Below are 71111 nucleotides of genomic sequence, written 5' to 3'. Positions count from 1 at the left end.
TGGCTGGGGTAGAATCCAAAGGAAAATTCTTCAACAGGAGAATTACCCTCACTTTCCAGCTGGAGGCTTGCCAATTTTTCTGCATGGATCAGAGATCATTTCCAGCAACTTCCCTCACTGCAAACACAGGGGGACTGGGTCTGTACATTGGAAAAAAAGAAAAAGGTTCCCTTGCAGGACCATTAACAGTATGGATATATATATATACTTCATAGTTACATATAACATAGTCAACAATGTAATTGTGGGGCTACTATGGGTTACTAGACAGGACTCTATGTGGTGAAGGACTTTTGTAAAAATTTCGGTTCTACTGCCTTGTTCAAGCAAACTTCAGTCTTTTAGTGAGGACAGGAAACAAGAAGTCATGGTGACCATTAAAAGACTGTTTCTTTTCTGCCTCAGTTCAGACAAAACTTCTTTCACCCTGCAATTTTTCTACATTCGAATCACAATTTTAGATGCCCACAAGGCTGGAAAAATTATGTTCTAGATATCTTTGTTTGAAATATATTTGCTTCACTGACATTTAGTTAATATGCTTCAGGTTTACTTTATTATGAAATCCTAGTCAAGGTTATAACATTTTACGTCATATGCATTCTGTTCATAGTATGTCAAAGAGTTATAGGAAATAAAATACAACGGTAATGATATAGTTGCATACAATTACTGTAGAGATAGTATAAAATATTTCTAGGTATGATCTAGGTCTTCTTTAATAGGTATTATTCAAGGATGTTGAAAGAAATTGGTTTCTGTCTTGGATAGTAAAAAAATAAATGGAAGTATGTAAATTTGTACCTTATTACTCTCAAGACAGTTAATGCTTTTGTAATACAAAATAAACATTATATGGAATAAATCTAGATATACCTATAGAGAGACAGATAGCAATTTCACATTTACAGCTAGAGTGTTTTAAGTCTGTCATTTTCAAGACTGGTACTAATAGTTACCATGTCAGATATGTTGAGAATGACTACTTACTCTTGGATGTGAGGCTTGATCTCCCCTTGAAAAGTCTCTCTTCTTGAATACTAATAAATGCTGTTGAGATCATGTCATTACACTTTCCCTGTTTTATAGTTCTTTAAGTGCTTAGTCTATTTAAGTAATCACTCACCTCTTAAAGCAGCTGTTCATATGGACAATTAAAACCTAAGGAAAATGAAAGGCATAACTTTAAATCAGTTGAATATATTGTTAGTGGATTTAAAATCCAGTACTAGTCTCTAAGGGTGAATTTTTATGTTTCAATTAATATACCCACTTCCTCATAAGCTGAAGCAAATTTATGCACATAAAGTGGATAACAGAATCAGAGAATCATTGAATATATCTAGTTGGAAGGGACCCAAAAGGATTGCTGAGTTCAGCTCCTGGCTCCAAACAGGACCACCAAAAATCAGAGCATGTAACTGAGAGCATCATCCAGATATTTCTTGACCTCTGGCAAGCTCGGAGTCATGACCACTCTCCTGGGGAGCGTATTCCACTGCCTGACCATCCTCTCAGTGAAGGACCTTTTCCTAATATCCAGCCTGACCCTCCTCTGACACAGCTCCATGCCATTCCCTTGGGTCCTGTCACTGTCACCAGAGAGAGAAGATCAGCTCCTGCCCCACTGCTCCTCCTTATGAGGAAGCCATAGGCCACGATGAGATCAGCCTTCAGTCTTTTCTAGGCTGAACAAACCAAGGGACTTCAGCTCCTCTTCACATTTCTTCCTCTCTAGACCTTTCACCACCTTTGGACAATCTATAATTGTTTTAGAGATGCACACTTTACTCAAGGTGAGGCTGTACCAGCACAATTACTGGGACACTTTCCTCGACCAGCTGGAAATGCTGCGCTTGATGCACCCCAGGACACAGTTGGCCTTCCTGGCTGCCTGAGCCCACTAATGACTCATCTGCTGTCAACCAAGACTCCCACATTTGTTTCTTTCAACAGAGCTGCTCTCCAGCATCATATTTGTCAGTCTGTCTACATAGCCAGGGTTAGCCCTTCCCAGGTGCAGAATCTGGCACTTGCTAATGCTAAACTTCATGTGATTGGTGACTGCCCAGCTCTCTAATTTGTCAAGATCTCCCTGCAAGGCCTCACAAACTCAACAGAATCATCAGCTCTTTCCAATTAAATAATGTCTGCAGACTTGCTAATAACAGCTTCTAGTTCTACATCTAAGTCATTTATTAAAACATTAAACAGAACTGGCCCTAAAATAGACCTGGGGAGCCTTGCTAGTGACTAGCTGCCAGCCTGACGTAACCCCATTTACTAAAACCCTTTGGGGCCAACCAGTCAGCCAACTGCTCACCTATCATACTATGTTTTTGGCTCTCCTTGCTTGTTTCTCATACTGAGTACATTGGTGTAGAAGCATTTCAGATATACTTCATCATACCCAGCACTTCATGGAGAAGACTGAAGGATACCACTAGCAAGGGACCCCTCTGATATTGGCATGCCATCTGACAGTTTATCACTAGCAGTGTAGGTGCATTCCAGCTGGGCTACAGGTCTCATCCCCAATCCTGACATGCTGTCCCTAAACTCATCTCTAGTAAGCCTTTTCCCTTCAAATCTAGTTTGAAGCCCTCTCAACGAGCCCTTTCAATTCCTAGGATAGAATTCTTTTCCTCCTTTGAGACAGGTAGACTCTATTTGTTGTCAGCAGGCCTGATGCTGAATAGACTGCCCTGTAATCAAAAAAATCCAAAATTTCTTTAATGGCATCAGTCTCTTAGCCATGTGTTGATCAGATGGGTTTTCCTTTTCCTCTCAATAGTTTCCCCTGCTACTGAAGGGATCAAGGAAAACACCACCTGAGCTCCCTGCTCCTTGAACTAACTTAACTGCCCTGACGCTTAAAGTCTCTTCTGATAGTCCTCAGGCTTCTGCTCTCGACTTTGTTGCTGCCAACTTGGTCTAAAAGAAGCAGATAATAATTAGAGGGCTGTACCAAACCAGGGAGTTTTCTACAATAATTAATGACAATAGTTACGTATGATCCCTCTCACGTATAGCTATTCAGTTTTCTTTAAGAGATACATGCTATGTACACAAAAAAGACAAATCAGTTTGTGTGCATTCCTTTCTATTATTGTAAGTCCTCATAACTTCAGTCCTGGAACTGTATGAATGACAGGCTAAATTTTTTTATTAAAATAAAAAAAAATCTTTTTAAAGACAAGAATAATAGAGTTTATAGTGTGCACTGAAGTACATTATCAAGTAGATTCAGGTCTGTTCACTTAAAGCACAGAAAAGCTATTGTGCAAAAAAAAATAAAAGTGTGCTCCATGTAATTTTAAAGGCACTTTGCAGACTTAGGCAAGATTACATTTAAGTTAGACAATTTTAAGCTACTGCTGTTGTCAGTTGAAATAGGCAGTTTTAAGACTCCATCTTATTCTTAAGTAGACTTCAGAATGAGTCAATGGAGTCATTCTCTTGAGGTACCTATGATAATTCATCAACAGAAAGAAAAGCTGCAGAAGTCTGCTCAGATACTGATGGCTACAACACCATGGTGAATCTCACTTTGGTGCTCTTTAGTGTAAGTGCCTGATGACTTGGGCAAGTCACAGTGAGCCAAGGAAAAGCATTGACACAAAATAAGTATTTTAATTTTTGAATCACTAGATCAGACAATGTACCATTGCTCTCTATTTGTGTGTGTGTGAGACATCAGATGATGTGTAGTCATATGTCCTTCATTCATTTATTTTTCTATTATCACAAGAATTTCTCCCATACATATTTCTTTACTGAAACTCTTCTTGCAATGTCAGCACAAGACAAAAAGAAAACCAATAACAAAGAAAAAAAACAAAAAACAGAACAATCATAATAAAGGGTTTGCTTAAAAAAGACTGCCTTTGATATTCTCTTTTACTATGTGTGTTGTTTTTCAGACTGACTTCCTATGCTTTACTTGTTCCTTTTCTTCCAGGTGTTTTTGACTAATCTCATGTTGTCATGGTTTTAAGATTTTTTTGTTATATGTATTCCGCTTCATAACATCATTAGTGCAGTGGGAGTTAAAGAGTTAACACTCCAGTTCTGTGGACTGTGGATATTTCCAGGTATACCTGTCTCAGAAGAGAAGAACTACATATCCCAGAGGACTTCTCATTGTTCTCTTCCCATTTTCTGTGCAGAGAGAAAGAAAATTGTTTGCAGGTCACTAGACGTCACTCTTCCTTACTTCCCGTCTCAGCAGACTGTGTGCCCCCTAGCCATCTCGCCTTCAGCATTAGAGTAAGGCCTTTGGTTTTTGGACACCCTCTCCGTCTCATTTTATTTTTAGCTTCAATTCCAATTATATCGTATTATATTGTGTTACTTTGCATTTTGCATTCGTATTTAATAATATTTAACTTTTCAGATCGTTGCTGCTGTTTTGTTTTTAGGCCCTTCTCCCTACCTTTTCCCCTTTTTCACCTTTCCTCCTTTCCTGGGGTGAGGGTCCATAGGTCCTCCTGCCCCAGTAGCCATGGAACTGAGCTGAACGGGCCTGTAAACCACTGACATTTTTGGTGGACAATGTGGGCATTGGCCACTTTGGCTGGGAAAAGATATACCTTTAGAACAAATCTCTTTCTACTATCAGAGAACATCATTAGAAAACTTATCTGTGGGGGCTGTACTGAAAACAAAGCCTTGAAGTCCAGGCAAACTGCCAATATTCTGGGATATTTGTAAACTTTCTTGGGTTTCTAGCTTTCTAGCTTGCTTCGATAAAGAGAAAAGAAATGCATTTGCTTTCTCTTGTAAAACTGTTCTTCAAGAGATTACATTCCACCATTTTTCCCCTTTTCATATTCAGAACGTACTGGGCCTCTATTAAGTTTGCCACTCTATGGAGCTGTACAGGGAGTTTGTGGTGAAGAGGGATTTGGCCTCTTCTCCCAGGCAACGAGCAGGACACGGGGTAATGGCCGCAAGTTGTATCAGAGGAGGTTTAGGTTGGACATAAGGAAGAACTTTTTCTCTCAGAGAGTGGTCAGGCACTGGAATGGCTGCCCAGGGAGGTGGTGGAGTCGCCGTCCCTGGCAGTGTTCAAGAGGCGTCTGGATGACGTGCTGTGTGATATGGTTTAGTGCTAGTGGTGGCAATGGTGATGAGGAGACGGTTGGACTAGATGATCTTGCAGGTGGTTTCCAACCTTGTGATTCTATGATTCTATGATTCTGTATGTATACATAGTCAATTAAATACACTGGCATCTGCGTACAATGTGGCATGAATTGGGCATTGAAAGGTATGTCCCAGAGAGACCTGCTAATTTTACAGAATGTGTGATTTTTAAACAGGTTTCCAATCTCTCCCCTGAATCCCTCATGCATCTTTGGAATGCTTATCCAATGATCATGTTGAGAATCTACCTGAGCGTACTCATCATTTCACTTAGTATCTGTATTTATGAATTTCTGCAGAAGCCTTCCCCAGAGCCAGAGAATTCTGAGTGGAACGGAGTGTGGAGGAACCTGGGAGAGACTTTAGAGAAATGCGCATCACTGGTGTCATGGAACTTTACTACTGAGAACCTTAGCAGTAATTTGAGACAGAGATGCTGCAGCTCAGGAAAATCTGAGGAGGTACAAATTATTTGGGGCCTGGCTTATGCTTATTTTCCCTTATTCATTACTATCTCAAAGAGAGAGAGAGAGTCTCTGAAACTGAGCGAGAGAATCTCGTTTTGGCTTACCAAGGAAGGACATTGGTAAGGAAGCTTTTGCAACATGATGACCTGCACCAGTTGCTGAAACATGTAAGAGATAATGGACAGAAAACCTTGATCACCATTCACCATGACACAGAAGAGATACATCGTGTCCTAGAGAGAGTAAAGAAGGACAGAGAACACCACTGATGGGAAGCGCTTCTGGGATGGTCCACCAAAGCGACGAGAATGTTTAACTCTGTTTAACTCTATTCGTTATTCAGTTATAGTTGTATTAGGTCTAATATTAATACGCTTTACACTTATAGTCATATTATATATAGGCATATAGGTATATTACATTTATGAGTATGGTTTAAGACATTAGGGTAGGATTATTTGGCGAATCGCGATGTAACGGGGCAAAAGGCTTAACCGAGAGGACAATGGCATGTATAGGCGCAATGCGGGGATTTCGGGGTGTACGCGGTTAGGGTCCTCTTGAGTTGTTGTAGATTTGCTTGAGCTTAGGGAGGGGGAGATGTAGTTAACAAAATACGCAAGTTAGAGATGTAGTTAACAAAATACGTAAAGCGGGGGCTGTCAAGGTCATCAGGCATAACCAGGCGTAATCTGTGTGGGCCCCTTGTGTGGTTAGCGAATACGTGAAAGGGGGGCTGTAACAGTCATCAGGCTCTGCGGGGGCTCCTTGACTCATAAGAAAACCATGATGAGACATGGCAAGACAAGACATGCCACACGTCTATTGGGCACAGATAACCGTAGCAAGGGTGATTGGTAGCACTGTGATATAAGGGACAACTATAAGAAGAGTGTGTTGCTTGCAATAAGTGCCATTTGCCGCTCACCACATTGGTGTCATAAAGCGTGTGATTTGGCCGGGGCTGTCTGAGCACTTCACAACGGGACATTAATCAGAGGTTGCCGAAGCAAAGGCAACAGTCTCTGAAACTGAGCGAGAGAGTCAAGAGCTCCCAAGAGAAAGTTGGAACTGAGAGAGAGAATCTCGGGGTCCAGAAAGAGAGTTTCTTAGTTGAGAAACAGTTTCCAAACTGAAAGAGAGTGTCTCTGAGCCAAGATGGAGAATCTTCAGGCCCAGAAAGAGAGTCTTCTAGCCGAGAAACAGAATCTCCAGACTGAGAGAGTCTCTCGGTCGTCTTATCGCCTACAACTCTGTCCACCAATCTGCTGCTTCATCATTAATTCTTGTGCTTTACTGTCCTAGACTGCTGCCTTGCATTTCAGAGATAGGGTAGCTAACAATTTTAATTGGAGAAACAGGAGACCCACTGTCTATAATAACCGTCTAAGTCTACAGAAAAGCATCTGTTATCGGAAGAGAAAACCTGGCTAAGCAAGGCCAGATCTTGAGCAGCTGATTCAGCACCTCACGAAGGCACATAACATTTAATCTAACTAACTTTCCTCATTTCAATATCACAAAGTACTCCCTCTCCCTCCTGAAGACCTGGAGACCTAGTCACACAATTGGAGAGTGACATTAATGCATGTTGATTATTCTTTGTATACATATATACTAAGCATGATGTAGGGATGCAGAATAAGGGATGCAGTGTTGTGGTTTTATGATTTTTTGTTATCAGTATTCCACATCATAACATCATGTAGAGCACTGGGATTTAAAGAGTTAATGCTCCAATTCTGCGGACTGCTGATTTTCTGGGCACCTGGTTCTCAGAAGAGAAAACCTATATACCCCAGAAGACTTTTAGTTTCCATTTTCCATGCAGAGGGAAAGTCACAAGGCTGTTCTCTTTTCTATTACTTGTTTTGGCAGTGCATGCTCCCTAGCCATCTCCACTTGAGCTTTAGAGTAAGGCCTTCAGTTTTGGACTCTCTCTCTCATTTATTTGGTTTATTAGCTTCAACCCCAATTAACTTGTATTTCTGCTATTATAATTAGTAAATTAACTTTCCTCCTCAGATTATTGGTGCTGCTTTTTTTTTTTTTTCCTCTTATTTACTATTATTCCTTTTTCTCTTTGTTCCCCTCAGCCCTCCCCTCCACACCTTTTTCACATCAGTGGGCTTGTGGACCTGCTGTCCCCCTGTCACAACCACCAACAGATCTACAGATAACTCCGCGACACTCCCTCTGGGTGAGGTTTCTCGGCTGGTGAGGCCCCGTCTGGAGAGAAGTTGGGGCCTGAGAGAGCTGGGGAATGGCTCCCCATAGGGGAAGAGCTGCAGATATGGGCTCTGTTCAGAGTCACAGGACCCTTGGCCAGCCCCACCCATGGCAGCACTGAGAAGGGGTTATTGCATGGCTTGTTCAAGATAGGCTCTTTCTGCAAGTACTGTCAGCCTTTAATTTGCTTGTTCTTAACCCTAAGTCCTTTGCTGACAATGAACCCTTCAACACCAATTGTTTCCAAACATTTCCTTTTATTCATTGTGAATTTTCCACTTTGCAGATAAGTCAGCCTGTTCCTTCCTTCTCCTTATCATTTTTCACTTTATTTAGAAATATTTTTCCATTTATGATGCTTATTACATACAGTTTTAGGATATGGGGTTATTGCCCTTACTCTGTGTGCAACTGAGGCTTTTGCCATCTCTGTTCAGTAAACCCTTCTCTAAAAGCTTCCCTTGCCTGTGAGCATCTTTCCATTCCCAAAGATTCTTCCAGCAACACCAATTTAATCTGTCATCAGTGTTATACAAGGAGGTTTTAAACAATCCAGATAAACGAGGATGCTATGAAGTTGCACTAGTAACAGAAACTGTTCTCTGACAGAATTCTGTAAATAATGTTTTCTGACTGCTGCAACAGAGCCCACACAGCCGATACAGCAGCCTACAGCCAAAGAGCTGCTGTCCAAAGTGTCCAAGTACAGGACAGCTGGATTTTGCTGGGTAGGCCAAAAAAGCTTGAAGGCTGTGGCTCCAGGCCAGCCAAAGGATGTCACAGCACAGATGACATCACACAGGCTCCTGGAAACTGTTCTGTTACAGTGTTCCAATGATGATGACAGGCCCTCCCCAGGGACAGTTAGCAGCTGGTTCCAGGCACCTCATCTGTGAACTGTGCTGCCTGCAGCCACTCGCCATGCCCTGTGCCTGAAAGCAGCCTTGGCAGCACACAAGCTCAGCCTCATCCTGCTCTGGATTATGGTGCGTGTGACCATTTAGTGTTACTGGGTTCAAAGGTGAAGTGTTACCAATTTGTGTTAAGGTTGAAGGATTACCTTTTTGGATTAGGTTAAAGGTTACTGTTTTGGACTAGTGTTTAGGGTAAGAGTTACCATATTAGATTAGAGTGAAGGGCTTCCCTTTTGTGATAAGGATAAGCATTAATGGGTCCCATTTTGGATTAGAGTTAAGGATTCGTATTTTGGTTAAGGGCTACCCTTTTGTGTTAGGATTAAGAGGTAAGGGTACCCTTTTTTTTGTAGGGTTAAGGGTTTCCCTGTTGGGTTAAAGGGTTAAGGCTATCCTTATGGGTTAGGATTAAAGGTTACCATTTTGGTTTAGGGTTAAAGGTTACAGGTTACCTTTTTGGGTTGGGTTTGACAGTATTCCTTCATAGTAAGGGTTAAAGGTTACCCTTTTTATTTAAGATTAAAGGTGAAGGATTCCTCCTTGGGGATAGGGTTATGGTTAAGGGTTAGCTTTTTGAGTTAGTGGTAATGGTTTCCTTCTTGGGTTACTGTGAAATGTTAAAGTTTACCCATTAGGGTTAGGGTTTACAGTTTCACTTTTGGGTTAAAGTCAAGTGTTACAAATCAGTGTTATTAATGGGATTAGTGTTGAGGGTTTTCCTTTTGTGTTAGGGTTAAGGGACTAGGTCTAACCATTCGAGTTAGGATTAAGGAATATTTTTTGGTGTGCTGTTGCAATTCTAGGTTAGGGTTAGAGGTAACTCAGTTTGGTTGAGGGCTAAGGGTCAACCTTTTGGGTTAGAGTTGAGGGTTATCATTTTGTGCAAGAGCTAAGTTTTACCTTATTTTGTTAGGATTCAGGATACAGTTATGATTTTGAGTTTTTTGAGTTGTGATTAAGAATTGCAATTTTGGATTATGGTTAAGTTTAAGGCTTACCCATTTTTGTTCAGGTTTAAGTGTTAACATTTATATTTAGGTTTATGGGTTAAGGATTACACATTTGGTTTTGGGCTATGGGTTCCCTTTTTGGGTTGGTGTTAAAGGGTTAACAGTTCCCTGCTGGATTTTGGTTGAGGCTTGCCATTTGGGGTTAGAGTTAGTGGTGAAAGGTCACTATTTTGGGTTAAATTTATGGTAGGAGGAGCTGGAAGCGATTGTGTAACAGGCTAACTATGACATAATTACTATTACATGGTGGGACCACACCCATGATTGTGATGGAAGGCTACAAGCTCTTCAGAAAAGACAGACATGGAAGGAAGGAAAGGTGGTGTAGCTCTTCATATTAAAATTGAATATTTTGATGTTGAAGAGCTTGGGGTTGGGAATGATAAAGTTGAACGTCTGTGGATAAGGATCAGGGGAAGGCCTGTAGGGATGACATCGTGGTGGGACTCTGTTATAGTTTGCCTAATCAGGATGAAGAGCTGGACAAGGCATTCTTTGAGCAGTTTGCAGAACTATCACCAGCACTCGTTCTCATGGGAGACATGAGACATGTCTCATGTAGGACAACCATGGGATCAGGACTAGCCAGCATGGTTTTGCTTGACCAACCTGATCTCTTTCTATGATCTAGTGACCCGCCTGGTGGATGAGGGAAAGGCTGTTGATATGGTCTACCTTGACTTCAGCAAAGCCTTCGACACCGTCTCCCACAGCATTCTCCTGCAGAAGCTGGCAGCCCGTGGCTTGGACAGGTACATTCTTTGCTGGGTAAGGAGCTGATTGGAGGGCCGGGCCCAAACAATAGCAGTGAATGGAGCTAAATCCAACTGGTGACTGGTCACAAGTGGTGTTCCCGAGGGCTCAGTGCTGGGGCATGTCCTCGTCAGTATCTTTATTGATGACCTGGATGAGGGCATTGAGTGCACACTCAGTAAGTTTGCAGATGACACCAAGTTGGCTGGAATTGTCGATCTGCCTGGGGGTAGCGAGGCCCTACAGAGCGCTCTGGACAGACTGGATTGCTGAGCTGAAGCCACTGGGATGAGGTCCAGCAAGACCAAGGGCCAGCTCTTCCACTTCGGCCACAACAACCCCATGCAGTGCTATAGGCTTGGGGCAGAGTGGCTGGAAGACTGAGTAGAGGAAAGGGACCTGGGTATATCAGTTGATGCTCAGCTGAACATGAGCCAGCAGTGTGCCCAGATGGCCAAGAAGGCCAATGGCATCATGGCTTGTATCATAAATAGTGTTGCTAGCAGAAGCAGGGAAGTAATTGTGTCTCTGTACACAGCACTGGTGAGGTTACACCTCAACTATTCAGTTTTCAGTGTTCAGTTTTGGGCCCCTCACTACAGGAAAGACACTGAGGACCAGACAAGGGCAATGAAGCTTGTGATGGGTCTGGACCACAGGCCTTAGGAGGAGCAGCTCAGGGAGCTGGGTTAGAAGCAAAGGTTAATAGTTACCCATTTGGGTTTGGTTTAAGGGTTTTACTTTTCAGTTAGGGTTAAGGGTTACCCATTTGGGTTGAGGTTAAGGATGAATGTTTTCTTTTAGGTTTAAGGGTTATGGATTATCGTTTTGTGGTTTAAGAGTTTCAGTTCTGTGTTAGGGTTTAGGGTTGTGGGTAAACCGTTTGGGTTTGGGTTAAGGGTTTACCATTTGGGTTACGGTTAAGGAGTACTCATTTGGGTAAAGAGTTAAGGGTTTGGGTTGAGGATCACAAATTTTACGGTTATGGATCAACATTTTTGGGTTAGTGTTAGGAGTGAAAACTTTGTGTTAAAGTTTTGTGTTGAAGGTAAAGGCTCACAAATTGGGTTAAGGTTTAGGGATTAAAGATAACCCTTTTAGGTTTAGGTTAAGGGTTTCCTTTCAGAGTTGAGGTTGAGGGTTGAGAATTATCATTTTGCGTGAAGGTTAACAATTACCACTGCAGGTTGAGGTCAAAGGCTCCCCTAATGGGTAAGGGATTAGGGTTACCCATTTGTTTTAGTATTAAGGATAACCATTTTGGATTAAGTTTCTTTTCTAGGTTTAGTTTTAATGGTTGGTAAAGTTTTATCCGCTGAGACTAAAAGTTACCCATTTGGGTGAGGGAAAGGGTCCAGGGTTAACCATTTTGGATAGTGTTAAGAGTTATCCTAATGCATTAGGTTTGAGAATTACCCTTCTGTGTTACGGCTTAAAGTTAACACCTGATTATGCTATAAGGTTATAGTTTTGGGTTAACAGTTACAGACTAACAATTTCAGTAAGGGTGAAGGGTTAACATATTGGGTAAGGGTTAAAGGAAAAGGCAAAAAAATTCAAGCAAAGGAAAAGGAACAAAGCAAACTGATGCAATGCAAGGCAAAAACAACTACAAAAGTGAAAAGAAAGGAAATGTCAAAATGCAAAGAAAAACAACTCCGAGAGAAAGGGCCAATCGCAGAGCTAGCCACATCACAGCAAAGAGCAGCCAAGCAGGAGGAAAGAAACAAAACTTGAAGCATTCTAGCAAATAACACACACAACCTCCTCCTGAAAAGAAACAGTCAAAGCAAGCAAGTGGAAAAAGCCAACTCGGGAGGACCCACTGGGACGTCCCACAAATCCTCCCCCAGCAGAAAGAAACCCTCGCCAGCACCAACCTCGGAGCACTCACGGGCGGCCACGGAAGATTTGGGCTCCCATCCCAGAAGGCCTGCACCACGCAGGACATGCTCAGGACACGCTCGGTCCACGGCTGCCACAGCACCTCGGCAGGAGGAGAAAAGCCTTGCTGGACAGGCAACGCCGACTGCTTTGGAGTCTCTCTCGGACACGCTGCATCCTCCAAGAGAAACAGCAAACGACACACAACGGCTAGCCAACAACACTGGCCCAACAACTGGCAGGGCCGCTAATGAGGCCAGCAACAAAACATTCCGGAGTACCCTCGTGCAGGAAACAGCATAAAGAAACTGACTGCAGCTGCACGCCGGCAGAAAACAGTGAAAGAAACCACGGCCACGGGGAATTCACATGATCCACCAGGAATACACCTACCTGCCGCCAAGAAAAGAAAGGTTGGGGAGCTAGCCTGGAGGAGTCCAGGCCTGCTATCCAGCATGAAAACGGACCCCGCCGGGGGACAAAAGCTGAGCATCCTTGCCTGGGCAGGAGGAAAGGGTAGCTACCGGGCGTGCTGCTCCCTCCCTCCCTCCACGAGACATGCCAGTTCTCCGCTAGCTACGCCAGAGGACTAGCCCGGGGCTGCTAGCCAGAACAAACATCCCTCTGGACGGGGGAAAGAGCTCCTAGGCATGCCGGGGAGGAGGTAAGGGTAGCTACCGGGCATGGATCTACCCAGCCATCGCACGAGAAGCCTGAAGACCACCGCAAGTGATCAAGAAGCAAGGACAGCCAGGAGGCGCCAACCCATCTCTGCCACTGAAGAAAGACCTGCAAAGCCATCCAGCACAGGAGGAAAGCCGAGGGACGAGGCTTGAGTTAAACAAGTCGGGAAAGAAGAGACCAATACAATCCACAGAGATCCCATCAGGGAAGTGAAGGCAAGGTCACAGGAAAGGGACGGGCAAAGCGACAAGGAACGGAAAGGAAGGGAAGGAAAAGGAGCACGAAAAGAAAGGAAAAAAAGCCAAAAGCGAGGGAAAGCAAAAGAAAATTCATTCCCAAAGAGCAGAAAAGGAATGCATCTAGCAAGGAATGAAAAGCATGCAAAGAAAGGGAGCGTGGAGTAAAGAACCAACACCAGTGAAAAACAAACCATGCAAAGGCAAGCAAGAGGAGCAGCAAAGGAATCTGCAAACACAAGGAGAGTAAAGAAAAGGAATTCAGCAAACTGACGCAATGCAAGGCAAAAGCAATGACAAAAGGGAAAAGAAAGGAAATGTCAAAATGCAAAGGAAAACAACTCCGAGAGAAAGGGCCAATCGCAGAGCTTGCCACATCACTGCAAAGGGCAGCCAAGCAGGAGGAAAGAAACAAAACTTGAAGCATTCTAGCAAATAACACACACAACCTCCTCCTGAAAAGAAACAGTCAAAGCAAGCAAGTGGAAAAAGCCAACTCGGGAGGACCCACTGGGACGTCCCACAAATCCTCCCCCAGCAGAAAGAAACCCTCGCCAGCACCAACCTCGGAGCACTCACGGGCGGCCACGGAAGATTTGGGCTCCCATCCCAGAAGGCCTGCACCACGCAGGACATGCTCAGGACACGCTCGGTCCACGGCTGCCACAGCACCTCGGCAGGAGGAGAAAAGCCTTGCTGGACAGGCAACGCCGACTGCTTTGGAGTCTCTCTCGGACACGCTGCATCCTCCAAGAGAAACAGCAAACGACACACAACGGCTAGCCAACAACACTGGCCCAACAACTGGCAGGGCCGCTAATGAGGCCAGCAACAAAACATTCCGGAGTACCACTCGTGCAGGAAACAGCATAAAGAAACTGACTGCAGCTGCACGCCGGCAGAAAACAGTGAAAGAAACCACGGCCACGGGGAATTCACATGATCCACCAGGAATACACCTACCTGCCGCCAAGAAAAGAAAGGTTGGGGAGCTAGCCTGGAGGAGTCCAGGCCTGCTATCCAGCATGAAAACGGACCCCGCCGGGGGACAAAAGCTGAGCATCCTTGCCTGGGCAGGAGGAAAGGGTAGCTACCGGGCGTGCTGCTCCCTCCCTCCCTCCACGAGACATGCCAGTTCTCCGCTAGCTACGCCAGAGGACTAGCCCGGGGCTGCTAGCCAGAACAAACATCTCTCTGGACGGGGGAAAGAGCTCCTAGGCATGCCGGGGAGGAGGTAAGGGTAGCTACCGGGCATGGATCTACCCAGCCATCGCACGAGAAGCCTGAAGACCACCGCAAGTGATCAAGAAGCAAGGACAGCCAGGAGGCGCCAACCCATCTCTGCCACTGAAGAAAGACCTGCAAAGCCATCCAGCACAGGAGGAAAGCCGAAGGACGAGGCTTGAGTTAAACAAGTCGGGAAAGAAGAGACCAATACAATCCACAGAGATCCCATCAGGGAAGTGAAGGCAAGGTCACAGGAAAGGGACGGGCAAAGCGACAAGGAACGGAAAGGAAGGGAAGGAAAAGGAGCACGAAAAGAAAGGAAAAAAAGCCAAAAGCGAGGGAAAGCAAAAGAAAATTCATTCCCAAAGAGCAGAAAAGGAATGCATCTAGCAAGGAATGAAAAGCATGCAAAGAAAGGGAGCGTGGAGTAAAGAACCAACACCAGTGAAAAACAAACCATGCAAAGGCAAGCAAGAGGAGCAGCAAAGGAATCTGCAAACACAAGGAGAGTAAAGAAAAGGAATTCAGCAAACTGACGCAATGCAAGGCAAAAGCAATGACAAAAGGGAAAAGAAAGGAAATGTCAAAATGCAAAGGAAAACAACTCCGAGAGAAAGGGCCAATCGCAGAGCTTGCCACATCACTGCAAAGGGCAGCCAAGCAGGAGGAAAGAAACAAAACTTGAAGCATTCTAGCAAATAACACACACAACCTCCTCCTGAAAAGAAACAGTCAAAGCAAGCAAGTGGAAAAAGCCAACTCGGGAGGACCCACTGGGACGTCCCACAAATCCTCCCCCAGCAGAAAGAAACCCTCGCCAGCACCAACCTCGGAGCACTCACGGGCGGCCACGGAAGATTTGGGCTCCCATCCCAGAAGGCCTGCACCACGCAGGACATGCTCAGGACACGCTCGGTCCACGGCTGCCACAGCACCTCGGCAGGAGGAGAAAAGCCTTGCTGGACAGGCAACGCCGACTGCTTTGGAGTCTCTCTCGGACACGCTGCATCCTCCAAGAGAAACAGCAAACGACACACAACGGCTAGCCAACAACACTGGCCCAACAACTGGCAGGGCCGCTAATGAGGCCAGCAACAAAACATTCCGGAGTACCACTCGTGCAGGAAACAGCATAAGGAAACTGAATGCAGCTGCACGCCGGCAGAAAACAGTGAAAGAAACCACGGCCACGGGGAATTCACATGATCCACCAGGAATACACCTACCTGCCGCCAAGAAAAGAAAGGTTGGGGAGCTAGCCTGGAGGAGTCCAGGCCTGCTATCCAGCATGAAAACGGACCCCGCCGGGGGACAAAAGCTGAGCATCCTTGCCTGGGCAGGAGGAAAGGGTAGCTACCGGGCGTGCTGCTCCCTCCCTCCCTCCACGAGACATGCCAGTTCTCCGCTAGCTACGCCAGAGGACTAGCCCGGGGCTGCTAGCCAGAACAAACATCTCTCTGGACGGGGGAAAGAGCTCCTAGGCATGCCGGGGAGGAGGTAAGGGTAGCTACCGGGCATGGATCTACCCAGCCATCACACGAGAAGCCTGAAGACCACCGCAAGTGATCAAGAAGCAAGGACAGCCAGGAGGCGCCAACCCATCTCTGCCACTGAAGAAAGACCTGCAAAGCCATCCAGCACAGGAGGAAAGCCGAGGGACGAGGCTTGAGTTAAACAAGTCGGGAAAGAAGAGACCAACACAATCCACAGAGATCCCATCAGGGAAGTGAAGGCAAGGTCACAGGAAAGGGACGGGCAAGGCGACAAGGAACGGAAAGGAAGGGAAGGAAAAGGAGCACGAAAAGAAAGGAAAAAAAGCCAAAAGCGAGGGAAAGCAAAAGAAAATTCATTCCCAAAGAGCAGAAAAGGAATGCATCTAGCAAGGAATGAAAAGCATGCAAAGAAAGGGAGCGTGGAGTAAAGAACCAACACCAGTGAAAAACAAACCATGCAAAGGCAAGCAAGAGGAGCAGCAAAGGAATCTGCAAACACAAGGAGAGTAAAGAAAAGGAATTCAGCAAACTGACGCAATGCAAGGCAAAAGCAATGACAAAAGGGAAAAGAAAGGAAATGTCAAAATGCAAAGGAAAACAACTCCGAGAGAAAGGGCCAATCGCAGAGCTTGCCACATCACTGCAAAGGGCAGCCAAGCAGGAGGAAAGAAACAAAACTTGAAGCATTCTAGCAAATAACACACACAACCTCCTCCTGAAAAGAAACAGTCAAAGCAAGCAAGTGGAAAAAGCCAACTCGGGAGGACCCACTGGGACGTCCCACAAATCCTCCCCCAGCAGAAAGAAACCCTCGCCAGCACCAACCTCGGAGCACTCACGGGCGGCCACGGAAGATTTGGGCTCCCATCCCAGAAGGCCTGCACCACGCAGGACATGCTCAGGACACGCTCGGTCCACGGCTGCCACAGCACCTCGGCAGGAGGAGAAAAGCCTTGCTGGACAGGCAACGCCGACTGCTTTGGAGTCTCTCTCGGACACGCTGCATCCTCCAAGAGAAACAGCAAACGACACACAACGGCTAGCCAACAACACTGGCCCAACAACTGGCAGGGCCGCTAATGAGGCCAGCAACAAAACATTCCGGAGTACCACTCGTGCAGGAAACAGCATAAGGAAACTGACTGCAGCTGCACGCCGGCAGAAAACAGTGAAAGAAACCACGGCCACGGGGAATTCACATGATCCACCAGGAATACACCTACCTGCCGCCAAGAAAAGAAAGGTTGGGGAGCTAGCCTGGAGGAGTCCAGGCCTGCTATCCAGCATGAAAACGGACCCCGCCGGGGGACAAAAGCTGAGCATCCTTGCCTGGGCAGGAGGAAAGGGTAGCTACCGGGCGTGCTGCTCCCTCCCTCCCTCCACGAGACATGCCAGTTCTCCGCTAGCTACGCCAGAGGACTAGCCCGGGGCTGCTAGCCAGAACAAACATCTCTCTGGACGGGGGAAAGAGCTCCTAGGCATGCCGGGGAGGAGGTAAGGGTAGCTACCGGGCATGGATCTACCCAACCATCGCACGAGAAGCCTGAAGACCACCGCAAGTGATCAAGAAGCAAGGACAGCCAGGAGGCGCCAACCCATCTCTGCCACTGAAGAAAGACCTGCAAAGCCATCCAGCACAGGAGGAAAGCCGAGGGACGAGGCTTGAGTTAAACAAGTCGGGAAAGAAGAGACCAATACAATCCACAGAGATCCCATCAGGGAAGTGAAGGCAAGGTCACAGGAAAGGGACGGGCAAAGCGACAAGGAACGGAAAGGAAGGGAAGGAAAAGGAGCACGAAAAGAAAGGAAAAAAAGCCAAAAGCGAGGGAAAGCAAAAGAAAATTCATTCCCAAAGAGCAGAAAAGGAATGCATCTAGCAAGGAATGAAAAGCATGCAAAGAAAGGGAGCGTGGAGTAAAGAACCAACACCAGTGAAAAACAAACCATGCAAAGGCAAGCAAGAGGAGCAGCAAAGGAATCTGCAAACACAAGGAGAGTAAAGAAAAGGAATTCAGCAAACTGACGCAATGCAAGGCAAAAGCAATGACAAAAGGGAAAAGAAAGGAAATGTCAAAATGCAAAGGAAAACAACTCCGAGAGAAAGGGCCAATCGCAGAGCTTGCCACATCACTGCAAAGGGCAGCCAAGCAGGAGGAAAGAAACAAAACTTGAAGCATTCTAGCAAATAACACACACAACCTCCTCCTGAAAAGAAACAGTCAAAGCAAGCAAGTGGAAAAAGCCAACTCGGGAGGACCCACTGGGACGTCCCACAAATCCTCCCCCAGCAGAAAGAAACCCTCGCCAGCACCAACCTCGGAGCACTCACGGGCGGCCACGGAAGATTTGGGCTCCCATCCCAGAAGGCCTGCACCACGCAGGACATGCTCAGGACACGCTCGGTCCACGGCTGCCACAGCACCTCGGCAGGAGGAGAAAAGCCTTGCTGGACAGGCAACGCCGACTGCTTTGGAGTCTCTCTCGGACACGCTGCATCCTCCAAGAGAAACAGCAAACGACACACAACGGCTAGCCAACAACACTGGCCCAACAACTGGCAGGGCCGCTAATGAGGCCAGCAACAAAACATTCCGGAGTACCACTCGTGCAGGAAACAGCATAAAGAAACTGACTGCAGCTGCACGCCGGCAGAAAACAGTGAAAGAAACCACGGCCACGGGGAATTCACATGATCCACCAGGAATACACCTATCTGCCGCCAAGAAAAGAAAGGTTGGGGAGCTAGCCTGGAGGAGTCCAGGCCTGCTATCCAGCATGAAAACGGACCCCGCCGGGGGACAAAAGCTGAGCATCCTTGCCTGGGCAGGAGGAAAGGGTAGCTACCGGGCGTGCTGCTCCCTCCCTCCCTCCACGAGACATGCCAGTTCTCCGCTAGCTACGCCAGAGGACTAGCCCGGGGCTGCTAGCCAGAACAAACATCTCTCTGGACGGGGGAAAGAGCTCCTAGGCATGCCGGGGAGGAGGTAAGGGTAGCTACCGGGCATGGATCTACCCAGCCATCACACGAGAAGCCTGAAGACCACCGCAAGTGATCAAGAAGCAAGGACAGCCAGGAGGCGCCAACCCATCTCTGCCACTGAAGAAAGACCTGCAAAGCCATCCAGCACAGGAGGAAAGCCGAGGGACGAGGCTTAAGTTAAACAAGTCGGGAAAGAAGAGACCAACACAATCCACAGAGATCCCATCAGGGAAGTGAAGGCAAGGTCACAGGAAAGGGACGGGCAAGGCGACAAGGAACGGAAAGGAAGGGAAGGAAAAGGAGCACGAAAAGAAAGGAAAAAAAGCCAAAAGCGAGGGAAAGCAAAAGAAAATTCATTCCCAAAGAGCAGAAAAGGAATGCATCTAGCAAGGAATGAAAAGCATGCAAAGAAAGGAAGCGTGGAGTAAAGAACCAACACCAGTGAAAAACAAACCATGCAAAGGCAAGCAAGAGGAGCAGCAAAGGAATCTGCAAACACAAGGAGAGTAAAGAAAAGGAATTCAGCAAACTGACGCAATGCAAGGCAAAAGCAATGACAAAAGGGAAAAGAAAGGAAATGTCAAAATGCAAAGGAAAACAACTCCGAGAGAAAGGGCCAATCGCAGAGCTTGCCACATCACTGCAAAGGGCAGCCAAGCAGGAGGAAAGAAACAAAACTTGAAGCATTCTAGCAAATAACACACACAACCTCCTCCTGAAAAGAAACAGTCAAAGCAAGCAAGTGGAAAAAGCCAACTCGGGAGGACCCACTGGGACGTCCCACAAATCCTCCCCCAGCAGAAAGAAACCCTCGCCAGCACCAACCTCGGAGCACTCACGGGCGGCCACGGAAGATTTGGGCTCCCATCCCAGAAGGCCTGCACCACGCAGGACATGCTCAGGACACGCTCGGTCCACGGCTGCCACAGCACCTCGGCAGGAGGAGAAAAGCCTTGCTGGACAGGCAACGCTGACTGCTTTGGAGTCTCTCTCGGACACGCTGCATCCTCCAAGAGAAACAGCAAACGACACACAACGGCTAGCCAACAACACTGGCCCAACAACTGGCAGGGCCGCTAATGAGGCCAGCAACAAAACATTCCGGAGTACCACTCGTGCAGGAAACAGCATAAGGAAACTGACTGCAGCTGCACGCCGGCAGAAAACAGTGAAAGAAACCACGGCCACGGGGAATTCACATGATCCACCAGGAATACATCTACCTGCCGCCAAGAAAAGAAAGGTTGGGGAGCTAGCCTGGAGGAGTCCAGGCCTGCTATCCAGCATGAAAACGGACCCCGCCGGGGGACAAAAGCTGAGCATCCTTGCCTGGGCAGGAGGAAAGGGTAGCTACCGGGCGTGCTGCTCCCTCCCTCCCTCCACGAGACATGCCAGTTCTCCGCTAGCTACGCCAGAGGACTAGCCCGGGGCTGCTAGCCAGAACAAACATCTCTCTGGACGGGGGAAAGAGCTCCTAGGCATGCCGGGGAGGAGGTAAGGGTAGCTACCGGGCATGGATCTACCCAGCCATCACACGAGAAGCCTGAAGACCACCGCAAGTGATCAAGAAGCAAGGACAGCCAGGAGGCGCCAACCCATCTCTGCCACTGAAGAAAGACCTGCAAAGCCATCCAGCACAGGAGGAAAGCCGAGGGACGAGGCTTGAGTTAAACAAGTCGGGAAAGAAGAGACCAACACAATCCACAGAGATCCCATCAGGGAAGTGAAGGCAAGGTCACAGGAAAGGGACGGGCAAGGCGACAAGGAACGGAAAGGAAGGGAAGGAAAAGGAGCACGAAAAGAAAGGAAAAAAAGCCAAAAGCGAGGGAAAGCAAAAGAAAATTCATTCCCAAAGAGCAGAAAAGGAATGCATCTAGCAAGGTATGAAAAGCATGCAAAGAAAGGAAGCGCGGAGTAAAGAACCAACACCAGTGAAAAACAAACCATGCAAAGGCAAGCAAGAGGAGCAGCAAAGGAATCTGCAAACACAAGGAGAGTAAAGAAAAGGAATTCAGCAAACTGACGCAATGCAAGGCAAAAGCAATGACAAAAGGGAAAAGAAAGGAAATGTCAAAATGCAAAGGAAAACAACTCCGAGAGAAAGGGCCAATCGCAGAGCTTGCCACATCACTGCAAAGGGCAGCCAAGCAGGAGGAAAGAAACAAAACTTGAAGCATTCTAGCAAATAACACACACAACCTCCTCCTGAAAAGAAACAGTCAAAGCAAGCAAGTGGAAAAAGCCAACTCGGGAGGACCCACTGGGACGTCCCACAAATCCTCCCCCAGCAGAAAGAAACCCTCGCCAGCACCAACCTCGGAGCACTCACGGGCGGCCACGGAAGATTTGGGCTCCCATCCCAGAAGGCCTGCACCACGCAGGACATGCTCAGGACACGCTCGGTCCACGGCTGCCACAGCACCTCGGCAGGAGGAGAAAAGCCTTGCTGGACAGGCAACGCCGACTGCTTTGGAGTCTCTCTCGGACACGCTGCATCCTCCAAGAGAAACAGCAAACGACACACAACGGCTAGCCAACAACACTGGCCCAACAACTGGCAGGGCCGCTAATGAGGCCAGCAACAAAACATTCCGGAGTACCACTCGTGCAGGAAACAGCATAAAGAAACTGACTGCAGCTGCACGCCGGCAGAAAACAGTGAAAGAAACCACGGCCACGGGGAATTCACATGATCCACCAGGAATACACCTACCTGCCGCCAAGAAAAGAAAGGTTGGGGAGCTAGCCTGGAGGAGTCCAGGCCTGCTATCCAGCATGAAAACGGACCCCGCCGGGGGACAAAAGCTGAGCATCCTTGCCTGGCCAGGAGGAAAGGGTAGCTACCGGGCGTGCTGCTCCCTCCCTCCCTCCACGAGACATGCCAGTTCTCCGCTAGCTACTCCAGAGGACTAGCCCGGGGCTGCTAGCCAGAACAAACATCTCTCTGGACGGGGGAAAGAGCTCCTAGGCATGCCGGGGAGGAGGTAAGGGTAGCTACCGGGCATGGATCTACCCAGCCATCACACGAGAAGCCTGAAGACCACCGCAAGTGATCAAGAAGCAAGGACAGCCAGGAGGCGCCAACCCATCTCTGCCACTGAAGAAAGACCTGCAAAGCCATCCAGCACAGGAGGAAAGCCGAGGGACGAGGCTTGAGTTAAACAAGTCGGGAAAGAAGAGACCAACACAATCCACAGAGATCCCATCAGGGAAGTGAAGGCAAGGTCACAGGAAAGGGACGGGCAAGGCGACAAGGAACGGAAAGGAAGGGAAGGAAAAGGAGCACGAAAAGAAAGGAAAAAAAGCCAAAAGCGAGGGAAAGCAAAAGAAAATTCATTCCCAAAGAGCAGAAAAGGAATGCATCTAGCAAGGTATGAAAAGCATGCAAAGAAAGGAAGCGCGGAGTAAAGAACCAACACCAGTGAAAAACAAACCATGCAAAGGCAAGCAAGAGGAGCAGCAAAGGAATCTGCAAACACAAGGAGAGTAAAGAAAAGGAATTCAGCAAACTGACGCAATGCAAGGCAAAAGCAATGACAAAAGGGAAAAGAAAGGAAATGTCAAAATGCAAAGGAAAACAACTCCGAGAGAAAGGGCCAATCGCAGAGCTTGCCACATCACTGCAAAGGGCAGCCAAGCAGGAGGAAAGAAACAAAACTTGAAGCATTCTAGCAAATAACACACACAACCTCCTCCTGAAAAGAAACAGTCAAAGCAAGCAAGTGGAAAAAGCCAACTCGGGAGGACCCACTGGGACGTCCCACAAATCCTCCCCCAGCAGAAAGAAACCCTCGCCAGCACCAACCTCGGAGCACTCACGGGCGGCCACGGAAGATTTGGGCTCCCATCCCAGAAGGCCTGCACCACGCAGGACATGCTCAGGACACGCTCGGTCCACGGCTGCCACAGCACCTCGGCAGGAGGAGAAAAGCCTTGCTGGACAGGCAACGCCGACTGCTTTGGAGTCTCTCTCGGACACGCTGCATCCTCCAAGAGAAACAGCAAACGACACACAACGGCTAGCCAACAACACTGGCCCAACAACTGGCAGGGCCGCTAATGAGGCCAGCAACAAAACATTCCGGAGTACCACTCGTGCAGGAAACAGCATAAAGAAACTGACTGCAGCTGCACGCCGGCAGAAAACAGTGAAAGAAACCACGGCCACGGGGAATTCACATGATCCACCAGGAATACACCTACCTGCCGCCAAGAAAAGAAAGGTTGGGGAGCTAGCCTGGAGGAGTCCAGGCCTGCTATCCAGCATGAAAACGGACCCCGCCGGGGGACAAAAGCTGAGCATCCTTGCCTGGCCAGGAGGAAAGGGTAGCTACCGGACGTGCTGCTCCCTCCCTCCCTCCACGAGACATGCCAGTTCTCCGCTAGCTACTCCAGAGGACTAGCCCGGGGCTGCTAGCCAGAACAAACATCTCTCTGGACGGGGGAAAGAGCTCCTAGGCATGCCGGGGAGGAGGTAAGGGTAGCTACCGGGCATGGATCTACCCAGCCATCACACGAGAAGCCTGAAGACCACCGCAAGTGATCAAGAAGCAAGGACAGCCAGGAGGCGCCAACCCATCTCTGCCACTGAAGAAAGACCTGCAAAGCCATCCAGCACAGGAGGAAAGCCGAGGGACGAGGCTTGAGTTAAACAAGTCGGGAAAGAAGAGACCAACACAATCCACAGAGATCCCATCAGGGAAGTGAAGGCAAGGTCACAGGAAAGGGACGGGCAAGGCGACAAGGAACGGAAAGGAAGGGAAGGAAAAGGAGCACGAAAAGAAAGGAAAAAAAGCCAAAAGCGAGGGAAAGCAAAAGAAAATTCATTCCCAAAGAGCAGAAAAGGAATGCATCTAGCAAGGAATGAAAAGCATGCAAAGAAAGGGAGCGTGGAGTAAAGAACCAACACCAGTGAAAAACAAACCATGCAAAGGCAAGCAAGAGGAGCAGCAAAGGAATCTGCAAACACAAGGAGAGTAAAGAAAAGGAATTCAGCAAACTGACGCAATGCAAGGCAAAAGCAATGACAAAAGGGAAAAGAAAGGAAATGTCAAAATGCAAAGGAAAACAACTCCGAGAGAAAGGGCCAATCGCAGAGCTTGCCACATCACTGCAAAGGGCAGCCAAGCAGGAGGAAAGAAACAAAACTTGAAGCATTCTAGCAAATAACACACACAACCTCCTCCTGAAAAGAAACAGTCAAAGCAAGCAAGTGGAAAAAGCCAACTCGGGAGGACCCACTGGGACGTCCCACAAATCCTCCCCCAGCAGAAAGAAACCCTCGCCAGCACCAACCTCGGAGCACTCACGGGCGGCCACGGAAGATTTGGGCTCCCATCCCAGAAGGCCTGCACCACGCAGGACATGCTCAGGACACGCTCGGTCCACGGCTGCCACAGCACCTCGGCAGGAGGAGAAAAGCCTTGCTGGACAGGCAACGCCGACTGCTTTGGAGTCTCTCTCGGACACGCTGCATCCTCCAAGAGAAACAGCAAACGACACACAACGGCTAGCCAACAACACTGGCCCAACAACTGGCAGGGCCGCTAATGAGGCCAGCAACAAAACATTCCGGAGTACCACTCGTGCAGGAAACAGCATAAAGAAACTGACTGCAGCTGCACGCCGGCAGAAAGCAGTGAAAGAAACCACGGCCACAGGGAATTCACATGATCCACCAGGAATACACCTACCTGCCGCCAAGAAAAGAAAGGTTGGGGAGCTAGCCTGGAGGAGTCCAGGCCTGCTATCCAGCATGAAAACGGACCCCGCCGGGGGACAAAAGCTGAGCATCCTTGCCTGGGCAGGAGGAAAGGGTAGCTACCGGGCGTGCTGCTCCCTCCCTCCCTCCACGAGACATGCCAGTTCTCCGCTAGCTACGCCAGAGGACTAGCCCGGGGCTGCTAGCCAGAACAAACATCTCTCTGGACGGGGGAAAGAGCTCCTAGGCATGCCGGGGAGGAGGTAAGGGTAGCTACCGGGCATGGATCTACCCAGCCATCACACGAGAAGCGTGAAGACCACCGCAAGTGATCAAGAAGCAAGGACAGCCAGGAGGCGCCAACCCATCTCTGCCACTGAAGAAAGACCTGCAAAGCCATCCAGCACAGGAGGAAAGCCGAGGGACGAGGCTTGAGTTAAACGAGTCGGGAAAGAAGAGACCAACACAATCCACAGAGATCCCATCAGGGAAGTGAAGGCAAGGTCACAGGAAAGGGACGGGCAAGGCGACAAGGAACGGAAAGGAAGGGAAGGAAAAGGAGCACGAAAAGAAAGGAAAAAAAGCCAAAAGCGAGGGAAAGCAAAAGAAAATTCATTCCCAAAGAGCAGAAAAGGAATGCATCTAGCAAGGAATGAAAAGCATGCAAAGAAAGGGAGCGTGGAGTAAAGAACCAACACCAGTGAAAAACAAACCATGCAAAGGCAAGCAAGAGGAGCAGCAAAGGAATCTGCAAACACAAGGAGAGTAAAGAAAAGGAATTCAGCAAACTGACGCAATGCAAGGCAAAAGCAATGACAAAAGGGAAAAGAAAGGAAATGTCAAAATGCAAAGGAAAACAACTCCGAGAGAAAGGGCCAATCGCAGAGCTTGCCACATCACTGCAAAGGGCAGCCAAGCAGGAGGAAAGAAACAAAACTTGAAGCATTCTAGCAAATAACACACACAACCTCCTCCTGAAAAGAAACAGTCAAAGCAAGCAAGTGGAAAAAGCCAACTCGGGAGGACCCACTGGGACGTCCCACAAATCCTCCCCCAGCAGAAAGAAACCCTCGCCAGCACCAACCTCGGAGCACTCACGGGCGGCCACGGAAGATTTGGGCTCCCATCCCAGAAGGCCTGCACCACGCGGGACATGCTCAGGACACGCTCGGTCCACGGCTGCCACAGCACCTCGGCAGGAGGAGAAAAGCCTTGCTGGACAGGCAACGCCGACTGCTTTGGAGTCTCTCTCGGACACGCTGCATCCTCCAAGAGAAACAGCAAACGACACACAACGGCTAGCCAACAACACTGGCCCAACAACTGGCAGGGCCGCTAATGAGGCCAGCAACAAAACATTCCGGAGTACCACTCGTGCAGGAAACAGCATAAAGAAACTGACTGCAGCTGCACGCCGGCAGAAAACAGTGAAAGAAACCACGGCCACGGGGAATTCACATGATCCACCAGGAATACACCTACCTGCCGCCAAGAAAAGAAAGGTTGGGGAGCTAGCCTGGAGGAGTCCAGGCCTGCTATCCAGCATGAAAACGGACCCCGCCGGGGGACAAAAGCTGAGCATCCTTGCCTGGGCAGGAGGAAAGGGTAGCTACCGGGCGTGCTGCTCCCTCCCTCCCTCCACGAGACATGCCAGTTCTCCGCTAGCTACGCCAGAGGACTAGCCCGGGGCTGCTAGCCAGAACAAACATCTCTCTGGACGGGGGAAAGAGCTCCTAGGCATGCCGGGGAGGAGGTAAGGGTAGCTACCGGGCATGGATCTACCCAGCCATCACACGAGAAGCGTGAAGACCACCGCAAGTGATCAAGAAGCAAGGACAGCCAGGAGGCGCCAACCCATCTCTGCCACTGAAGAAAGACCTGCAAAGCCATCCAGCACAGGAGGAAAGCCGAGGGACGAGGCTTGAGTTAAACGAGTCGGGAAAGAAGAGACCAACACAATCCACAGAGATCCCATCAGGGAAGTGAAGGCAAGGTCACAGGAAAGGGACGGGCAAGGCGACAAGGAACGGAAAGGAAGGGAAGGAAAAGGAGCACGAAAAGAAAGGAAAAAAAGCCAAAAGCGAGGGAAAGCAAAAGAAAATTCATTCCCAAAGAGCAGAAAAGGAATGCATCTAGCAAGGAATGAAAAGCATGCAAAGAAAGGGAGCGTGGAGTAAAGAACCAACACCAGTGAAAAACAAACCATGCAAAGGCAAGCAAGAGGAGCAGCAAAGGAATCTGCAAACACAAGGAGAGTAAAGAAAAGGAATTCAGCAAACTGACGCAATGCAAGGCAAAAGCAATGACAAAAGGGAAAAGAAAGGAAATGTCAAAATGCAAAGGAAAACAACTCCGAGAGAAAGGGCCAATCGCAGAGCTTGCCACATCACTGCAAAGGGCAGCCAAGCAGGAGGAAAGAAACAAAACTTGAAGCATTCTAGCAAATAACACACACAACCTCCTCCTGAAAAGAAACAGTCAAAGCAAGCAAGTGGAAAAAGCCAACTCGGGAGGACCCACTGGGACGTCCCACAAATCCTCCCCCAGCAGAAAGAAACCCTCGCCAGCACCAACCTCGGAGCACTCACGGGCGGCCACGGAAGATTTGGGCTCCCATCCCAGAAGGCCTGCACCACGCGGGACATGCTCAGGACACGCTCGGTCCACGGCTGCCACAGCACCTCGGCAGGAGGAGAAAAGCCTTGCTGGACAGGCAACGCCGACTGCTTTGGAGTCTCTCTCGGACACGCTGCATCCTCCAAGAGAAACAGCAAACGACACACAACGGCTAGCCAACAACACTGGCCCAACAACTGGCAGGGCCGCTAATGAGGCCAGCAACAAAACATTCCGGAGTACCACTCGTGCAGGAAACAGCATAAAGAAACTGACTGCAGCTGCACGCCGGCAGAAAACAGTGAAAGAAACCACGGCCACGGGGAATTCACATGATCCACCAGGAATACACCTACCTGCCGCCAAGAAAAGAAAGGTTGGGGAGCTAGCCTGGAGGAGTCCAGGCCTGCTATCCAGCATGAAAACGGACCCCGCCGGGGGACAAAAGCTGAGCATCCTTGCCTGGGCAGGAGGAAAGGGTAGCTACTGGGCGTGCTGCTCCCTCCCTCCCTCCATGAGACATGCCAGTTCTCCGCTAGCTACTCCAGAGGACTAGCCCGGGGCTGCTAGCCAGAACAAACATCTCTCTGGACGGGGGAAAGAGCTCCTAGGCATGCCGGGGAGGAGGTAAGGGTAGCTACCGGGCATGGATCTACCCAGCCATCACACGAGAAGCCTGAAGACCACCGCAAGTGATCAAGAAGCAAGGACAGCCAGGAGGCGCCAACCCATCTCTGCCACTGAAGAAAGACCTGCAAAGCCATCCAGCACAGGAGGAAAGCCGAGGGACGAGGCTTGAGTTAAACGAGTCGGGAAAGAAGAGACCAACACAATCCACAGAGATCCCATCAGGGAAGTGAAGGCAAGGTCACAGGAAAGGGACGGGCAAGGCGACAAGGAACGGAAAGGAAGGGAAGGAAAAGGAGCACGAAAAGAAAGGAAAAAAAGCCAAAAGCGAGGGAAAGCAAAAGAAAATTCATTCCCAAAGAGCAGAAAAGGAATGCATCTAGCAAGGAATGAAAAGCATGCAAAGAAAGGGAGCGCGGAGTAAAGAACCAACACCAGTGAAAAACAAACCATGCAAAGGCAAGCAAGAGGAGCAGCAAAGGAATCTGCAAACACAAGGAGAGTAAAGAAAAGGAATTCAGCAAACTGACGCAATGCAAGGCAAAAGCAATGACAAAAGGGAAAAGAAAGGAAATGTCAAAATGCAAAGGAAAACAACTCCGAGAGAAAGGGCCAATCGCAGAGCTTGCCACATCACTGCAAAGGGCAGCCAAGCAGGAGGAAAGAAACAAAACTTGAAGCATTCTAGCAAATAACACACACAACCTCCTCCTGAAAAGAAACAGTCAAAGCAAGCAAGTGGAAAAAGCCAACTCGGGAGGACCCACTGGGACGTCCCACAAATCCTCCCCCAGCAGAAAGAAACCCTCGCCAGCACCAACCTCGGAGCACTCACGGGCGGCCACGGAAGATTTGGGCTCCCATCCCAGAAGGCCTGCACCACGCAGGACATGCTCAGGACACGCTCGGTCCACGGCTGCCACAGCACCTCGGCAGGAGGAGAAAAGCCTTGCTGGACAGGCAACGCCGACTGCTTTGGAGTCTCTCTCGGACACGCTGCATCCTCCAAGAGAAACAGCAAACGACACACAACGGCTAGCCAACAACACTGGCCCAACAACTGGCAGGGCCGCTAATGAGGCCAGCAACAAAACATTCCGGAGTACCACTCGTGCAGGAAACAGCATAAAGAAACTGACTGCAGCTGCACGCCGGCAGAAAGCAGTGAAAGAAACCACGGCCACGGGGAATTCACATGATCCACCAGGAATACACCTACCTGCCGCCAAGAAAAGAAAGGTTGGGGAGCTAGCCTGGAGGAGTCCAGGCCTGCTATCCAGCATGAAAACGGACCCCGCCGGGGGACAAAAGCTGAGCATCCTTGCCTGGGCAGGAGGAAAGGGTAGCTACCGGGCGTGCTGCTCCCTCCCTCCCTCCACGAGACATGCCAGTTCTCCGCTAGCTACGCCAGAGGACTAGCCCGGGGCTGCTAGCCAGAACAAACATCTCTCTGGACGGGGGAAAGAGCTCCTAGGCATGCCGGGGAGGAGGTAAGGGTAGCTACCGGGCATGGATCTACCCAGCCATCACACGAGAAGCGTGAAGACCACCGCAAGTGATCAAGAAGCAAGGACAGCCAGGAGGCGCCAACCCATCTCTGCCACTGAAGAAAGACCTGCAAAGCCATCCAGCACAGGAGGAAAGCCGAGGGACGAGGCTTGAGTTAAACGAGTCGGGAAAGAAGAGACCAACACAATCCACAGAGATCCCATCAGGGAAGTGAAGGCAAGGTCACAGGAAAGGGACGGGCAAGGCGACAAGGAACGGAAAGGAAGGGAAGGAAAAGGAGCACGAAAAGAAAGGAAAAAAAGCCAAAAGCGAGGGAAAGCAAAAGAAAATTCATTCCCAAAGAGCAGAAAAGGAATGCATCTAGCAAGGAATGAAAAGCATGCAAAGAAAGGGAGCGTGGAGTAAAGAACCAACACCAGTGAAAAACAAACCATGCAAAGGCAAGCAAGAGGAGCAGCAAAGGAATCTGCAAACACAAGGAGAGTAAAGAAAAGGAATTCAGCAAACTGACGCAATGCAAGGCAAAAGCAATGACAAAAGGGAAAAGAAAGGAAATGTCAAAATGCAAAGGAAAACAACTCCGAGAGAAAGGGCCAATCGCAGAGCTTGCCACATCACTGCAAAGGGCAGCCAAGCAGGAGGAAAGAAACAAAACTTGAAGCATTCTAGCAAATAACACACACAACCTCCTCCTGAAAAGAAACAGTCAAAGCAAGCAAGTGGAAAAAGCCAACTCGGGAGGACCCACTGGGACGTCCCACAAATCCTCCCCCAGCAGAAAGAAACCCTCGCCAGCACCAACCTCGGAGCACTCACGGGCGGCCACGGAAGATTTGGGCTCCCATCCCAGAAGGCCTGCACCACGCGGGACATGCTCAGGACACGCTCGGTCCACGGCTGCCACAGCACCTCGGCAGGAGGAGAAAAGCCTTGCTGGACAGGCAACGCCGACTGCTTTGGAGTCTCTCTCGGACACGCTGCATCCTCCAAGAGAAACAGCAAACGACACACAACGGCTAGCCAACAACACTGGCCCAACAACTGGCAGGGCCGCTAATGAGGCCAGCAACAAAACATTCCGGAGTACCACTCGTGCAGGAAACAGCATAAAGAAACTGACTGCAGCTGCACGCCGGCAGAAAACAGTGAAAGAAACCACGGCCACGGGGAATTCACATGATCCACCAGGAATACACCTACCTGCCGCCAAGAAAAGAAAGGTTGGGGAGCTAGCCTGGAGGAGTCCAGGCCTGCTATCCAGCATGAAAACGGACCCCGCCGGGGGACAAAAGCTGAGCATCCTTGCCTGGCCAGGAGGAAAGGGTAGCTACCGGGCGTGCTGCTCCCTCCCTCCCTCCACGAGACATGCCAGTTCTCCGCTAGCTACTCCAGAGGACTAGCCCGGGGCTGCTAGCCAGAACAAACATCTCTCTGGACGGGGGAAAGAGCTCCTAGGCATGCCGGGGAGGAGGTAAGGGTAGCTACCGGGCATGGATCTACCCAGCCATCACACGAGAAGCCTGAAGACCACCGCAAGTGATCAAGAAGCAAGGACAGCCAGGAGGCGCCAACCCATCTCTGCCACTGAAGAAAGACCTGCAAAGCCATCCAGCACAGGAGGAAAGCCGAGGGACGAGGCTTGAGTTAAACAAGTCGGGAAAGAAGAGACCAACACAATCCACAGAGATCCCATCAGGGAAGTGAAGGCAAGGTCACAGGAAAGGGACGGGCAAGGCGACAAGGAACGGAAAGGAAGGGAAGGAAAAGGAGCACGAAAAGAAAGGAAAAAAAGCCAAAAGCGAGGGAAAGCAAAAGAAAATTCATTCCCAAAGAGCAGAAAAGGAATGCATCTAGCAAGGAATGAAAAGCATGCAAAGAAAGGGAGCGCGGAGTAAAGAACCAACACCAGTGAAAAACAAACCATGCAAAGGCAAGCAAGAGGAGCAGCAAAGGAATCTGCAAACACAAGGAGAGTAAAGAAAAGGAATTCAGCAAACTGACGCAATGCAAGGCAAAAGCAATGACAAAAGGGAAAAGAAAGGAAATGTCAAAATGCAAAGGAAAACAACTCCGAGAGAAAGGGCCAATCGCAGAGCTTGCCACATCACTGCAAAGGGCAGCCAAGCAGGAGGAAAGAAACAAAACTTGAAGCATTCTAGCAAATAACACACACAACCTCCTCCTGAAAAGAAACAGTCAAAGCAAGCAAGTGGAAAAAGCCAACTCGGGAGGACCCACTGGGACGTCCCACAAATCCTCCCCCAGCAGAAAGAAACCCTCGCCAGCACCAACCTCGGAGCACTCACGGGCGGCCACGGAAGATTTGGGCTCCCATCCCAGAAGGCCTGCACCACGCAGGACATGCTCAGGACACGCTCGGTCCACGGCTGCCACAGCACCTCGGCAGGAGGAGAAAAGCCTTGCTGGACAGGCAACGCCGACTGCTTTGGAGTCTCTCTCGGACACGCTGCATCCTCCAAGAGAAACAGCAAACGACACACAACGGCTAGCCAACAACACTGGCCCAACAACTGGCAGGGCCGCTAATGAGGCCAGCAACAAAACATTCCGGAGTACCACTCGTGCAGGAAACAGCATAAAGAAACTGACTGCAGCTGCACGCCGGCAGAAAGCAGTGAAAGAAACCACGGCCACGGGGAATTCACATGATCCACCAGGAATACACCTACCTGCCGCCAAGAAAAGAAAGGTTGGGGAGCTAGCCTGGAGGAGTCCAGGCCTGCTATCCAGCATGAAAACGGACCCCGCCGGGGGACAAAAGCTGAGCATCCTTGCCTGGGCAGGAGGAAAGGGTAGCTACCGGGCGTGCTGCTCCCTCCCTCCCTCCACGAGACATGCCAGTTCTCCGCTAGCTACGCCAGAGGACTAGCCCGGGGCTGCTAGCCAGAACAAACATCTCTCTGGACGGGGGAAAGAGCTCCTAGGCATGCCGGGGAGGAGGTAAGGGTAGCTACCGGGCATGGATCTACCCAGCCATCACACGAGAAGCCTGAAGACCACCGCAAGTGATCAAGAAGCAAGGACAGCCAGGAGGCGCCAACCCATCTCTGCCACTGAAGAAAGACCTGCAAAGCCATCCAGCACAGGAGGAAAGCCGAGGGACGAGGCTTGAGTTAAACGAGTCGGGAAAGAAGAGACCAACACAATCCACAGAGATCCCATCAGGGAAGTGAAGGCAAGGTCACAGGAAAGGGATGGGCAAGGCGACAAGGAACGGAAAGGAAGGGAAGGAAAAGGAGCACGAAAAGAAAGGAAAAAAAGCCAAAAGCGAGGGAAAGCAAAAGAAAATTCATTCCCAAAGAGCAGAAAAGGAATGCATCTAGCAAGGAATGAAAAGCATGCAAAGAAAGGGAGCGTGGAGTAAAGAACCAACACCAGTGAAAAACAAACCATGCAAAGGCAAGCAAGAGGAGCAGCAAAGGAATCTGCAAACACAAGGAGAGTAATGAAAAGGAATTCAGCAAACTGACGCAATGCAAGGCAAAAGCAATGACAAAAGGGAAAAGAAAGGAAATGTCAAAATGCAAAGGAAAACAACTCCGAGAGAAAGGGCCAATCGCAGAGCTTGCCACATCACTGCAAAGGGCAGCCAAGCAGGAGGAAAGAAACAAAACTTGAAGCATTCTAGCAAATAACACACACAACCTCCTCCTGAAAAGAAACAGTCAAAGCAAGCAAGTGGAAAAAGCCAACTCGGGAGGACCCACTGGGACGTCCCACAAATCCTCCCCCAGCAGAAAGAAACCCTCGCCAGCACCAACCTCGGAGCACTCACGGGCGGCCACGGAAGATTTGGGCTCCCATCCCAGAAGGCCTGCACCACGCAGGACATGCTCAGGACACGCTCGGTCCACGGCTGCCACAGCACCTCGGCAGGAGGAGAAAAGCCTTGCTGGACAGGCAACGCCGACTGCTTTGGAGTCTCTCTCGGACACGCTGCATCCTCCAAGAGAAACAGCAAACGACACACAACGGCTAGCCAACAACACTGGCCCAACAACTGGCAGGGCCGCTAATGAGGCCAGCAACAAAACATTCCGGAGTACCACTCGTGCAGGAAACAGCATAAAGAAACTGACTGCAGCTGCACGCCGGCAGAAAACAGTGAAAGAAACCACGGCCACGGGGAATTCACATGATCCACCAGGAATACACCTACCTGCCGCCAAGAAAAGAAAGGTTGGGGAGCTAGCCTGGAGGAGTCCAGGCCTGCTATCCAGCATGAAAACGGACCCCGCCGGGGGACAAAAGCTGAGCATCCTTGCCTGGGCAGGAGGAAAGGGTAGCTACCGGGCATGCTGCTCCCTCCCTCCCTCCACGAGACATGCCAGTTCTCCGCTAGCTACGCCAGAGGACTAGCCCGGGGCTGCTAGCCAGAACAAACATCTCTCTGGACGGGGGAAAGAGCTCCTAGGCATGCCGGGGAGGAGGTAAGGGTAGCTACCGGGCATGGATCTACCCAGCCATCACACGAGAAGCCTGAAGACCACCGCAAGTGATCAAGAAGCAAGGACAGCCAGGAGGCGCCAACCCATCTCTGCCTCTGAAGAAAGACCTGCAAAGCCATCCAGCACAGGAGGAAAGCCGAGGGACGAGGCTTGAGTTAAACGAGTCGGGAAAGAAGAGACCAACACAATCCACAGAGATCCCATCAGGGAAGTGAAGGCAAGGTCACAGGAAAGGGACGGGCAAGGCGACAAGGAACGGAAAGGAAGGGAAGGAAAAGGAGCACGAAAAGAAAGGAAAAAAAGCCAAAAGCGAGGGAAAGCAAAAGAAAATTCATTCCCAAAGAGCAGAAAAGGAATGCATCTAGCAAGGAATGAAAAGCATGCAAAGAAAGGGAGCGTGGAGTAAAGAACCAACACCAGTGAAAAACAAACCATGCAAAGGCAAGCAAGAGGAGCAGCAAAGGAATCTGCAAACACAAGGAGAGTAAAGAAAAGGAATTCAGCAAACTGACGCAATGCAAGGCAAAAGCAATGACAAAAGGGAAAAGAAAGGAAATGTCAAAATGCAAAGGAAAACAACTCCGAGAGAAAGGGCCAATCGCAGAGCTTGCCACATCACTGCAAAGGGCAGCCAAGCAGGAGGAAAGAAACAAAACTTGAAGCATTCTAGCAAATAACACACACAACCTCCTCCTGAAAAGAAACAGTCAAAGCAAGCAAGTGGAAAAAGCCAACTCGGGAGGACCCACTGGGACGTCCCACAAATCCTCCCCCAGCAGAAAGAAACCCTCGCCAGCACCAACCTCGGAGCACTCACGGGCGGCCACGGAAGATTTGGGCTCCCATCCCAGAAGGCCTGCACCACGCAGGACATGCTCAGGACACGCTCGGTCCACGGCTGCCACAGCACCTCGGCAGGAGGAGAAAAGCCTTGCTGGACAGGCAACGCCGACTGCTTTGGAGTCTCTCTCGGACACGCTGCATCCTCCAAGAGAAACAGCAAACGACACACAACGGCTAGCCAACAACACTGGCCCAACAACTGGCAGGGCCGCTAATGAGGCCAGCAACAAAACATTCCAGAGTACCACTCGTGCAGGAAACAGCATAAAGAAACTGACTGCAGCTGCACGCCGGCAGAAAACAGTGAAAGAAACCACGGCCACGGGGAATTCACATGATCCACCAGGAATACACCTACCTGCCGCCAAGAAAAGAAAGGTTGGGGAGCTAGCCTGGAGGAGTCCAGGCCTGCTATCCAGCATGAAAACGGACCCCGCCGGGGGACAAAAGCTGAGCATCCTTGCCTGGGCAGGAGGAAAGGGTAGCTACCGGGCATGCTGCTCCCTCCCTCCCTCCACGAGACATGCCAGTTCTCCGCTAGCTACGCCAGAGGACTAGCCCGGGGCTGCTAGCCAGAACAAACATCTCTCTGGACGGGGGAAAGAGCTCCTAGGCATGCCGGGGAGGAGGTAAGGGTAGCTACCGGGCATGGATCTACCCAGCCATCACACGAGAAGCCTGAAGACCACCGCAAGTGATCAAGAAGCAAGGACAGCCAGGAGGCGCCAACCCATCTCTGCCTCTGAAGAAAGACCTGCAAAGCCATCCAGCACAGGAGGAAAGCCGAGGGACGAGGCTTGAGTTAAACGAGTCGGGAAAGAAGAGACCAACACAATCCACAGAGATCCCATCAGGGAAGTGAAGGCAAGGTCACAGGAAAGGGACGGGCAAGGCGACAAGGAACGGAAAGGAAGGGAAGGAAAAGGAGCACGAAAAGAAAGGAAAAAAAGCCAAAAGCGAGGGAAAGCAAAAGAAAATTCATTCCCAAAGAGCAGAAAAGGAATGCATCTAGCAAGGAATGAAAAGCATGCAAAGAAAGGGAGCGTGGAGTAAAGAACCAACACCAGTGAAAAACAAACCATGCAAAGGCAAGCAAGAGGAGCAGCAAAGGAATCTGCAAACACAAGGAGAGTAAAGAAAAGGAATTCAGCAAACTGATGCAATGCAAGGCAAAAGCAATGACAAAAGGGAAAAGAAAGGAAATGTCAAAATGCAAAGGAAAACAACTCCGAGAGAAAGGGCCAATCGCAGAGCTTGCCACATCACTGCAAAGGGCAGCCAAGCAGGAGGAAAGAAACAAAACTTGAAGCATTCTAGCAAATAACACACACAACCTCCTCCTGAAAAGAAACAGTCAAAGCAAGCAAGTGGAAAAAGCCAACTCGGGAGGACCCACTGGGACGTCCCACAAATCCTCCCCCAGCAGAAAGAAACCCTCGCCAGCACCAACCTCGGAGCACTCACGGGCGGCCACGGAAGATTTGGGCTCCCATCCCAGAAGGCCTGCACCACGCAGGACATGCTCAGGACACGCTCGGTCCACGGCTGCCACAGCACCTCGGCAGGAGGAGAAAAGCCTTGCTGGACAGGCAACGCCGACTGCTTTGGAGTCTCTCTCGGACACGCTGCATCCTCCAAGAGAAACAGCAAACGACACACAACGGCTAGCCAACAACACTGGCCCAACAACTGGCAGGGCCGCTAATGAGGCCAGCAACAAAACATTCCGGAGTACCACTCGTGCAGGAAACAGCATAAAGAAACTGACTGCAGCTGCACGCCGGCAGAAAACAGTGAAAGAAACCACGGCCACGGGGAATTCACATGATCCACCAGGAATACACCTACCTGCCGCCAAGAAAAGAAAGGTTGGGGAGCTAGCCTGGAGGAGTCCAGGCCTGCTATCCAGCATGAAAACGGACCCCGCCGGGGGACAAAAGCTGAGCATCCTTGCCTGGGCAGGAGGAAAGGGTAGCTACCGGGCGTGCTGCTCCCTCCCTCCCTCCACGAGACATGCCAGTTCTCCGCTAGCTACGCCAGAGGACTAGCCCGGGGCTGCTAGCCAGAACAAACATCTCTCTGGACGGGGGAAAGAGCTCCTAGGCATGCCGGGGAGGAGGTAAGGGTAGCTACCGGGCATGGATCTACCCAGCCATCACACGAGAAGCCTGAAGACCACCGCAAGTGATGAAGAAGCAAGGACAGCCAGGAGGCGCCAACCCATCTCTGCCTCTGAAGAAAGACCTGCAAAGCCATCCAGCACAGGAGGAAAGCCGAGGGACGAGGCTTGAGTTAAACGAGTCGGGAAAGAAGAGACCAACACAATCCACAGAGATCCCATCAGGGAAGTGAAGGCAAGGTCACAGGAAAGGGACGGGCAAGGCGACAAGGAACGGAAAGGAAGGGAAGGAAAAGGAGCACGAAAAGAAAGGAAAAAAAGCCAAAAGCGAGGGAAAGCAAAAGAAAATTCATTCCCAAAGAGCAGAAAAGGAATGCATCTAGCAAGGAATGAAAAGCATGCAAAGAAAGGGAGCGTGGAGTAAAGAACCAACACCAGTGAAAAACAAACCATGCAAAGGCAAGCAAGAGGAGCAGCAAAGGAATCTGCAAACACAAGGAGAGTAAAGAAAAGGAATTCAGCAAACTGACGCAATGCAAGGCAAAAGCAATGACAAAAGGGAAAAGAAAGGAAATGTCAAAATGCAAAGGAAAACAACTCCGAGAGAAAAGGCCAATCGCAGAGCTTGCCACATCACTGCAAAGGGCAGCCAAGCAGGAGGAAAGAAACAAAACTTGAAGCATTCTAGCAAATAACACACACAACCTCCTCCTGAAAAGAAACAGTCAAAGCAAGCAAGTGGAAAAAGCCAACTCGGGAGGACCCACTGGGACGTCCCACAAATCCTCCCCCAGCAGAAAGAAACCCTCGCCAGCACCAACCTCGGAGCACTCACGGGCGGCCACGGAAGATTTGGGCTCCCATCCCAGAAGGCCTGCACCACGCAGGACATGCTCAGGACACGCTCGGTCCACGGCTGCCACAGCACCTCGGCAGGAGGAGAAAAGCCTTGCTGGACAGGCAACGCCGACTGCTTTGGAGTCTCTCTCGGACACGCTGCATCCTCCAAGAGAAACAGCAAACGACACACAACGGCTAGCCAACAACACTGGCCCAACAACTGGCAGGGCCGCTAATGAGGCCAGCAACAAAACATTCCGGAGTACCACTCGTGCAGGAAACAGCATAAAGAAACTGACTGCAGCTGCACGCCGGCAGAAAACAGTGAAAGAAACCACGGCCACGGGGAATTCACATGATCCACCAGGAATACACCTACCTGCCGCCAAGAAAAGAAAGGTTGGGGAGCTAGCCTGGAGGAGTCCAGGCCTGCTATCCAGCATGAAAACGGACCCCGCCGGGGGACAAAAGCTGAGCATCCTTGCCTGGGCAGGAGGAAAGGGTAGCTACCGGGCGTGCTGCTCCCTCCCTCCCTCCACGAGACATGCCAGTTCTCCGCTAGCTACGCCAGAGGACTAGCCCGGGGCTGCTAGCCAGAACAAACATCTCTCTGGACGGGGGAAAGAGCTCCTAGGCATGCCGGGGAGGAGGTAAGGGTAGCTACCGGGCATGGATCTACCCAGCCATCACACGAGAAGCCTGAAGACCACCGCAAGTGATCAAGAAGCAAGGACAGCCAGGAGGCGCCAACCCATCTCTGCCACTGAAGAAAGACCTGCAAAGCCATCCAGCACAGGAGGAAAGCCGAGGGACGAGGCTTGAGTTAAACGAGTCGGGAAAGAAGAGACCAACACAATCCACAGAGATCCCATCAGGGAAGTGAAGGCAAGGTCACAGGAAAGGGATGGGCAAGGCGACAAGGAACGGAAAGGAAGGGAAGGAAAAGGAGCACGAAAAGAAAGGAAAAAAAGCCAAAAGCGAGGGAAAGCAAAAGAAAATTCATTCCCAAAGAGCAGAAAAGGAATGCATCTAGCAAGGAATGAAAAGCATGCAAAGAAAGGGAGCGTGGAGTAAAGAACCAACACCAGTGAAAAACAAACCATGCAAAGGCAAGCAAGAGGAGCAGCAAAGGAATCTGCAAACACAAGGAGAGTAATGAAAAGGAATTCAGCAAACTGACGCAATGCAAGGCAAAAGCAATGACAAAAGGGAAAAGAAAGGAAATGTCAAAATGCAAAGGAAAACAACTCCGAGAGAAAGGGCCAATCGCAGAGCTTGCCACATCACTGCAAAGGGCAGCCAAGCAGGAGGAAAGAAACAAAACTTGAAGCATTCTAGCAAATAACACACACAACCTCCTCCTGAAAAGAAACAGTCAAAGCAAGCAAGTGGAAAAAGCCAACTCGGGAGGACCCACTGGGACATCCCACAAATCCTCCCCCAGCAGAAAGAAACCCTCGCCAGCACCAACCTCGGAGCACTCACGGGCGGCCACGGAAGATTTGGGCTCCCATCCCAGAAGGCCTGCACCACGCAGGACATGCTCAGGACACGCTCGGTCCACGGCTGCCACAGCACCTCGGCAGGAGGAGAAAAGCCTTGCTGGACAGGCAACGCTGACTGCTTTGGAGTCTCTCTCGGACACGCTGCATCCTCCAAGAGAAACAGCAAACGACACACAACGGCTAGCCAACAACACTGGCCCAACAACTGGCAGGGCCGCTAATGAGGCCAGCAACAAAACATTCCGGAGTACCACTCGTGCAGGAAACAGCATAAAGAAACTGACTGCAGCTGCACGCCGGCAGAAAACAGTGAAAGAAACCACGGCCACGGGGAATTCACATGATCCACCAGGAATACACCTACCTGCCGCCAAGAAAAGAAAGGTTGGGGAGCTAGCCTGGAGGAGTCCAGGCCTGCTATCCAGCATGAAAACGGACCCCGCCGGGGGACAAAAGCTGAGCATCCTTGCCTGGGCAGGAGGAAAGGGTAGCTACCGGGCATGCTCCCTCCCTCCCTCCACGAGACATGCCAGTTCTCCGCTAGCTACGCCAGAGGACTAGCCCGGGGCTGCTAGCCAGAACAAACATCTCTCTGGACGGGGGAAAGAGCTCCTAGGCATGCCGGGGAGGAGGTAAGGGTAGCTACCGGGCATGGATCTACCCAGCCATCACACGAGAAGCCTGAAGACCACCGCAAGTGATGAAGAAGCAAGGACAGCCAGGAGGCGCCAACCCATCTCTGCCACTGAAGAAAGACCTGCAAAGCCATCCAGCACAGGAGGAAAGCCGAGGGACGAGGCTTGAGTTAAACGAGTCGGGAAAGAAGAGACCAACACAATCCACAGAGATCCCATCAGGGAAGTGAAGGCAAGGTCACAGGAAAGGGACGGGCAAGGCGACAAGGAACGGAAAGGAAGGGAAGGAAAAGGAGCACGAAAAGAAAGGAAAAAAAGCCAAAAGCGAGGGAAAGCAAAAGAAAATTCATTCCCAAAGAGCAGAAAAGGAATGCATCTAGCAAGGAATGAAAAGCATGCAAAGAAAGGGAGCGTGGAGTAAAGAACCAACACCAGTGAAAAACAAACCATGCAAAGGCAAGCAAGAGGAGCAGCAAAGGAATCTGCAAACACAAGGAGAGTAAAGAAAAGGAATTCAGCAAACTGACGCAATGCAAGGCAAAAGCAATGACAAAAGGGAAAAGAAAGGAAATGTCAAAATGCAAAGGAAAACAACTCCGAGAGAAAGGGCCAATCGCAGAGCTTGCCACATCACTGCAAAGGGCAGCCAAGCAGGAGGAAAGAAACAAAACTTGAAGCATTCTAGCAAATAACACACACAACCTCCTCCTGAAAAGAAACAGTCAAAGCAAGCAAGTGGAAAAAGCCAACTCGGGAGGACCCACTGGGACGTCCCACAAATCCTCCCCCAGCAGAAAGAAACCCTCGCCAGCACCAACCTCGGAGCACTCACGGGCGGCCACGGAAGATTTGGGCTCCCATCCCAGAAGGCCTGCACCACGCAGGACATGCTCAGGACACGCTCGGTCCACGGCTGCCACAGCACCTCGGCAGGAGGAGAAAAGCCTTGCTGGACAGGCAACGCCGACTGCTTTGGAGTCTCTCTCGGACACGCTGCATCCTCCAAGAGAAACAGCAAACGACACACAACGGCTAGCCAACAACACTGGCCCAACAACTGGCAGGGCTGCTAATGAGGCCAGCAACAAAACATTCCGGAGTACCACTCGTGCAGGAAACAGCATAAAGAAACTGACTGCAGCTGCACGCCGGCAGAAAACAGTGAAAGAAACCACGGCCACGGGGAATTCACATGATCCACCAGGAATACACCTACCTGCCGCCAAGAAAAGAAAGGTTGGGGAGCTAGCCTGGAGGAGTCCAGGCCTGCTATCCAGCATGAAAACGGACCCCGCCGGGGGACAAAAGCTGAGCATCCTTGCCTGGGCAGGAGGAAAGGGTAGCTACCGGGCGTGCTGCTCCCTCCCTCCCTCCACGAGACATGCCAGTTCTCCGCTAGCTACGCCAGAGGACTAGCCCGGGGCTGCTAGCCAGAACAAACATCTCTCTGGACGGGGGAAAGAGCTCCTAGGCATGCCGGGGAGGAGGTAAGGGTAGCTACCGGGCATGGATCTACCCAGCCATCACACGAGAAGCCTGAAGACCACCGCAAGTGATCAAGAAGCAAGGACAGCCAGGAGGCGCCAACCCATCTCTGCCTCTGAAGAAAGACCTGCAAAGCCATCCAGCACAGGAGGAAAGCCGAGGGACGAGGCTTGAGTTAAACGAGTCGGGAAAGAAGAGACCAACACAATCCACAGAGATCCCATCAGGGAAGTGAAGGCAAGGTCACAGGAAAGGGATGGGCAAGGCGACAAGGAACGGAAAGGAAGGGAAGGAAAAGGAGCACGAAAAGAAAGGAAAAAAAGCCAAAAGCGAGGGAAAGCAAAAGAAAATTCATTCCCAAAGAGCAGAAAAGGAATGCATCTAGCAAGGAATGAAAAGCATGCAAAGAAAGGGAGCGCGGAGTAAAGAACCAACACCAGTGAAAAACAAACCATGCAAAGGCAAGCAAGAGGAGCAGCAAAGGAATCTGCAAACACAAGGAGAGTAATGAAAAGGAATTCAGCAAACTGACGCAATGCAAGGCAAAAGCAATGACAAAAGGGAAAAGAAAGGAAATGTCAAAATGCAAAGGAAAACAACTCCGAGAGAAAGGGCCAATCGCAGAGCTTGCCACATCACTGCAAAGGGCAGCCAAGCAGGAGGAAAGAAACAAAACTTGAAGCATTCTAGCAAATAACACACACAACCTCCTCCTGAAAAGAAACAGTCAAAGCAAGCAAGTGGAAAAAGCCAACTCGGGAGGACCCACTGGGACGTCCCACAAATCCTCCCCCAGCAGAAAGAAACCCTCGCCAGCACCAACCTCGGAGCACTCACGGGCGGCCACGGAAGATTTGGGCTCCCATCCCAGAAGGCCTGCACCACGCAGGACATGCTCAGGACACGCTCGGTCCACGGCTGCCACAGCACCTCGGCAGGAGGAGAAAAGCCTTGCTGGACAGGCAACGCCGACTGCTTTGGAGTCTCTCTCGGACACGCTGCATCCTCCAAGAGAAACAGCAAACGACACACAACGGCTAGCCAACAACACTGGCCCAACAACTGGCAGGGCCGCTAATGAGGCCAGCAACAAAACATTCCGGAGTACCACTCGTGCAGGAAACAGCATAAAGAAACTGACTGCAGCTGCACGCCGGCAGAAAACAGTGAAAGAAACCACGGCCACGGGGAATTCACATGATCCACCAGGAATACACCTACCTGCCGCCAAGAAAAGAAAGGTTGGGGAGCTAGCCTGGAGGAGTCCAGGCCTGCTATCCAGCATGAAAACGGACCCCGCCGGGGGACAAAAGCTGAGCATCCTTGCCTGGGCAGGAGGAAAGGGTAGCTACCGGGCGTGCTGCTCCCTCCCTCCCTCCACGAGACATGCCAGTTCTCCGCTAGCTACTCCAGAGGACTAGCCCGGGGCTGCTAGCCAGAACAAACATCTCTCTGGACGGGGGAAAGAGCTCCTAGGCATGCCGGGGAGGAGGTAAGGGTAGCTACCGGGCATGGATCTACCCAGCCATCACACGAGAAGCCTGAAGACCACCGCAAGTGATCAAGAAGCAAGGACAGCCAGGAGGCGCCAACCCATCTCTGCCACTGAAGAAAGACCTGCAAAGCCATCCAGCACAGGAGGAAAGCCGAGGGACGAGGCTTGAGTTAAACGAGTCGGGAAAGAAGAGACCAACACAATCCACAGAGATCCCATCAGGGAAGTGAAGGCAAGGTCACAGGAAAGGGACGGGCAAGGCGACAAGGAACGGAAAGGAAGGGAAGGAAAAGGAGCACGAAAAGAAAGGAAAAAAAGCCAAAAGCGAGGGAAAGCAAAAGAAAATTCATTCCCAAAGAGCAGAAAAGGAATGCATCTAGCAAGGAATGAAAAGCATGCAAAGAAAGGGAGCGTGGAGTAAAGAACCAACACCAGTGAAAAACAAACCATGCAAAGGCAAGCAAGAGGAGCAGCAAAGGAATCTGCAAACACAAGGAGAGTAATGAAAAGGAATTCAGCAAACTGACGCAATGCAAGGCAAAAGCAATGACAAAAGGGAAAAGAAAGGAAATGTCAAAATGCAAAGGAAAACAACTCCGAGAGAAAGGGCCAATCGCAGAGCTTGCCACATCACTGCAAAGGGCAGCCAAGCAGGAGGAAAGAAACAAAACTTGAAGCATTCTAGCAAATAACACACACAACCTCCTCCTGAAAAGAAACAGTCAAAGCAAGCAAGTGGAAAAAGCCAACTCGGGAGGACCCACTGGGACGTCCCACAAATCCTCCCCCAGCAGAAAGAAACCCTCGCCAGCACCAACCTCGGAGCACTCACGGGCGGCCACGGAAGATTTGGGCTCCCATCCCAGAAGGCCTGCACCACGCAGGACATGCTCAGGACACGCTCGGTCCACGGCTGCCACAGCACCTCGGCAGGAGGAGAAAAGCCTTGCTGGACAGGCAACGCCGACTGCTTTGGAGTCTCTCTCGGACACGCTGCATCCTCCAAGAGAAACAGCAAACGACACACAACGGCTAGCCAACAACACTGGCCCAACAACTGGCAGGGCCGCTAATGAGGCCAGCAACAAAACATTCCGGAGTACCACTCGTGCAGGAAACAGCATAAAGAAACTGACTGCAGCTGCACGCCGGCAGAAAACAGTGAAAGAAACCACGGCCACGGGGAATTCACATGATCCACCAGGAATACACCTACCTGCCGCCAAGAAAAGAAAGGTTGGGGAGCTAGCCTGGAGGAGTCCAGGCCTGCTATCCAGCATGAAAACGGACCCCGCCGGGGGACAAAAGCTGAGCATCCTTGCCTGGGCAGGAGGAAAGGGTAGCTACCGGGCGTGCTGCTCCCTCCCTCCCTCCACGAGACATGCCAGTTCTCCGCTAGCTACGCCAGAGGACTAGCCCGGGGCTGCTAGCCAGAACAAACATCTCTCTGGACGGGGGAAAGAGCTCCTAGGCATGCCGGGGAGGAGGTAAGGGTAGCTACCGGGCATGGATCTACCCAGCCATCACACGAGAAGCCTGAAGACCACCGCAAGTGATCAAGAAGCAAGGACAGCCAGGAGGCGCCAACCCATCTCTGCCACTGAAGAAAGACCTGCAAAGCCATCCAGCACAGGAGGAAAGCCGAGGGACGAGGCTTGAGTTAAACGAGTCGGGAAAGAAGAGACCAACACAATCCACAGAGATCCCATCAGGGAAGTGAAGGCAAGGTCACAGGAAAGGGACGGGCAAGGCGACAAGGAACGGAAAGGAAGGGAAGGAAAAGGAGCACGAAAAGAAAGGAAAAAAAGCCAAAAGCGAGGGAAAGCAAAAGAAAATTCATTCCCAAAGAGCAGAAAAGGAATGCATCTAGCAAGGAATGAAAAGCATGCAAAGAAAGGGAGCGCGGAGTAAAGAACCAACACCAGTGAAAAACAAACCATGCAAAGGCAAGCAAGAGGAGCAGCAAAGGAATCTGCAAACACAAGGAGAGTAAAGAAAAGGAATTCAGCAAACTGACGCAATGCAAGGCAAAAGCAATGACAAAAGGGAAAAGAAAGGAAATGTCAAAATGCAAAGGAAAACAACTCCGAGAGAAAGGGCCAATCGCAGAGCTTGCCACATCACTGCAAAGGGCAGCCAAGCAGGAGGAAAGAAACAAAACTTGAAGCATTCTAGCAAATAACACACACAACCTCCTCCTGAAAAGAAACAGTCAAAGCAAGCAAGTGGAAAAAGCCAACTCGGGAGGACCCACTGGGACGTCCCACAAATCCTCCCCCAGCAGAAAGAAACCCTCGCCAGCACCAACCTCGGAGCACTCACGGGCGGCCACGGAAGATTTGGGCTCCCATCCCAGAAGGCCTGCACCACGCAGGACATGCTCAGGACACGCTCGGTCCACGGCTGCCACAGCACCTCGGCAGGAGGAGAAAAGCCTTGCTGGACAGGCAACGCCGACTGCTTTGGAGTCTCTCTCGGACACGCTGCATCCTCCAAGAGAAACAGCAAACGACACACAACGGCTAGCCAACAACACTGGCCCAACAACTGGCAGGGCCGCTAATGAGGCCAGCAACAAAACATTCCGGAGTACCACTCGTGCAGGAAACAGCATAAAGAAACTGACTGCAGCTGCACGCCGGCAGAAAACAGTGAAAGAAACCACGGCCACGGGGAATTCACATGATCCACCAGGAATACACCTACCTGCCGCCAAGAAAAGAAAGGTTGGGGAGCTAGCCTGGAGGAGTCCAGGCCTGCTATCCAGCATGAAAACGGACCCCGCCGGGGGACAAAAGCTGAGCATCCTTGCCTGGGCAGGAGGAAAGGGTAGCTACCGGGCGTGCTGCTCCCTCCCTCCCTCCACGAGACATGCCAGTTCTCCGCTAGCTACGCCAGAGGACTAGCCCGGGGCTGCTAGCCAGAACAAACATCTCTCTGGACGGGGGAAAGAGCTCCTAGGCATGCCGGGGAGGAGGTAAGGGTAGCTACCGGGCATGGATCTACCCAGCCATCACACGAGAAGCCTGAAGACCACCGCAAGTGATCAAGAAGCAAGGACAGCCAGGAGGCGCCAACCCATCTCTGCCACTGAAGAAAGACCTGCAAAGCCATCCAGCACAGGAGGAAAGCCGAGGGACGAGGCTTGAGTTAAACGAGTCGGGAAAGAAGAGACCAATACAATCCACAGAGATCCCATCAGGGAAGTGAAGGCAAGGTCACAGGAAAGGGACGGGCAAGGCGACAAGGAACGGAAAGGAAGGGAAGGAAAAGGAGCACAAAAAGAAAGGAAAAAAAGCCAAAAGCGAGGGAAAGCAAAAGAAAATTCATTCCCAAAGAGCAGAAAAGGAATGCATCTAGCAAGGAATGAAAAGCATGCAAAGAAAGGAAGCGCGGAGTAAAGAACCAACACCAGTGAAAAACAAACCATGCAAAGGCAAGCAAGAGGAGCAGCAAAGGAATCTGCAAACACAAGGAGAGTAAAGAAAAGGAATTCAGCAAACTGACGCAATGCAAGGCAAAAGCAATGACAAAAGGGAAAAGAAAGGAAATGTCAAAATGCAAAGGAAAACAACTCCGAGAGAAAGGGCCAATCGCAGAGCTTGCCACATCACTGCAAAGGGCAGCCAAGCAGGAGGAAAGAAACAAAACTTGAAGCATTCTAGCAAATAACACACTCAACCTCCTCCTGAAAAGAAACAGTCAAAGCAAGCAAGTGGAAAAAGCCAACTCGGGAGGACCCACTGGGACGTCCCACAAATCCTCCCCCAGCAGAAAGAAACCCTCGCCAGCACCAACCTCGGAGCACTCACGGGCGGCCACGGAAGATTTGGGCTCCCATCCCAGAAGGCCTGCACCACGCAGGACATGCTCAGGACACGCTCGGCCCACGGCTGCCACAGCACCTCGGCAGGAGGAGAAAAGCCTTGCTGGACAGGCAACGCCGACTGCTTTGGAGTCTCTCTCGGACACGCTGCATCCTCCAAGAGAAACAGCAAACGACACACAACGGCTAGCCAACAACACTGGCCCAACAACTGGCAGGGCCGCTAATGAGGCCAGCAACAAAACATTCCGGAGTACCACTCGTGCAGGAAACAGCATAAAGAAACTGACTGCAGCTGCACGCCGGCAGAAAACAGTGAAAGAAACCACGGCCACGGGGAATTCACATGATCCACCAGGAATACACCTACCTGCCGCCAAGAAAAGAAAGGTTGGGGAGCTAGCCTGGTGGAGTCCAGGCCTGCTATCCAGCATGAAAACGGACCCCGCCGGGGGACAAAAGCTGAGCATCCTTGCCTGGGCAGGAGGAAAGGGTAGCTACCGGGCGTGCTGCTCCCTCCCTCCCTCCACGAGACATGCCAGTTCTCCGCTAGCTACGCCAGAGGACTAGCCCGGGGCTGCTAGCCAGAACAAACATCTCTCTGGACGGGGGAAAGAGCTCCTAGGCATGCCGGGGAGGAGGTAAGGGTAGCTACCGGGCATGGATCTACCCAGCCATCACACGAGAAGCCTGAAGACCACCGCAAGTGATCAAGAAGCAAGGACAGCCAGGAGGCGCCAACCCATCTCTGCCACTGAAGAAAGACCTGCAAAGCCATCCAGCACAGGAGGAAAGCCGAGGGACGAGGCTTGAGTTAAACGAGTCGGGAAAGAAGAGACCAATACAATCCACAGAGATCCCATCAGGGAAGTGAAGGCAAGGTCACAGGAAAGGGACGGGCAAGGCGACAAGGAACGGAAAGGAAGGGAAGGAAAAGGAGCACAAAAAGAAAGGAAAAAAAGCCAAAAGCGAGGGAAAGCAAAAGAAAATTCATTCCCAAAGAGCAGAAAAGGAATGCATCTAGCAAGGAATGAAAAGCATGCAAAGAAAGGAAGCGCGGAGTAAAGAACCAACACCAGTGAAAAACAAACCATGCAAAGGCAAGCAAGAGGAGCAGCAAAGGAATCTGCAAACACAAGGAGAGTAAAGAAAAGGAATTCAGCAAACTGACGCAATGCAAGGCAAAAGCAATGACAAAAGGGAAAAGAAAGGAAATGTCAAAATGCAAAGGAAAACAACTCCGAGAGAAAGGGCCAATCGCAGAGCTTGCCACATCACTGCAAAGGGCAGCCAAGCAGGAGGAAAGAAACAAAACTTGAAGCATTCTAGCAAATAACACACTCAACCTCCTCCTGAAAAGAAACAGTCAAAGCAAGCAAGTGGAAAAAGCCAACTCGGGAGGACCCACTGGGACGTCCCACAAATCCTCCCCCAGCAGAAAGAAACCCTCGCCAGCACCAACCTCGGAGCACTCACGGGCGGCCACGGAAGATTTGGGCTCCCATCCCAGAAGGCCTGCACCACGCAGGACATGCTCAGGACACGCTCGGCCCACGGCTGCCACAGCACCTCGGCAGGAGGAGAAAAGCCTTGCTGGACAGGCAACGCCGACTGCTTTGGAGTCTCTCTCGGACACGCTGCATCCTCCAAGAGAAACAGCAAACGACACACAACGGCTAGCCAACAACACTGGCCCAACAACTGGCAGGGCCGCTAATGAGGCCAGCAACAAAACATTCCGGAGTACCACTCGTGCAGGAAACAGCATAAAGAAACTGACTGCAGCTGCACGCCGGCAGAAAACAGTGAAAGAAACCACGGCCACGGGGAATTCACATGATCCACCAGGAATACACCTACCTGCCGCCAAGAAAAGAAAGGTTGGGGAGCTAGCCTGGTGGAGTCCAGGCCTGCTATCCAGCATGAAAACGGACCCCGCCGGGGGACAAAAGCTGAGCATCCTTGCCTGGGCAGGAGGAAAGGGTAGCTACCGGGCGTGCTGCTCCCTCCCTCCCTCCACGAGACATGCCAGTTCTCCGCTAGCTACCCCAGAGGACTAGCCCGGGGCTGCTAGCCAGAACAAACATCTCTCTGGATGGGGGAAAGAGCTCCTAGGCATGCCGGGGAGGAGGTAAGGGTAGCTACCGGGCATGGATCTACCCAGCCATCACACGAGAAGCCTGAAGACCACCGCAAGTGATCAAGAAGCAAGGACAGCCAGGAGGCGCCAACCCATCTCTGCCACTGAAGAAAGACCTGCAAAGCCATCCAGCACAGGAGGAAAGCCGAGGGACGAGGCTTGAGTTAAACGAGTCGGGAAAGAAGAGACCAATACAATCCACAGAGATCCCATCAGGGAAGTGAAGGCAAGGTCACAGGAAAGGGACGGGCAAGGCGACAAGGAACGGAAAGGAAGGGAAGGAAAAGGAGCACAAAAAGAAAGGAAAAAAAGCCAAAAGCGAGGGAAAGCAAAAGAAAATTCATTCCCAAAGAGCAGAAAAGGAATGCATCTAGCAAGGAATGAAAAGCATGCAAAGAAAGGAAGCGCGGAGTAAAGAACCAACACCAGTGAAAAACAAACCATGCAAAGGCAAGCAAGAGGAGCAGCAAAGGAATCTGCAAACACAAGGAGAGTAAAGAAAAGGAATTCAGCAAACTGACGCAATGCAAGGCAAAAGCAATGACAAAAGGGAAAAGAAAGGAAATGTCAAAATGCAAAGGAAAACAACTCCGAGAGAAAGGGCCAATCGCAGAGCTTGCCACATCACTGCAAAGGGCAGCCAAGCAGGAGGAAAGAAACAAAACTTGAAGCATTCTAGCAAATAACACACTCAACCTCCTCCTGAAAAGAAACAGTCAAAGCAAGCAAGTGGAAAAAGCCAACTCGGGAGGACCCACTGGGACGTCCCACAAATCCTCCCCCAGCAGAAAGAAACCCTCGCCAGCACCAACCTCGGAGCACTCACGGGCGGCCACGGAAGATTTGGGCTCCCATCCCAGAAGGCCTGCACCACGCAGGACATGCTCAGGACACGCTCGGTCCACGGCTGCCACAGCACCTCGGCAGGAGGAGAAAAGCCTTGCTGGACAGGCAACGCCGACTGCTTTGGAGTCTCTCTCGGACACGCTGCATCCTCCAAGAGAAACAGCAAACGACACACAACGGCTAGCCAACAACACTGGCCCAACAACTGGCAGGGCCGCTAATGAGGCCAGCAACAAAACATTCCGGAGTACCACTCGTGCAGGAAACAGCATAAAGAAACTGACTGCAGCTGCACGCCGGCAGAAAACAGTGAAAGAAACCACGGCCACGGGGAATTCACATGATCCACCAGGAATACACCTACCTGCCGCCAAGAAAAGAAAGGTTGGGGAGCTAGCCTGGAGGAGTCCAGGCCTGCTATCCAGCATGAAAACGGACCCCGCCGGGGGACAAAAGCTGAGCATCCTTGCCTGGGCAGGAGGAAAGGGTAGCTACCGGGCGTGCTGCTCCCTCCCTCCCTCCACGAGACATGCCAGTTCTCCGCTAGCTACTCCAGAGGACTAGCCCGGGGCTGCTAGCCAGAACAAACATCTCTCTGGACGGGGGAAAGAGCTCCTAGGCATGCCGGGGAGGAGGTAAGGGTAGCTACCGGGCATGGATCTACCCAGCCATCACACGAGAAGCCTGAAGACCACCGCAAGTGATCAAGAAGCAAGGACAGCCAGGAGGCGCCAACCCATCTCTGCCACTGAAGAAAGACCTGCAAAGCCATCCAGCACAGGAGGAAAGCCGAGGGACGAGGCTTGAGTTAAACGAGTCGGGAAAGAAGAGACCAATACAATCCACAGAGATCCCATCAGGGAAGTGAAGGCAAGGTCACAGGAAAGGGACGGGCAAGGCGACAAGGAACGGAAAGGAAGGGAAGGAAAAGGAGCACAAAAAGAAAGGAAAAAAAGCCAAAAGCGAGGGAAAGCAAAAGAAAATTCATTCCCAAAGAGCAGAAAAGGAATGCATCTAGCAAGGAATGAAAAGCATGCAAAGAAAGGAAGCGCGGAGTAAAGAACCAACACCAGTGAAAAACAAACCATGCAAAGGCAAGCAAGAGGAGCAGCAAAGGAATCTGCAAACACAAGGAGAGTAAAGAAAAGGAATTCAGCAAACTGACGCAATGCAAGGCAAAAGCAATGACAAAAGGGAAAAGAAAGGAAATGTCAAAATGCAAAGGAAAACAACTCCGAGAGAAAGGGCCAATCGCAGAGCTTGCCACATCACAGCAAAGAGCAGCCAAGCAGGAGGAAAGAAACAATACTTGAAGCATTCTAGCAAATAACACACTCAACCTCCTCCTGAAAAGAAACAGTCATAGCAAGCAAGTGGAAAAAGCCAACTCGGGAGGACCCACTGGGACGTCCCACAAATCCTCCCCCAGCAGAAAGAAACCCTCGCCAGCACTAACCTCGGAGCACTCACGGGCGGCCACGGAAGATTTGGGCTCCCATCCCAGAAGGCCTGCACCACGCAGGACATGCTCAGGACACGCTCGGCCCACGGCTGCCACAGCACCTCGGCAGGAGGAGAAAAGCCTTGCTGGACAGGCAACGCCGACTGCTTTGGAGTCTCTCTCGGACACGCTGCATCCTCCAAGAGAAACAGCAAACGACACACAACGGCTAGCCAACAACACTGGCCCAACAACTGGCAGGGCCGCTAATGAGGCCAGCAACAAAACATTCCGGAGTACCACTCGTGCAGGAAACAGCATAAAGAAACTGACTGCAGCTGCACGCCGGCAGAAAACAGTGAAAGAAACCACGGCCACGGGGAATTCACATGATCCACCAGGAATACACCTACCTGCCGCCAAGAAAAGAAAGGTTGGGGAGCTAGCCTGGTGGAGTCCAGGCCTGCTATCCAGCATGAAAACGGACCCCGCCGAGGGACAAAAGCTGAGCATCCTTGCCTGGGCAGGAGGAAAGGGTAGCTACCGGGCGTGCTGCTCCCTCCCTCCCTCCACGAGACATGCCAGTTCTCCGCTAGCTACCCCAGAGGACTAGCCCGGGGCTGCTAGCCAGAACAAACATCTCTCTGGATGGGGGAAAGAGCTCCTAGGCATGCCGGGGAGGAGGTAAGGGTAGCTACCGGGCATGGATCTACCCAGCCATCACACGAGAAGCCTGAAGACCACCGCAAGTGATCAAGAAGCAAGGACAGCCAGGAGGCGCCAACCCATCTCTGCCACTGAAGAAAGACCTGCAAAGCCATCCAGCACAGGAGGAAAGCCGAGGGACGAGGCTTGAGTTAAACGAGTCGGGAAAGAAGAGACCAATACAATCCACAGAGATCCCATCAGGGAAGTGAAGGCAAGGTCACAGGAAAGGGACGGGCAAGGCGACAAGGAACGGAAAGGAAGGGAAGGAAAAGGAGCACAAAAAGAAAGGAAAAAAAGCCAAAAGCGAGGGAAAGCAAAAGAAAATTCATTCCCAAAGAGCAGAAAAGGAATGCATCTAGCAAGGAATGAAAAGCATGCAAAGAAAGGAAGCGCGGAGTAAAGAACCAACACCAGTGAAAAACAAACCATGCAAAGGCAAGCAAGAGGAGCAGCAAAGGAATCTGCAAACACAAGGAGAGTAAAGAAAAGGAATTCAGCAAACTGACGCAATGCAAGGCAAAAGCAATGACAAAAGGGAAAAGAAAGGAAATGTCAAAATGCAAAGGAAAACAACTCCGAGAGAAAGGGCCAATCGCAGAGCTTGCCACATCACTGCAAAGGGCAGCCAAGCAGGAGGAAAGAAACAAAACTTGAAGCATTCTAGCAAATAACACACACAACCTCCTCCTGAAAAGAAACAGTCAAAGCAAGCAAGTGGAAAAAGCCAACTCGGGAGGACCCACTGGGACGTCCCACAAATCCTCCCCCAGCAGAAAGAAACCCTCGCCAGCACCAACCTCGGAGCACTCACGGGCGGCCACGGAAGATTTGGGCTCCCATCCCAGAAGGCCTGCACCACGCAGGACATGCTCAGGACACGCTCGGTCCACGGCTGCCACAGCACCTCGGCAGGAGGAGAAAAGCCTTGCTGGACAGGCAACGCCGACTGCTTTGGAGTCTCTCTCGGACACGCTGCATCCTCCAAGAGAAACAGCAAACGACACACAACGGCTAGCCAACAACACTGGCCCAACAACTGGCAGGGCCGCTAATGAGGCCAGCAACAAAACATTCCGGAGTACCACTCGTGCAGGAAACAGCATAAAGAAACTGACTGCAGCTGCACGCCGGCAGAAAACAGTGAAAGAAACCACGGCCACGGGGAATTCACATGATCCACCAGGAATACACCTACCTGCCGCCAAGAAAAGAAAGGTTGGGGAGCTAGCCTGGAGGAGTCCAGGCCTGCTATCCAGCATGAAAACGGACCCCGCCGGGGGACAAAAGCTGAGCATCCTTGCCTGGGCAGGAGGAAAGGGTAGCTACCGGGCGTGCTGCTCCCTCCCTCCCTCCACGAGACATGCCAGTTCTCCGCTAGCTACTCCAGAGGACTAGCCCGGGGCTGCTAGCCAGAACAAACATCTCTCTGGACGGGGGAAAGAGCTCCTAGGCATGCCGGGGAGGAGGTAAGGGTAGCTACCGGGCATGGATCTACCCAGCCATCACACGAGAAGCCTGAAGACCACCGCAAGTGATCAAGAAGCAAGGACAGCCAGGAGGCGCCAACCCATCTCTGCCACTGAAGAAAGACCTGCAAAGCCATCCAGCACAGGAGGAAAGCCGAGGGACGAGGCTTGAGTTAAACGAGTCGGGAAAGAAGAGACCAATACAATCCACAGAGATCCCATCAGGGAAGTGAAGGCAAGGTCACAGGAAAGGGACGGGCAAGGCGACAAGGAACGGAAAGGAAGGGAAGGAAAAGGAGCACAAAAAGAAAGGAAAAAAAGCCAAAAGCGAGGGAAAGCAAAAGAAAATTCATTCCCAAAGAGCAGAAAAGGAATGCATCTAGCAAGGAATGAAAAGCATGCAAAGAAAGGAAGCGCGGAGTAAAGAACCAACACCAGTGAAAAACAAACCATGCAAAGGCAAGCAAGAGGAGCAGCAAAGGAATCTGCAAACACAAGGAGAGTAAAGAAAAGGAATTCAGCAAACTGACGCAATGCAAGGCAAAAGCAATGACAAAAGGGAAAAGAAAGGAAATGTCAAAATGCAAAGGAAAACAACTCCGAGAGAAAGGGCCAATCGCAGAGCTTGCCACATCACAGCAAAGAGCAGCCAAGCAGGAGGAAAGAAACAATACTTGAAGCATTCTAGCAAATAACACACTCAACCTCCTCCTGAAAAGAAACAGTCATAGCAAGCAAGTGGAAAAAGCCAACTCGGGAGGACCCACTGGGACGTCCCACAAATCCTCCCCCAGCAGAAAGAAACCCTCGCCAGCACTAACCTCGGAGCACTCACGGGCGGCCACGGAAGATTTGGGCTCCCATCCCAGAAGGCCTGCACCACGCAGGACATGCTCAGGACACGCTCGGTCCACGGCTGCCACAGCACCTCGGCAGGAGGAGAAAAGCCTTGCTGGACAGGCAACGCTGACTGCTTTGGAGTCTCTCTCGGACACGCTGCATCCTCCAAGAGAAACAGCAAACGACACACAACGGCTAGCCAACAACACTGGCCCAACAACTGGCAGGGCCGCTAATGAGGCCAGCAACAAAACATTCCGGAGTACCACTCGTGCAGGAAACAGCATAAAGAAACTGACTGCAGCTGCACGCCGGCAGAAAACAGTGAAAGAAACCACGGCCACGGGGAATTCACATGATCCACCAGGAATACACCTACCTGGTTCTAAAGAATGTCATTTTGTTGTGCCATAACATCAGAGGCGTATGTTGGTTGTAATACTGTAGTGTCTTAACCTTCCTACCTATATTCTTTTACATGTTGTTGCTTTGCAACTTGTGGCAGCAGAGGAGCAGTCACACACAGCAGTCGATGCCTCCTTGCTGTGGAGTTACACACACACGCACTTACTGCCTTGCCCTCAGCATGTCTCCTGACCCGTAGCTGCATTCCCAGAGGCTTTCTGTAAGCATGTGGGTGGGGCTGCCGTTGCCTCAGAAGCGGCCATGCCACTTCAGCCTCTCTCGCAAGAGCTGGTATCCGGTGCAGGTTCACTCTCCTCTCTCGGTTTTTCCCATGGAAAGGAAAACAGCCAAAACTCTTCTGTATCTTGTGATTCATTTCCGCAGCTCCGGCTATGCCTGCTCTGAAGCAGCAGACCTCGGCTACTTTTGTGATGTTATTTCAAAAATTGTGTTTCTTTTAATTTGTATCCATTTGTAAGTAAAGTGAACAACTTGAAATTCAAAAAGATGAAATATTACTCTTCTAAATACCTTTTTCAATAAATGGAACATTAGTTTTAAAAACTGCCAAAGCAGGTCTTATTAAAATCTTTCATGAAATTTTACATAGCCATAAAAGGATGCAGCAAATGCAGTCTGATTAATTAAGTAATTGGTTCACTATGAAACGCTCTTTGAAGGACTCTTCAATCTGCTGAAGACATTGACTCAGCTTTCCTCATCACATCAGCTAAATGAAAAGCAGTGTTTACCCAATCACTCAAAGATTCTGTATTACAAAGACTATTTTAATTCCTATACTTCACCTTTTTCTCTTCCTCTGTTTTGTTTCTGGAGGTAATGGAAAAAAATACAGAGTGAGAAAGAGAAAAAGGAAATGAATTTATACACTGAGGTTAATATACAGTGTGATACACTCAAATGAAGAGTGAGAACAGATCTCAGCATCCCTGAAACTTTGTGACTTTTCTTAACTAGAAAAGATGCTGCATGCCATTAAGGTTTCAAACACTGAATACTTACACAGAATTCCACTTTCAATTACATCTTCCACCATTTGGAAAAAAAAAAGATGGTCAAGTGTATGTCTGTGATATGAGACATTCTGTGTTAAATTTCTCTGGTGAAATTGGTAATAGTAGCAATAGAGTAAATTTTTAGAAGTGGTCAAACTTTAATGCTCTTTTTTAATAATAATAATAAAAAAAGTAATGAGAAAATCTACTGTAAATAAATCAGAAAAATCTCTAATGAGGTTTTTCTATCTTGGATCTTGGGCCAGGCATACAGGACAGAAAGGCCAATTGTGTGTGCAGAAATTTATTCTGTAATATCATCAAAGCTGCATTTTGATAGATCACAGAATCACAGAATGTCAGGGATTGCAAGGGACATCTAAAAATCATCTAGTCCAATCCTCCTGCTGGAGCAGGAACACCTAGATTAGGCTACCCAGGAACGAGTCCAGGCAGGTTCTGAATGTCTCCAGAGAAGGAGACCCTACAACCTGCCTGGGCAGCCTGTTCCAGTGTTCTGTTATCCTTACTGTGAAGAAGTTTTTTTCTCATATTTATGAGGAACTTCCTGTGTTCTAGCCTGAACCTATTGCTCCTTCTCCTATCATTAGAAGACACTGAGAAGAGCCTGGCTCCATCCTCCTGGCACTTACCCTTCACATATTTATAAACATTAATGAGGTCACCTCTCAGTCTCCTCCAAGCTAAAGAAACACAGCTCCCTCAGCCTTCCCTCATAAAGGAGATGCTCCGCTCATTTAATCATCTTTGTGTCTCTGCACTGGACTCTCAAGCAGTTTCCTATCCTTCCTGAACTGAGAGGTGGTGACACACTGGAACAGGTTGCCCAAGGAGGTTGTGGATGCCCCATCCCTGGATGCATTCAAGACCAGGCTGGATGTGGCTCTGGGAAGCCAGACTCTGGTCTAGTGTTTGGCGACCCTACACATAGCAGCGGGGTTGAAACTAGATAACCATTGTGGTCTTTTTCAACCCAGGCCATTCTATGATTCTATGATTGGCCCAGAAATGGACACAATACTCCAGATGTGACCTCATCAGGGCAGAGTAGAAGGGGAGGAGAACCTCTCTCAACCTACTAACCACACCCCTTCTAACACACACAAGGGTAATGATGGCCAATCTGCTGTCCACCATGGCCCCCTGCTCCCTTTCCTCTACAACACTCTCCAACAGGTCAGTCCCCAACCTATATTGGTACCTGGGGTTGTTCTTGCCCAAATGCAAGACTCTACACTTGCCCTTGTTATATTTCATTAAGTTTCTCCCTTCCCAACTTTCCAGCCTGTCTAGATCTCACTGGGTGGCAGCAACCTTGTGGTGTGTCAGCCACTCCCCCCAGTTCTGTGTTATCAACAAGCTTGCTGACAGTGCACTCTATTCCTTCATCCAAGTCAATGATGAATATGTTGAAAATTACTGGTACCAGTACCGAGCCCTGAGGGACTCCACTAGATACAGGCGTCCAGCTAGACTCTGTCCCATTGACCACAACTCTCTGGCTTCTTTCCTTCACCCAGTTCACAGTCCACCTCACTACTCAATCATCCAGACCACACTTTCTCAGCTTAGCTGCAAGGATGCTGTGGGAGATGGTGTCAAATGTTTTACTAAAATCAAGATAGATCACACCCACTGCTTTACCATCATCTATCCACCCAGTCACATCTTCATAAAAGGCTATCAGGTTGGTCAAGCGTGAGTTCCCCTTGGTGAAGCCATGTTGAGTGCCCTAATGACCCTCTTATCCTTGATAGGCCTGGAGACAGCACCAAAGATAATTCATTCCACCACCTTTTCAGAGATGGAGGCTAGGCTGACCAGTCTATAGTTAGCCTGGTCCTCCTTCTTGACCTTTTTGAAGACTGCAGCTGCTATCAGCTCTCTGCAGAAGGCCTTGTCAACTTCCTTGTCCTGATCCAGTGGCCTGTAATAAACACCCACAAAAGTATCACCCACCCCAGCCTGCCCCTTAATTCTCACCCACAAGCTCTCAACTTGTTCCTAATCCACGCCTGGAGAGTACTCAACGAATTGTAGTTGTTTTCTCACATAAAGAGCAACTCCACCACCTCTCCTTGCTGCCCTGTCTTTCCTGAGGACACAGCCACCCATGATCACATTCCAGTCATGTGATCTGCCCCACCACGTCTCTGTAACTGCCACCAAATCATAATCTCCTGCCCAAACACGGATTTCTAACTCCTCCTGCTTGTTCCCCATAATGTATGTATGGGTGCACAGGCATTTCAGGGAGTGAGCTGAGTATGCTGATTTCAGCCTGGGGGGTGGGAGACCTCTTGATCTAGACCTAAACCTTTAATCACCCAGAGAGATCAGACTCACCTTGTATGCTGGCAAAGGGTCAAAGCACCGTCGTACAACCTGGAGTCACCAAGCCACACAAACACCAGCTGCTCACCCTGTGTTCTCACTGAGCAGCAGCTAGTTGCTGCACTCCTGGAGGCTACTGAAGCCTGGTGGCCTGGTGGAGGGTTGGCAGTGCTAGCTCCTCCCACACTAGCTCACCAGCCCACCCACAAGCTGCCAGGCCCTGGGTATGGGAAAGCAGTTTTGCTGGCTTCAGAAAGCCCCAAAAGAGCTTTTTTGTCAGCCCTTTTCAATTTGGATCCCTTCCCCAGTGCAGTCGTACCTGCTCTGAAGCTGGTCTCAACAGAAAATGAGTGAGTAGGAACCACATAAACAACTTTCTTCCTCTTAAGATTTACAGAAATTTTTTTCAGTAGTTGCTCGTTGTCTTCAAAAGCCTTATCCAAAGATCATTTTAAAATGCATTTGAGATTATTTTGGAAGGATGTCAGTATTCTGGCATACTGAAAACTAGCCTCTTAATGTCAAAGCAATCAGTGCTGCAATATAGATTACACAGTAAAGAGATAGGCTTTTGAATGTAGGGAAACTAACTCAGATTATGCTTGGGTAAACAAGATAGGAATGGTGAATGGAAACTACTCAGATTAGCAAGGCCTTAATGAGGAGTTAGTAAAGTAGAGGGGAGGCTGGCCAAACATGACAAAAACTGAAGTAGAAACTTGCTTCTGGCAGACGGATTGAACCTATGAGTGAAGAAGGGAAAGGATATTTGGTGATACAACTTTCCTTTTACATTGGAGTGACAGCATTAGTGGACCAAGGAAGGGCAGCTGATGTTTTCTAGCTTCTGTAAGGCATTTGATGTGGTCCTGCCACACAACCTCTAAATTTCAGAAGTATGGATTTGAAGGCTGAACTATTTGGAGGATAAAGAACTGGTTGGATGGTTGCAGTAAGAAAGCTGTGGTCAGTGGCTCTATGTCCAAATGGAGGTAGGCCACAAGTAGTGTCCCACAGGGGTCTGTCTTGGGAACAGTGCTTTTCAATATCGTTATCAATGGCATAGACAGTGGAATTGAGTGCACCCTCAGCGAGCTAGCTGATGAGACTTATCCGAGTGGTGCAGTTGAAACAACAGAAGGAAAGGGTGCCATCCAGAGACACGTGGACAGGCTTGAAAAGTGGACTGGAGACAATCTCAGAGATGTGTACCGACTGGGAGAAGAACTCACTGAAAGCAACCCTGTGAAAAAAGACCTGGAGGTTTTGGTGGACAAAAAGCTTAATGCAAACCAGAAGCATGTGTTTGCAGCCTGGAAGGCCAACTGTATCCAGGGCTGCATCAAAGGAGGGGTGGGTGGCCCCTCAGCTCTGCCCTTGTGAGGTGCTATCTGGAGTACTGCATCCAGGCCTGGGGCCCCCAGCACAAGAAGGATGCAAAAGATTTGGAGAGGGTCTACAGGAAGGCCACAAAGATGATTAGAAGGCTGGAACAAAAAGATACAAATACATGATTCTTTGACATCAGATTGCAGCTTTTGTTGGTCCCAAATGCGCATACTTCAGCTCCTATCTGCTATTAAGTTCTGTATGAAGGGGAAGGCATCTTAGATCTTAATCCGTATTAGCAGCAGTATGACAGGCTATTTTTTTGCCTGACGCTTCTGCTAATTCCTATGCTTGTTAATAGCTTTCTTCCCCTTTGACATGGAATACTTTTAAAATGATTGACAGTAAATGTTATTATACTGTTAGTGGGCTCAGAATTAATTTTAGTCAAATGCTCTTGAAATACTTTGTGTTTCCAGTATGTTGTTACAGATTTTTGATATAGAAAACTGGTAACTGATTATTTACCACATGTGCCAATTGACAAATTAATATTCTATGTTTTAATAGCAAACCTAAATGTTGTCCTATCTGAAACAATATATCTTATATTAAATAAAATAATTAAGGCCTTCAAAAACCCTATATCTGAAACTGTAAGTTCTTCAAATCAAAATATACTCTGCCTGAAAGAATAAAATAATGAATATTTAATTAAATCTCTTCTGGATCCACAGGGTCAGATAATTTCATCCTGATTAAATTATGTTTAGTAGAGTGCCAGCCAGAAACAGAAGATGGTTGCTGTATTGTTTATTTTATTCTGAAACAGCTGGACTAATCTTTTATGAAGCTGCTCCAGCCACTGGGGATCAGCAGTATGACTTCACATGTAATTTGCGTTGGCCACATCTACTGTACAGATTCAGCAGAGAACAGCACTGATGATTTCCCTATGCTGCCTTCGGTCATAAGTTATCAAGAAACCCCGTAGGGAAGGTAATTAGAGTTCTCCTCAAGAGTAGCTTCTTTTCCCTTTCATCTCTATATTTGATATAGATCTGTGATCTGGGGATTCAACATTCTCCACTTATTCCTTCCATTTCATTTATCTGCTTTTCCTCTATGAGGAGTGGGTTAGTCAGACAGAGAGCAGCAGAAACATTCAGACTTCATTTCCTTTATGCGTTTATCAAAACTATTGCTAAATTTGGGAGAAAAAGAGTTCTGCCTAGTGCAGACCTGTTTCCATTGTCTAAACAGATGGAATTTGCCCTACTGCCTTTGTCTCTGCTACAGTGGGATCTTTTCTGGAAAAAAGTGGCAAAACTTGTGGTAACGTGATTTTTTGTTTTAATTTCTGTTTCTCTGTTGAGTGAAATCAACACTAGGAATGTTTCTAAAGAAATTGAGAGGCAAAAGCTAATAGCAAGACAGTATGTGGTCACCAGAACCTCTTTTCCCTGAGTTCAAAAAAAAACCCAAACACCAGTAATTTTCAATATGGCTTAGGGCTCAGAAATATCAATTACATTCTTCTCTTATTCTCTGTTGCTCACTACATTTTCAGGCTTTCTTATTTTCCAAGTTACAACTTGAGTTTCCCGTAATGGGAAATATCTATGTTTTTAGGCCTAAATTGAGAAGATCTCACTGAAATTAATAATTTTAAATTGAATTGCGTTATTTTGCATTGTTCTGAAAACTGAAATAAATGGTTAATCTGTCTACGTCTAAAAGCTTTCACTGTAGCAGTTATAGCTGTCAGAGAGTCACAAGCTGACTTGAATCTTACTATGAAGATATATTACATTCTCCAAAAGGACTACATTCTGTATTTTGATGCCAATAGAAATTTGCATCCTGACATGAAAATTCTTAGCAGAGAGCTCATATGCCTTTGGGGCCTTCTGTGGAATTGGTGAAAGTAGTATTTTGGAAGAAAATTTTCTGACAAAGGCAGAAAAAAATATAATTTAGCTTGCCTGCAGTAGTGTACATTGTGTACAAATAGGGTCAGCATTTGAGAACAGGTTCAGATGGAAAAATCTCTTGTTCACTCCATGTGCTTAAATATGCTGTTCCTTTGAAGACAGGCACAAAGTTTTTTTCAATTTACCTCACATTCTAGGATGCTTATTATGAATTTACTGGAAATCAGTTTTCTGGAATGTGAGGAGGAAATTTTACCTGAAAAATTGGATAATGATTCTCAAAATGTTCACTTCTGGCAAGTGAATTTGAAATTACTTGAGTGGTGAGTTTGATGAGCACCTGAAAACACTGATGTTTTTTTCTAAAATGCAGCGTAATATATACAGTTTATGAGTTGTAATTTTTAATGCAAAGTTTTAAAAAAAAAATGTATTTGGTGTCATTCTTTGCACATTTCAGTGACATAGGAATAAATTATGCAGATTCAATACATACCAATTAAAGTCTTTAGTGGTTTGTTAGAGGAGCCAGCTAGGAGAGAGGAAGGGATAGAGTTAAGAGTTTCAGAGATTTTTACTGACAGCAGGACACTGCTGAATTGCAGGAATTAAGGAATAAGTTCTACAACATATTAGAGAAAAATATGTATCTTAAAGGTAATAGAACCAGCTTTTACAGTTTGTCCAGTTTCTGCCCTCTTCTCCCAGCATATCAACTTATCTTTCTCTCTGTCACTCAGTGTTCCTTCCTTGCTGACAGAAGTCAACAGTCTCGTATTCATTTTAGTGTCTGATACTGCAATGAACTGTTGGAGAGATCTTGATTCCTGATATTCCCTCTTCTGATGTAAAGGACAGGGTTAAAGATGCCCTCGATGTGTACCAGGAAGGACTCATTCACAAAGTTCTCAATTCTTATCTGATGTCCTCTATATAAATGACACATTTTGGAGCACATGGCTCTAAACCTGGGCTCCCATTCAGTTAGTTGATGTGACTTCTAAATCATACAACTTAAAAGAGCCTCGGGGCTTTGAAGTGTAGAGACTGGAAAAATGGAGTTATAGAAGCTGTAGTAAGTCCTTCCCATTCAATGCTGTATGTGAGAATATGCCAATATGTGGAATATTTATTCTAAATGTTTAGAAGAAAGCTTAACTGTTCTTAAAGGTGCAGAGATTCAAATCAGATCTGAATTACTTGGATATGAATTTGTTTAGGGGGCACACACTAAAACATGATTTATAAATTTTACTTATCAAGTGTTATTATCTGAAAATTATTTTTTCAGAGCCTGCTCTCCTCATAAATGTAGTAACATTCTTTTCCTAGAAACTGAGAGTTACTTCTTTTCCCCTATACTGCATACTTGAAGATTAGAAGATTATCCTCTTAACTGTAATTAAAATAAAGATTGCAATATAATACTGTACAAATATATATATATATGTTTCTCTGAAGTGGTTTATTAGACAATCTTTCTTTAATAAAATTTTCAATTGAATAGAAATCTCAGGAGATAATTTGAAATAAAATTAAAGGACAAATGTGTACGATCATTTTATTTAAATAAATATTTTCTGGTGAGAAAGTGTCTTAGCAACTTTGTCTGAAAGATAATTAGACAGTTCTATGGCAAAACATTTGGAGAATCTTAAAAAATCCCTCCCTGTCATTTAGAATACTGAAAAAGAGCAGAGAGAATGTGTGGATTATTGTCAAACCTTCAAAGCAGCATATTAGAATATTTAAAAGTCTTCCGACATTGGAAACTTTTAGGACCTATCCACCAGGGTTATTTGCTGTGGTAAGGAATGCATTAACCAGAGTAATTCTTAAAATAAATTATGATAGTCAGTTGAATTGGATTGTAGTGACTGAATTAAAATAATTAATTCGCAGAAAATTTTCACTCCAGAATGCCAGGAGGAAACTTACAATCACTATATTTCCAGCGGCAAAACTGAGTTTGCATAAATGTAACCCAATTTTACGTAAGTAGAATGTGAAGGAGAATGTGGGGACAAATACTATGGTTTAAATTTCATTTCTAAATGACAGGTTAGTTGATGGATCAATGAACTGATTATTTTAGTTCATCTGAGAGACTGTGGGCTTATTAATGCTTACTTAGATACTGAAATGCTAAATATAAGGACATTTATATAATTCACACACCCAAATGAGAGGAATATTTGCCTAGATTCCAACATAAATATTAGCAACAAAGTAGGCTGTCCTGATCACTTTCAGACACTTTGCCTTGCATTTCATGTGCCTGCATTTTAGATTGTAATCATCAAAGGACCTTCTAATTTGAATTAAATCAATATAGACCATTTCTGACAATGAAATGCGATAGGTCTTAGTTTCAGAAGTGGCTGATATGCTAAAGAGTAGAGTATTATTCAGGAGATATTAGAAATAAAGAGTTAAGAATACACTGTATTTTCACACACAGAATCCATCCATCATGTGGCCTTAGCTGCTTTACAAGTAGTGGTCTTTGAAAAGAGCACTGATGAAGATGAACCGTATTCCATTTTCTCAAATACTCACAGTGGATAAAAGAGTGTCCACTGCCATTAGCTTCACTTGTGCTGCAGGGAGACAGGGGACACTACTCTGTGCCAGGGAAGGAGAGAAGATGAATCTTGCTTTATGTCAGAGAAAATGCTCCATTCAATAAAATTGCCTTGTATTACCTATGCATATGTATAACCCTCAATACTTCGGAATTAAATTTTTTTGACAGATAACCTGTAGGTTATTCACATGAAAATATGACACTTACAAGAATTGCTCATTTTGCAAAACAAAAAATTTCCTAATAAAATCCAGTAGTAGCTATGACTTTTTAGTACTCAACAAATTCGTATGGTAATGCTTGACTTCTCAGGAGCCAATGAAAGAAAAAAATAAATAAAAACAACTAGAAACTTGAATATAGCACTGTCATCTTATGATATTAATATCCCGTGACTTCTAAAGCACTTTCTGTTTCATATTGTCTGGAAACTCACAGAAGCTTTAAGCTTAACTGTATGCTCTCACTAAACAGGGCTTGAGGCTTGAAGGCACACAATAAATTACAAAGCAGGGACAAAAAAAATGTTATATGTCTTTATGGACCAGAAGAAAGCCCTGTGACACCCAGCGTAAACTCCAGAAAGTTATTAGCTCAGGGATCTTTTGATATATTTGTGAAAACAAAATTTCTAGGCCTCTGCGATTTTTGCTGATGTTTAAGAACACTGGCCAGTTTTCCTGTATTTCTTCTGTAGTCAAGAAAAGGGGGGTATTACCTAGGTAGTAACTCAAAGGGTAACTCCATATCACAAAGGCTATGAATGGAAGGAATGGCCAGATAAGATCTACCTAGAATATTAGTTGTTAGGTAGCAATTAAAGTTAAGGTAGCAGATTGAGGGATGAGGATTGTAGATTGGGTGCTTGACCCTGAGGAGCTGGTAAGAATTCCTGCAGACTTCTGAGAGCAAGAAATGCTGTTTGAACACAAATTCCTCTTATAGAAAAATATGGATGTATAGAACTAATTGGTGACACAGCTGTCACAGTTTTCCTCGATGAGACTTCCTTGCCAAATCTAAGATGGAATGCAGTGCAACAGTGAGCATGACCATGACTTTGGATCATCTTTCCCAGGGAGGGGCACCAGATTCCAGTGCCCCTGAGGCCATCCATCTCTTATCTCTCCGGCACAGAGTGGAGAGCAGATCAGCCAACAGAAGCACTGCCTGCTTCAACTCTTTTTTTTTTTTTCCAGAAATGTGACTTCCGTTTATCCATTCATGGGAAGAACAACTTCTCTTGATTGTTTGCCCAATGTGACAAGTTGCTCAGTTTGTAGAGTGTTTATGGAGGTGTCTCCTCCTGGAGGTCTGGTGTAGCAAAATTTTTTAAATAAACTAAAAGTAAAATTTTGACAGCAGGAAGAATGGTAAAAACAGCTGCACCTTCAGAGTAATTGTATGACAAATCATCAGTGTGTATGATATGGCCCTCTAAAATGTTGGAATTCTTCCAAATATTCCTGCATTTCCTCTTCTAATTGTATATATAGTTATTATACATATAAGCATATATAATGACCATATATGTATGTATATAGTCAAATCAGTAAAATATAACAAGTTTTGTATAAACACAACCAACTGGATACAGATCTGGAATACATGACAGACACTAGCCTTGTCTTCTTGTTTAGTCGTACTAGGGGACATACTCATCATATTCAGGTTGTGTGAGTCTTCATGAGCAGTATAATAGGGTGAGAATCAATGTTTTAATACAACTTTAGATGTTTAATTACCATTCAAGAGGTGCAGAACTCCGAAAGTCAACATATCAGCCACTTGGTAGATGTTCTGCATGTATCCAACAGTTTTAGCTATCTGTGTTAAGATAACTGGATCATATCTCTTAACTACATCTCCTAAGAAATCAGATGCCAAGTCTTTAGGAAAGATACTGACTCTTATGGCCAAAAAAGAATAGAAAAGCTATTGAAGGACTTAGTATGCATTCTTTTAATCTTTGGATATATAAATTATTGCTTCCTCATATGCAGTTAGAGAGCACTCATTAGTACAAACATTACACACAGGCTTGCACCTCACTTAGAAAATCAGTCATGGAACTAGACAATGGAGACCAGGATTCAAAGTCCCTGGAACATCTCTGCAGTCTTTGGCTTATACATACTTCACATAAATAAATAAATAAATAAATAAATAAATTTATACCTGAAATACATCCATCTCAAATAAAATTTTCCATTTTTATTTCCAGGTCACTTTCCAGATTTCATAATAAAACCTACAAACTTCAACTGATTGTTGTACATTTTCTTCTACAGCAAAGAGGCAGACTTGGCAGACTTTAATAAAAAAGAACGATCTACAACTTTTTGAAGGCTTTTCAACTTGTTACATAAAGTACTTGGTAGATTAAATGACTTTCTTGATTTATGTGCTGAGAATAAGCAATTTCTCACACAACTGCTGTGCTATCAATTGATCTGACCCAATTATACTGCCAAATTCTTCTACAGTTCAGAACTTGCACTTTGTCTTTTCCCTGTGGACTCAATCTCAGCAGCATCAGACAAAGATCCTCTACTGGAGACTGTTCACAAATCTGAATCTCTCAAATCAAAGAAGCACTTGCTTACATTAGCCGTGCCTTCTTCATTTTTTTCTTCAATGAATTCAAGTGCTGTGTTTGTGTAGCATTTTCTTTATATTAATATTTGCAATAGCTTATGAATGCAATGTCTGAATGGCTGTAACAAGCAGTATAAAATCAGTGGGCTGTAACTCTGCCTTTTGCAACTTTATCTGTAGGAAACAAAGAAAAAGGCAGTAATCTGATCTTTTCAATCACTGTCTGATTATAAATGCTACTCAATAGGTGGTGTTGAGGGAAAGTAAAGATGGTAGGGAATAGTAGGGCTAGGGACATCTGTCCCTGTATTTTTCTTCAGCTTCTCTTTTACAAACACTGTTCTGTGAATATCTTCTGAGTTTCTCATGTGAAAAAATTCAGGAGAGGAGATAGATAGATAAGTCTTTGACCACAAACATAAGACTCTCCAGGCTTCTTCTGAGGCTCACGCTCAGCTCATGGTGGCTGCATTCTCCTCTCAACCTTTTCAGAGAAGTAAAGAGCATCATAAATGTCTTCAGTTTCCCATTTTAAGTGTCAGTGAGGGCTCCTCAGAGAGACAGGGATGTCAGCAAGACCTTCCAGTTCTGAATATTATTTAAATGAAGTGAATCTGCTGCACTTCAGACTCTCTTCCACAGTCAGGCATGTGTTGCTACTGTGACATCGCGGAATCTCTCAAAGCTTTGCAGTGACACATCATGGGAAACAGCAGGTGTTACTGGTACTTGTCAGCAGTAACAACACTGCCATTTCAGACAGGTTTTGTTGCACAAAATAGAGTTGGGTTGAATTTTCATACTTTAATTCAAAATCTGAAAATCAGTATTTTTCCTTTTAAATTAAAGGCTTGAATGCTGTCAGTGGACTATAATATACCAGGAGCCCTGTGCATGGATGTATCTTGCTTATACTGGTCACTTTTAGGTGGACTTTTTTTTCAAACTGGAAAGGAGCTGTGGCAAGAAAATTGTCAAAGAACAGAGTGCTCTGGGGTTGAATGTTGATGGAAGCATTTCAATGACCTAAAATAATAACAAAACACCAAATACTTCATATCCTTCTCATAGTCTTCATTATTGCTGGCTGAAAAAAGCGGAAAAATTTCTCTCAAGTGATCATACACACTTTATCCTTCTTCAAGATGGTTGAACATATTCCACCTATGAACAGCATTACCTTGGTCAATATCTTCATACTACTACATTTTTTGAAGTAGTTTGAAATTAGTACTTCTCAATTATCCAAGACAAATCAGTCTTGGATAATTATTTATATCACAGACATTATTCTAAAATAGCTACAAAAAGCTATACTTTTTGTCAGTCTATACTGTGTTACAGAATGAAATGAGCTATTTACCATTGTTCTATTCTTCTTTTCATAATTCTACTGATTCTGCTGGTTTTCAAGACTCTATTACAAGTTTTCAATCACAAACTGCAAATTGAAAATACATACATATTAATATCACAGAGATAAGAAAACTTTTACATTAAAACAAAAGATATTTTTATTGCCTATCACTTTTTTTTGCCTTTTTTTGCTTACAATGAAAATATTTTTACTTCAAGCGTATTTGGGCAAAAAGAAACATATTTATACCTGTATAAACATGCATCCTCTTGCATTAAGTATAAATGGCATTACCATAAGCTCTAAGAAAGACAGATAGGTTAAAGAATATGCATAAATCGTACTCCATAGCACTCCCTCAAATTCTTGGAAAACTTTTCTTTCTTTTTCTTTCTTTCTTTCTTTTTTTTTTTTTTTTTCAATGTTTGTTGGCATTAGTACAGGTTTTCCTCTACTAGGAAATTAGTCATATTAGCTACATGGAGATTGCATAAAAATTCCTAGTACTTTTTTTTTTCTTCTCCACTGAATTACTTAATGAGGCATATTCTGCATATTCCTAAACTGACAGGAGCACCACTTGCAGCATAATGGAAATGAAATTGAAATAACACTATTAGTTTTCAGTCAGAAATAAGCAGTATTTCTTTGAAGCACTAGCAAGCTATTTGCCACTGCTCTAGAAACTTCTCCTCGCTTGCATGACAAACCAGAGATTTAACTTATTAACTTAATCTCTGCTGTAGCTCAATTTGTTTGCTTATGACTTAGCAATTAGTTGTCACAGAATGTTAAGTGCAGTCCCACTGTAACATTATACCCAGACTTCTAGTTTCAAAGCAGAAAAAAAAAAATCTACACCTTCTGGAAGATTTTGAAGATAAAGAAAAAATATTGGACTGCAGTATTGTCCTCTTTACTCTGCCTGTTTACACACTGAACACTGGCAGTCCTTCTTTAGATCAACTTCAGGAAAAGCCTGCTTACTGAACGTCTTGTACATACTTTGTCTGTACAATTATTGTGAATATTTTTGTCTCCAAACTGTGCAGTTACCATTGCTAAAATTGCACAGATAAGTGAGAATAAACTTGGATAAAAGTGGCATTAATTAATTTCTCCACAATAGTAGTCACTAGTAGGGATTTATCAAGTGTTTTGGAAGGAATTAAAGATGCTCTTTCCTAGAATAATACTTTCAAGAGAGTGGAGATAGATGGAAAGGTTGTCCTCTGTCAGTCAAGGATTCATCCCAGATGAGCTTTATTGGCAGAGTAGTATGAAATTTTATCTTCATGCATAGTAAACTTAAATCGAGGTGCCTAAACCATAAAATGAATTACACATCTAGGCATCACCTCAGTGCCAATTTAAAGCTCAGTAATGACACTGTAAATGCATCATCTTCAGAGCAATCTAATTCGTGTATTCCCTTTACAGCTATTTATTGCTGTCTTCATGCATTTTACATTTCTGTATATTTTGTTCAAACCATAATATTTTCCTTTTAGTCTTTCAGAGGACATTTTAGACTTGTGTTGCTCTTGTGGTTTATATTCTTGCTTCGGTCCCTTAAGTTTAAATGCTTCTCTGTGTGTTGAATAGGATATTTCAAACCCAGACAGTAAAATGCACACTGCAAACACTAAGATTCATCTAGTTTTTATGTTTAACTCTTTTCGTTCGTAAGTAACTGCCTCAATATGACAAACTTTTTCAATCTTTTTCTATTTAAAATCTTAAGCCAAATTATTTGGAAAGCAGATGTTCTAATGCATGAAAGAAATGACATTTCTCTAACTTCTATCGTGAAAGAAGTCATTTACTGTTCAAATGCAGCTGAAGGTAGAAATTTCATGCTTACATTTCAACACTACTACTGCATATGCAATGCTGAAACTCCACACTCTTTTTTCATCCAAAATAGTGTCTTCAATGACTGGTCTGAAAACTTAATATTGGTCATAAATGCATGTAAAGCATTATTTGTCTTGCACGATCTTGAGCATACTTAGTACGTAATTTTTGTCCTTGCCACTTCCTTACCACATTCCTTTTCATTTTCCTACTCCCTCTTCTAATGTAATTAACATTAAGAAGATATTTGTCAAGGATGTAATTTTAAGGACACCTTCTGCCAAAGAGCCCTCATTAGGAGCTTTTGAAATACGGAATACTAATGAAAGCCTCTTGTGGCAAGACATTTAGTTAAAGACCCACACATCTTAGGGTGTCTCAGTTTAAGATGTTATCAGTGTGTTCTAGTGAACTCAGTTAGGACAATGCTGAGGTAAAGCTATAAAATTGAGATTCAACGAAATTATACACTCACAGTATTAAAAAAAATAATAATAAAACCAATACCAAAATGAAAAAGTTCTCAGAGTAAACTGATAGCAACATTGTCTTGTCTTTTTTTTTTTTTTTTCCTCAAAAAACAAATTACAGAGAAATATATTAACAACATTCAAACCCTGGAAAAAATCTGCAAGTTTACTGTATCTGAGTTCAATTCCTGTTTACTTTCAAGCAAGTGTGGATCAGTTAAATGCTGCAAAATTTCACTGTCTTAAGGCTAGTTTGTTAGTGCTGACTGTAACAATTCAGGTCTAAATGGTCCATGTCTCCTCATGGCAGAGCAGTGCTTTAATGGAACACATGGTCTGTGACTCTGGGAACTGTATTCTTGCTATACTTCTAAGTGTTTTAGATCTGTAACTGGTAACCACAGCCACTGAAGATTAAGACAGTATGCAATCAAGGTTAAGGAAAAGATAAACGAGGATTTTAAGAATTCCATCACTGCATAAACACAAGACTACAGTGTGTAATGTCATCTAATAGAAGTCATTTTTCCTTATCATCTTCTGGACTAATCTTCTGTGTCTTTGTGACCACAGTCACAATATAAGTCCTTTGTGCAGTTCTGTTCTCTGACAGTCTGTGTCAAAAGAATGTAGCAGAATTTGAAAAGATGGCAAGGATGAACAAACACACAGAATGGCTCCTATGTGAGGAGCAATTAAGTAAGATTTTCAGTCTGGAGAAGATATGATGGGAGGAATTTATTATGATGTCTATCAAAATTAGCAGTGACATTGAGAAGAGGAATGGGGCTGTGCACTCTACTGTAGTACAGGAATGAGTATATCAGCTGAAATTAATGGATTCAATACAAAGAAAAATGCTTTCTTTAGAATTCCTTAACACAGAATTCTTGAAGTGTTACAGGTTTCTAAGTTCAAAACTTAATTGCAAGTGAAAACTAAATGGAAGGAAAAAAAAAGAAAAGAAAAGAAATATTAAAGAATGTCCTGGTTTCAGCTGGGACAAAGTTGATTTTTTCTTCTAAATATCTGGCATGACACTACATTTTGGCTTTAGGAGGAAAAAC

The 71111-nt window shown here is 47.7% G+C and overlaps 2 protein-coding genes across 2 annotated transcripts; both read left to right on the top strand.

The window, feature by feature from the left end:
* Nucleotides 1-13055: 13055 nt before the first annotated feature.
* On the top strand, nucleotides 13056-33478 carry LOC125688185 (serine/arginine repetitive matrix protein 2-like). The gene is made up of 15 exons (XM_048933888.1): nucleotides 13056-13069; nucleotides 13789-14411; nucleotides 15248-15901; nucleotides 16738-17391; nucleotides 18228-18881; nucleotides 19718-20371; nucleotides 21208-21861; nucleotides 22698-23351; nucleotides 24188-24841; nucleotides 25678-26331; nucleotides 27168-27821; nucleotides 28658-29311; nucleotides 30148-30801; nucleotides 31638-32291; nucleotides 33159-33478. The coding sequence occupies exons 1-15, from the start codon at nucleotides 13056-13058 to the stop codon at nucleotides 33476-33478; spliced, it is 8805 nt and encodes a 2934-aa protein (XP_048789845.1).
* A 437-nt stretch (nucleotides 33479-33915) lies between these two features.
* Nucleotides 33916-54550, top strand: LOC125688184 (serine/arginine repetitive matrix protein 2-like). The gene is made up of 15 exons (XM_048933887.1): nucleotides 33916-33929; nucleotides 34649-35271; nucleotides 36108-36761; nucleotides 37598-38251; nucleotides 39088-39741; nucleotides 40575-41228; nucleotides 42065-42718; nucleotides 43555-44208; nucleotides 45045-45698; nucleotides 46535-47188; nucleotides 48025-48678; nucleotides 49515-50168; nucleotides 51005-51658; nucleotides 52495-53148; nucleotides 53985-54550. Exons 1-15 carry the CDS (start codon nucleotides 33916-33918, stop codon nucleotides 54548-54550), a joined length of 9051 nt encoding a protein of 3016 aa, XP_048789844.1.
* The last annotated feature ends 16561 nt before the right edge of the window (nucleotides 54551-71111 follow it).

Source organism: Lagopus muta, chromosome 1 (assembly GCF_023343835.1).
Source record: "Lagopus muta isolate bLagMut1 chromosome 1, bLagMut1 primary, whole genome shotgun sequence".
NCBI classification, from domain to species: Eukaryota; Metazoa; Chordata; class Aves; order Galliformes; family Phasianidae; genus Lagopus; species Lagopus muta.
This window is presented reverse-complemented; position numbering and strand designations above follow the sequence as displayed.

Excerpts from the sequence above, each read along its gene's own strand:
- LOC125688185 (XM_048933888.1), top strand. Across the intron at positions 14,412-15,247 it reads TGCCTGGGCAGGAGGAAAGG|CAAATAACACACACAACCTC; the intron begins GTAGCTACCGGG and ends GAAGCATTCTAG. Across the intron at positions 32,292-33,158 it reads TGCCTGGGCAGGAGGAAAGG|AAACAGTCAAAGCAAGCAAG; the intron begins GTAGCTACCGGG and ends CCTCCTGAAAAG.
- LOC125688184 (XM_048933887.1), top strand. Across the intron at positions 35,272-36,107 it reads TGCCTGGGCAGGAGGAAAGG|CAAATAACACACACAACCTC; the intron begins GTAGCTACCGGG and ends GAAGCATTCTAG. Across the intron at positions 45,699-46,534 it reads TGCCTGGGCAGGAGGAAAGG|CAAATAACACACTCAACCTC; the intron begins GTAGCTACCGGG and ends GAAGCATTCTAG.